Source organism: Diadema antillarum, unplaced genomic scaffold (assembly GCF_040938485.1).
Source record: "Diadema antillarum isolate AM-2024a unplaced genomic scaffold, OU_Dant_1.0 scf00000103, whole genome shotgun sequence".
NCBI classification, from domain to species: domain Eukaryota; kingdom Metazoa; phylum Echinodermata; class Echinoidea; order Diadematoida; family Diadematidae; genus Diadema; species Diadema antillarum.
The window spans coordinates 3,519,827-3,580,774 of NW_027270992.1; the positions used below are offsets into that span (position 1 = coordinate 3,519,827).

Genomic DNA, 60,948 nt, shown 5'->3' on the forward strand with positions numbered 1-60,948 from the left:
AGAGAAAAACATATATAATATAAAATGATAAATGGTGATATTGTTTCTAACTTATCATCCATTATTTATCACACTATTATTACCATTTCATTTCATTAACTATACAAATTTCAGATGTGAGACCTTTTAAAGTCCACAAGAGAGGACAATCAATTGTGTGATAGAATTTTTTTTTTTCCCAGCATGCCTCAAGAGCAAGTTTCAATCTTGACTACATTGTACATTTTGAATCTCACAAGAGTCATCACTCATCAATTCACAGCCACCAACACTAACTCAGCTATTGTAACTACAAAATGACAATAATTTTTAGGAGCTGTTATGCCTCATCAAGTTATCTGTATAAAGTCAGAGATCATAATAGGAATAAAATTTGTCTGTAAAGCCTACTTTGGTAATATAACCTGTAGAATTTCTTACATTCATTAAATTCTTTTTGGAAATATTTTCCTTGTATTGAAGTAAGGTAAAATTATACATCAATTTAATGCTTAGCATCTGATGAATCCAATCTGTCAAAACCAAAAATTTATTTTCATAATATTTTGCTTTCAAAATGATGTATGACATATTAGTATCAAGTAGGTCCAGATACATAATTATGATATTGAAATATTTAAAAGAATAACAATCATTATCATAAATACCCGCATTATTACATCACCATCATCATATCATCACTTTAAATCATTTTAGCGAATACAGGAAGACAACCATTCAGATCCTCTGAAAGTCAATGACCTGTCAAACTAAAGTCCACTCAAATATTTGCTCAGCAGTCTAAACAGACTTGCTGGCTTCTTCACAACACTACACAAATGGTTGAAAAAAAATTTTGATGATCTAACCACTATTGCCACAAAATACTCCCCCCCCCCCAACCACCCACACACACACACACACACACACACACACACACACACACACAATATTCTTTGGTTAAAGAAGATAAACTCTGGATAATAAAAGACTTGCCATATTTGACATTTAATGGCCAAAAAGAGGAGAAATCTATCAGGTTTATGATGACAGAGGCCTAATTGAACAATGAGGCATTAAAATGTTATTTATGTGCACATTTATATATATCTGTAACCCTTGTGGTCACTCACATACATTGTGCACAGCATGATTTATTGTTTAAGGCGACAGCTGGGCTTAGAAAGATCTTCCTTTTATTTGTTTTGCTCTAAAAGCATAAAGCAAGTGAAATATCAACAGCATGGCTGGGATTTCTATGAAGAAAAAAAACCAAGAAAAATCAATAGCATTTGCAGAGTAAGTTGTATATCAAAGTACTGTAAAACATGATATCTTTGCGGCATGAATTTTTCGGGAATTGGAGCCGACGGCCTTTTTTGCGGCATGAAATTTTCGCAAACTGCCACTGGCATTCAATGCATATAGTGTAGACAAGAACTTTCATGTGCATTTTAATTTCGCGAATCTTTGCGCTCGCGAAACTTGCGAAATTAAAATGCACACGAACATTCCTCGTTTTACAGTATACAGAATCCATATGTGACCTGGATTTAGCAATACAGGAAGGTTCAATGTTTATTGCTTTTAAATCATTCGGGTCTATAGCTGTATCGATGGTTGAAACATGGGCTGCATTCACAGATGTAGGCAAATAGGTACGGAGAAGCTACATTAGCACACACATGCATGCATTGTGGTTGCAACTGGCTGCTCGCAGAGGCCAGTGATACATACTGTTGATACCCCATTTACTGTAAAACATGATATATTCGCGGCATGAATTTTTCGCGAATTGGAGCCGATCGACAGCCTTTTTTGTGGCATGAAGTATATTGTCATGCAACATTCTTTCTGGGTTTAATATTCTCCTAACTTATCACTATAGCTGGCCAGACTTTGGTGACACCCTAGCCAAAGTTGCTGGAGGCAGATTCAGAGCGCTATCAAGCCCATCGCCAATACATACTGTGGAGGCACAAACTTATGATTTTTCTTTCCAGTGTGAACAAGCTGGTCAGAAATGGCAAATTATAACGTGTAGTGTGCCATTTCCCTGCTGTAGCTCTTACCACAGCTGCCAACCAACTTCCATAATGATGTTATGATTTTTTCACTCTTGGTGTAAACAGCCCTTACATGACATACAATGGGAATTTTCTTTTTTCACAAAATGCTGATTCCAATATTTTCTTCCTTCAAAACATTTCACATTCCTTTGTCCTCTAGAGATTCAGTCAAGGCATGGTGGGTGTTGTCTCATATTTTTACGTCCAAATGGAACAAATGCTGAAAAGAGCAACTATTCTGAAAATCATACTGAGATGCCCTTATAAAATGAAAAACAAAACAGATGTTCCCATGCACATTATTTGAAAGCACATACCTGAACATGATTCATACCATTGCATTTATGATCTTGACAACCTTTTACAGTACAACCCAGGTTTGAGTTGCCATAGAAAATATCAAGTGCTGTGCATTCACAAAGGGGATTTACCCTATCATACCAGAAATGTTGGTATGTAAAGGGATGACCAAAATAAAAAATCCACAACACTGCATACTGGCTGCCCTCTGCACACTTAGAACCCATGAACACATTTCAATATTTAGTCCAAACTATGACATGTCAGTGTTCTTTACTCCTGGATATCTATGTCAGATATTATTTTCACTTCTTGAAGAAAAAAAAATGCATCTCATAATTTCATCCAATAACTTTGACCCCAAAGTCATTCAGGGGTATACACACAAATTTGTTTGTATGTCATTATCATAACTTAGAAATATCTGCATTGAAATTAAATCAGATGACAGACAATAGGTTATCAACAGATTCCAGTGGCACAGGTATTTTACATGATTTACTTCCTTCACAATGAAATAAAGAAAAACTACAGATTGTAAGAATGAAGTGAAAGAGGAGTGCAAATAATCCTACACTTCTGTTTTCCCCATCAATAATTCTTTCAACAGGAACAATTACAAATACCTAGAATCAACCTATATAGGTAAACAAAATACTTGACATGCTTCTCCACATAATGAAACCAAGAGAATAAAACTTCCATATGAGTTGTTTCATATTTCTGAGAAGGTTTGCATACTCAGCTTACGTTTATGATATTGCACTTGAAATTTTTATCCTATTTTCCACCAAAGACTTCTGGGACTTGAGCCAACAAATCTGCCAAGAAGAAAGGAGTGCAGGGCAAACAGTTAGCCAAACTAGGTTGAGCAAATTTGATCTCAAACTTTGAACTTTGGTCATTTCAGGAGGTGGTTTCAGAGTTTAGGAAATTTCCAGTAATCTTATAAATATTGTCATAGCATCCATCCCCTAATGTACTCAATCACAATCTTCCTATAACAGTCATTGTTGCTGTAATTGTTGTTGAATAAAAAAATAATCATTAAAAAAAAAAATCTGCTCCCTTGCTGTTCCAGATGCTAGCATCTATGATACCATGACAACAGGAATGATGTTTTGGTTGCCCCTGCTGATATCAACATGACAATTTCTTCACTATACTTTCCAATGATATTGTCCAACAAAACCAGGAAATCACTTTTTTATCATTTATTTAGAAAGAAAAAATACGTGCAAGATACAGTCATCTAGGTATCCCCTAGCCAACACAAAGAATATGGGGGGGGGGGAGAAAAAAAATCTGCATAAACGAGCTTCTCATCCAGTGTTTATCATTGATCAACCTGCAATATTTTTCTTTTCTTTTTTACTTTCTGGGAGGCGTGAGAAAATGATGGGCAGGTGAGCATGAGGTGGGACTGGGGATTGGGACTCACGCCCGTGTGAGACCTGGTAGATCTGTGTGAGACCTGGTAGATCTGCACGCCTCAGTCCCCCTGCATCAATCTCACGTCTTTATGATGTCCAACCTTTTTCCCTTTGAAGAGTGATCACTCTTCATCTGCAGCTCAGTGACCAGATTGGTAGAGAGTGAGACAGAGCAACCCAGAGGCACTTCACCAAAGAGGACATCAAGGGCTGGTTCTGGTTGTCATTGTTGTTGCTGTTGTTTTGTAGTTGTTGTTGTAGTTGTTGTTTTGTTTTGTTTTGTTTTGTTTTGCTTTGTTTTGTTTTGTTTTGTTTTGTTGTTGCTGCAGCTGTTGCTGTTGCTGTTGTTTTTAAATCAGTCTGTGTGTCTTTGTTTGTTTGTTGTTGTGTTTCTTTCTTCCTGGGTGGAGGTTTGGGGATGGTATCTCCACCTTTTACACCTATCACCCAATGCTGAAATGTCCTGATTTTGTTTCTGTTTGGTTCTTCTTTTTTTTCTCTCTTGTTTTTTTTGGGGTTTTTTGATGAAAAAGTAGTAATGCAATAACTCCAATAACTCCATACAGTTGTATTTCTGTCTTCCCCACTACAATTTTGAAATCTTCTTTTGTCCAACCATTTGACTATCAATCCCTTTGCATTTTTGTAATCTCTCTTGTCATATCCATCTTTCTTTATGTCTGCCTCCTGGGAACACAAAGGCGGCTCGCTTGAAATGATTTATCTCCCTTACACCTGTTTGGCATCTAAAGTATGAGTCACTGCTGAGATATAGAAATTGATATGATCACCGGTGTTTTTCTTCCTTTGTCCAACAACTTCCAGTTTGTTTCACGCTCTTTATTCTGTCCGAACATGCCCCCCCCCTCTCCCTCCCCCCCCCCCCCCCCCAATCTTTGAGCCAAACCAGACGATCAAAGTCGGTGATCCATGTTTGGAGCCGTTTGTTGACAGTGCCTTTCTTTACTGCAAATAATGGCAAATCACACACCTGGAAAACCTGAACAGTTGGTGTTTTAAAGGTTTGAGACCTGGTTAGTGAACCGCCCAAATTTTGATCAAAATACTGTTTCAAGATATGATGCCTTAGGGAGCCATATAGGGCCAAACTTTTTAGTCTGAAAGGAAACTTCAAATGGAAAATCAATTCAGCTGTGAGTCATGAAGTCATCAAATTTAATTTTGTAGAAAGTAAATACTATCTTTCAGTCGCTGTCACGTTTAGGAGGATTCACTATTTGAGTGAAGTTGATGTTGAAATCATATAGTAGTGACTGCTGGAGAATATTGGCAAATGCTAGGGAAGGGATTCCTTGTAAACAGTGAAAGATCGCCATGAAGGCTTGTTTATGGCAGTAACTGCATTTGACACCATTCAAAAACCTGCTCCCGTCACAAACCTAATCACTGTAGATCTACAGGTGCAATGAAGAAGTTCTTCACATAAAGAAAGTATCCCATAACTACAGCAAAACATGAACTTTTTCCATTAATTTAATCAGCATTTGCTCATCCTTTGTAAATGTCTGACACAAAACAGTACATTATATTAAAGCAATTTGTCCCGCAGCTTTCTCTTATCATTTTTTTTTTGTTGTTGAGCCACGTGGACACAATAACGAGTCTGAGATGCATTTTGACCAACTAATATGCAACTGTCACTGTTATTCCAGAGTACTGTTATTATACAAATGATGCACAGGATAGAGTGTGTTAGTGTAGGCGTGGTGCACTCGAGGGTATTTACAATTGTGAAACATGCACGAGGCGAAGCCGAGTGCATGTTGCACTACATTGTAAATACCCGAGAGTGAGCTACGCCTCCACTAACGCCACGAAATAATCCTGTGCATCATTTGTTTTATAAAATGGGTCGAAAATTCGAAAACTAACATCATTTTTCAGCATTTTTCACGTACCTTTGTGGGTCAAGACGTCCGAAGATGTTCGTCCCAAACATTTACGCACGTCGCACTCGCGGAAGTCCCGCACATACAGTATAAGTATATATGGGGGTTGGGTTTCCGGACACAAGAAGTTAAGTTCCCGCATGAAAACTTACTTATTTTACATAGAATATGCACCCTTTACCTTAAAGACTTGATATAGACTCCTCATATAGGCCTACTAGACAACATACTCTGAAAACGGCGTGAGAATTAACCTGCTAAATCGTTGGATTTGCTCTTCAAAGTGACTCCATGTACGCGTCCGGTCCCATAACGCTTGGTCTACTGTACTGTACAAAGTGTACGTATAGTAGAGTATACGTACGTACGCCACACATGTTATGCACACGGGAAGACAGGCCGGCCGGCCGGCAGCCCGAACTAGAAGTTGTTTACAGGATTGACAGCGCGTATGCATGCAATTCATCGAAGGAGCCGCCGCGCGCACAGACGATCGGCAATCTACCATAGGATTACAGGCAGTGCAATTGTACTGAAGTAAAGGAAGGAGGTGTGTCTCATTTCAGCGCTTCCTATTGGCTACATTCTTGAACCCATTTTATAAAATATTGTACATCTAAATTGACAAAACATCCAAGATTACTTTTCAGTGAATCAAAGGAAAAGATAATAACAAAGAAAGCAAAAACACACAAATGCAACAAGCGACTTCCAATGTTTTCAACAAGTGTTTCCTTTATGTGAGCATAAGATGTGAGTGTGCTCTTAATCATGAGAATGCTGCCTGAATTTTTTATTTTTTATTTTTTTTTACCATTTTTTTTCTCTATTGGCACAATCCATAGCAGTTTTCTTGCTTCTGCATTGAAAGTAAGCGGAAGTGGAAACTGTTCGATAAAGATATCTTAATGATACCAACTACAGGTTTCTTCTCATTCTTTTGTATGGTAGAGCCACCTTTATTCATTTGCCATGAATCAGCTATTATGGATGAATATATACTTGATAAGATTAACGAGCCATATCATTCCTCTTGCCGTCGTCAAAATGCCCTACAAAGATCTCAATGCATGGAAATAAATTCAAACAGGCTGTGATATTAGTCATATTCCCCCCGAGGGTGTCTTCTTTATTCCCCAGTACTTAATAGCATAGTGGTCTTTATATCATACCAGGCACCTCATATCATTCATATTAAACTTTAAATGTTGTACATTCATGAATTACTCCACAACACAATTCAGTCCATTCAGTGAGACCAATTCATGGAGAGGGATGGATTCACACAGCAATATTGTGCAACTATTTTATGAAAGATGATCACAAGACTCACAGAATCATTTTTTTTTTTTTTTTTTTGGGGGGGGGGAGTCTTTAATAGTTATGATTTTAGAAGATATCATATTCAACAGGCATAGTGTATAATCCTACATTTATATCATCATTGGATTAAAGAATGACGAATAGCAGTTATCATTAAATATCTTCAGCAAGTCCCTTGCATTCTATAGATACATGTAGAGGCTCTTTGAGTGAAACCTTTTAACACTTTATACCATGTGCCATGGTGTAAACCCTCTAGGGCTTTTTACACTTGTAAAATTTTGCTTAGCCCCGGACCAACGGTGGGGCTAAGGGGGGGCCTTAGCCCCACCGTTGGTACGGGACTATCCTTAGCCCACTTTCTGTTTACACTCGTTTTTGCCAAAGTGGGCTAGCCCCACCGATAGTACGGTACTATCTGGCCCTGCAAAATAGCAGGGGTTAGCACCGCAATTGCGGTGCTAGCACCGCAATTGCGGTGCCAAGCAAGTGAGTGTAAACAGAACGAAAAAATAATCCTGGGCTAAGCGACGGAGACGAAGTCCGACCCTCACTGACCAATCAGAAACGAGGTAATCGAGTGCTGCCGGTGCGTGCGTGTACGTGTACAGTACACAGCGTAATTATGAATATTCATGTGGTTTGGAAAGTCCGGGGCTAAGAAATACGAGTGTAAAAAGGTCAGTTTTCTCCTTAGCCCCGGACAAGAGATAGTACGGGACTAATTGGCGAGTGTAAAAAGCTGAAAAAATTGGTACGGGACTAACGATAGTCCTGGGTCAGAGAAAGTCCGGGGTTAAGAAACACAAGTGTAAAAAGCCCTTCTGTGTGCCACATTATTCTGAGACCACAACATAGTCGTGCTCTGGGAAAACACTCAGTTTCTCAAAACTTTGAATAGATTTTGGCAACTATGGACATGTAATGAGCTTTGCTCAGATGTAAATTGCGTGACAAATCTATGATTGTTTTTCTTTCAAATGACTGGCAGATACATTATTGTAGAGCTATGACTTTTGCACACAAAACAGTGACAGAAACTTAGAATTTACGAGCAAATCCACTAGGGAATACCGCTTGATAGTCAATCACTGTAAAATGTAACCTACATGTGACAGGATTGGAATAGCAAGAAATGCTTTCAATATACTGTGACAATTGGTGCTTTATCGATCCTTTTGGGCGGGTTTGTGCGTTTGAGCAGAATATGCAAACTTGGCAGGCAGTTCACCGAGTCGGGCATGCGAACATGAATTGGCACAGAGTTAAGAAAATTGCAAAGATCTCTGTAGGACATGATGAGCTATAGTAAGTTCAGTGTGAACTTACAAAAAAAAAGACCCAAAAACAACAACAACACACAAATGTCCTACCTCTCAAGAACAGCATATAAAAAAAGCCCCCTTCTCATATCCATTGATGACGTATTCTGTCAGCAGTGTGCGAATCCTGAATTCAGCTCTATGGGAGTGTCAGGAGTCATTTTCTCTTTTCAAGGGCTCAAGTTTTTTTTTTCCTGACTTGCCTTACAAACAAACTGGGGAGGAAACGAAACCTGTGATGAAACACGACAGACCGCAGGACGAGCACACGCTGAGTGTACATTCTTGCCCAATAGATGGCGTAATTCAAATATACTGATGCATGGAGATATTTTTCCCCAGTATCTCTGTCTTTGCTTTCAATTTCAGTTCAGGCTAAGAATGGTTTAGTATCTGAAAATTAATAATTAAATGCTTACATAAAGCATAACTGGGTGCAATAATACATAAATGTACAACTGCCTCACTTGTGAATGAAAATTCCATCTTTTTTTTTCTTTCATTGTCCTGTTAACGCTACTATTTCATGTTGTAGTGATTGTACCCAGCCTTTGATGCAATGGTCAGCAAATGGTACCAACCACGCACATTGGGCAAGACATACCTTTAATAGGCTATTTCTCATAACAGATTTATTTGAAGTTCTTTCATTATTTTGTTATAACATAAACTAAACAAAAAATTAAGAAGAATCATTCTTTAGTACAACTATCCTGAACAAGAAGGAAAGATTTTAATCACATTTTGTTGAAAAGTAGCAGTCTCTAAAGCTCTGTTATTTAACACTCACACACACCAGGGCTGCCAACTTTGGAAACTAGTTGAGAGTGAGACTCCCATAGGCCAATGCTATAATTTAGGAGTCAAAATGAGTGAGATCAATAGAAATGCATGCAAATGAAATAAAGTTTTAGAGTGAGAAAGGACCAAAATGAGTAAGTCTCACGCTCAATGCGTGAGAGTTGGCAGCCCTGACACACACACTTTTTTGTTTTTGTCAATCTTTTAATTTCTTTATTTACTTTTCTTTATTTTTCATATGAACAATAATAGACAAATTAGTTAATTGCAAAATAATACAAATTTCACCCACACAAACACACACACACACACACATACACAATCTTTATCAAATTTTCTTTATTTCAGTATCAAAATGGTTCAAAAAGTCTAGTTTAAGCTGGTCTATGTTGTTAGTCTACAGCATATACACAGTTCATCATGTTTTAGAAGGGTTTTTTTTTTTTTTTTTTTTGTCTTTTTTACATTTATTACATGTATGTATTACTGTATTACTGGTATTTCAAATCCAATCTTTGTATCATATGCTTGCCTTAGGAACAACTCATGCCAACTTCTGAAGATCAAAGAGCATAACTGATGCATAGCAAAAAAAAAAAAGAACGAGGAACGAAAAAATAGCAATAATGCTGGATAAATTGATTCTATCACATAATAGAATTTCAGAAAACATAGATTTTTCACTAAAAGCTGCAAAATTGCATATATGCTAGGTGTGCTATTAAAATTGTTTTATTTTTTACACACTGGTTGGGTATGTCAAAGAGCTGTTGATATTTGTTGGAAAATATTTTTCTTGGAATCAAAGAGCAACAAGGTGACCGACAAACATTACTGCTTCATTAAAGCATTGCTCCAAGTTTACCGCAATAACCCCTCGGTGTCTACACATTTCAACCAATGTCAACTTCTCCCCTGGAGTACAAAATGTACGCTGTAAATTGTCATACAGGGTACCTGCACTTTTTCATAGCTTTGGACAAATTAATCTTGTTTCATGGAGATTAAACTTGCAAGGTTAGGTGATACACTGATGATATGGACCAGACAAGGAAACACACTACATTCTCAACCCACCTACCCCCCCCCCCCCCACACACACACACAGATACAATGTGTGCCATGTGCAGTTCAGTGACTTATTAGAGGGGTGTAAGGCAGTTCTAGGTCTGTAGTGATAAACAGAGTTAAGTCAACACACTGAACAGTGGAAGTTTTATTCTAGCTAATCAATTCTCATTTCCATACCCATTTTTCCATACTTATTTCATCATATAAACACATCAAAATACTATCACCTTGTGTTTATGCACTATACAAACACTGTGCTATACAAACACTATCAATTCATATACTATCATTTACTCTAATTTTAATTCATTTTTTTTAATTCATATTTTATTGCAAGTCATGTTTGCATAAATGAGGCAATTCTGTCATACAAAATTTGTTTTGTCAATTCAATACAGAGTAGTTTCCCTCTAAAATGCACCTTCTTTTCCTTGGACATGTTTTTGATGAAACCAGTAATACAATCTCTTGGTGCAATCACATCTATACACCAAGACATCCACTTGAGAGCGATGCAGTGTGCAGGTCTTTCCACTGTATCAAAATTACTCTGTAAAATGACCATTCAACCTACTGCCTTGGATCACTGGGTCAAGTGATGGACAGATCATGAATTGATCTGACACCTACGGTCAATGAACCCAGTTCGGACATAATGCTGATCGTTCATGCATCCCAAACAAAGTATTCACAAACTCTCTAACTATCCCCCTTATCCCCACTTCCTCGGAAATAATCCCTTTTGTTCGCGAAGCACTACTGTAAGAGAGCTATTTAGCGAGCAGTGCATCCCACTTTTCTCAAAAACCGATCTGTTTTCATCAATCAACACATATTCATAAGGGATTAGAATACTAGCAAGCCAAGCAGAAGTCCTTTAGTACCAGAGAAGGGGATTCCAAAAGACATCTCCAGAGTCCTCGAGCATCAAAGCTCACAGGTTGCTTTCATTTCTTCGGCATTTCCAACCATATAGCTGGCTCACAATACCGTTACAAACAAGCATCACACTCACTGTTACATTGTATGTGCATTACACATAAGTTATAACAACAGTCACCTGGAACTGGGGTGGATCCAGGAATTCCGTAAACTGTGGGCGCCATTACAAAATTAAAGAGGGGTGCACCCCCCCCCTCCATTTTTTTTCCTTTTCTCTTGTTTTAACAAAAGTTCATTGACCCTGTGCAAAATGATAAAAAAATAAAAAAAACATAAAAATTCCCGAGTCACTACCAAAAGTTAATCATCAATCTGTTCCTTGTGTCATTATCAACTTTTGCTACAAGTTTCATTAAAATGTGTTCACAACTTTTTGAGTTATTTTGCAAAGAGACAAACCAACCAACACCAATGAAAACATATTAAGCTCTTGCCTTGGTGGAGGTACATGTAACAACATTGACAAGACAGACAAACAAACAAACAGAAAAGGGAATATCATCAACACATATGATATGAATTAGATCCAAGCATAGATCCTGTGATTGATAGCTCTCCAAGAAAAAAGTCCAAGAAAAAGTTACTTTTGCGTGAGAACAGTAAAAATCTAGGTTATGTATAGGTTGCGGTAACCCTGTATGTAACCGCAGCAGCGACCCCATACGGACAAATACGTACCGTTACTGTGTTACAGCGCCCCGCGACGGGGTTACCCTGTATGGGGCGCTCCTTGTACACATAGATCTCTAACGTTAGTCGTTACAGTGACTTGGTGGCAAATCTCACACTGAGTGATTTTAATAGTATAGCCAGTAAATAGTAATACCCTAAAGTGCATGATTGCCGACTTGTTATTTAGGGAACTGTAGCTAGATAGATCATTATTGAGCTTTCATTTGAGTTTCTTTCATCAAATGAAATTGTCAGACGACTGGTCACTTCTTCTTCTTGCATTTTCCACTCTTTGGAATCTGACCACGTGTACTTTCATTCGATTACACTGGACGCGACAACGCATTTTGTCACGCATCAAAGTTGCTCTTGCAACACTCAAATCTCAATGTCATTCAATTCACAATACATCGCCAATCGGTGGCGAGATGGCAATCAACGAGTGAAGGACACCAGCTTTTACTCACCTTGGCTTGTAGTTGCTCGTCACTGTAAAACCGCGTTTCTCTTGAGATTATTTTCCCGTCATTTTTGTCCTCTTATTCTATGCATTTAGAATTCTGATATCGTTTACATCCAGATGATGCATGCAATGGGTATGCATCAACATCATCGGCGATCATCGAACAACGCGCGATCATCGACCATCATCAGTCACGTTGTGTCTGCGAACGGCAAATTCCATACCCATCAAAAAGTCATCATCATCAATGCGCAGTCCCATGTGCGCAAAGAAAAGTCGGGCCTTTCCCTAATTACGGGCGTGCCTTGGGAGATGGCGCTCGTCAAAATAATCTAATTTTGCGTTCCTAGGAAATTTGGTTGTTTTCAGATTTTTCGCCCTACGACGTAGACCCTACTAAAGAATGTAAAAAACAAAAATAGTTGCGTGATTCTAATTTCATCACTTTTGCATGTAATTATATATGTTTTATCTTACCTCTCTTAAGCACTTCCAACATAGTTATTTCCTACTTGTATTATAACTGTTCAAAATGCTTCAATAATGTTTGGACTGAATATTCTACAAACTAAGAAATGTAGTGATTTGTTCATGGAAAAGAATTGATCGATTTTATTCAATTCAATTCAATTCAAAGTTTATTTCATTTTCCGACAAAACATAAGTTACACTTCTTTTGACAACAGAGAATAAGGTAAACAGAACATTATGTATTGAAAAGAATGTACAACATTGAGGACCTTATAGTAATTATACATTGTTGTGAAAAAAGAAACAGAAGTGATCGAAATGAGGTACATGTATAACTTTGCTTAAAGTGCGAAAAATGGAGAGACCCACTAAAAAGACAGAGCTTGTAGAATGTGGGCCCCTCTGGAAAAATAACATCAGTGGGAAGATAATTGAAGCATCATAAATACAAAAGGAAAAAGAAAAGAAAAGAAGAAGAAGAAGTCTGGAAGCCCACTGAGAATTAGATTCACAGATAAATACATTTACTTTTATAGACGCGAATGAACATAGAAAACGACTAGACAACGAAACAACTACTGAAGAAAAGGTTGTACGGGACAAAACGGAATGGACAAGACTAACAAACAGAAGACAAAATAGCAAACGAAAATGCACAACAGAGACAGCGATCTCCGACAGAAGCATGTCAAGAGAAACAGATGATAGTTGTGGAGAAAAAAAGTGATATTGTAACGCCAGAAAGGAGAAAAGCAAGGAAATGAGGGGACGTATGAACTGGAGTAAGACAGAAATTCAAGTCTTGACGCTTTGGGCGATAGCGTAGATGGCAGCAGACATCCACTAAAAAGAATACAATTTTTTCTTCAAAGAGGAAAAAAGGTAATTAAGTCAGTAAGTGAGAAAGAAGGCCAAACGGCTAGTTCAGTACTGTAGAGTCATACGATTGCAATAGAAAGGACCTCAGTCTCCTCTTGAAAGAATATATAGATGGGGCGTTTTTTATATCATGATTCAAAGAATTCCAATAATTTGGGCCTATATAAATAAGTGTATTTTTAGCAAGGATCGTGCGTAAAAGGGGTAAATGAAATTCATTGGAACGCCTAGTGGGATATTCATGAAATGATTGGTTTTTGAGGAACATAGAATCAAAAATAGATGGAAGCAAATTGTTGCAATAATTGTACATAAATTGGCCTAAATTATACAAAATCTACACAGCTTGATGATAGGCCTACAACTTATACGAGTCTGTTACCTTATGAATTTATGCAACTATAGGGTAACTGCCCAGCATTAATAATTTTTTGACAATGCTTCCACACTCTAGGCTAGCGCTATTACAATCTAATTCCACATCGGTAGGGGAATCCATTTATATGATAACCCTGACCTCTTCCTATTATCGGTTCACTGAATTATGGAACCTTATTTTCAGACCGTTTTAATGTTTAAGAATATTAAGCTCCTCAACTCAGTGTTACTGACTAAAGGGGTAACACAATTCCCTTTCTTCCTGCGGGTGTTAAGTCGAGTGATGAGTTTCATTGTGCACAGAAAATGAAAATAATCACATTTACATTTCCTTTTATCATTCCGCAACTATGTAATATCACAAATTGTTAGGTAGCCTTCTTGTCTGAGTCAGGCGGTCATTTCTCATTAACCAAAACGTCCAAACATCATTATTATAAATTATCTGTTTTAACAGATTGCCCGATTCCCCTCAAACTTCACTGATATGCCTATGTTCCTTTTCATTATCACTACATTCTCTGATATTTGGGGGTAAATTCCCCCTTAACCCGTTGAGGACGAGTCCCGAGTATACTCGGGCACCTTGATTGTTACTGATTTTCCTTTAAACAAGGGGAGAAAGTATAAGGGAGAAAATCACATTCTGTGCCATTTTATATGGCAATTCATTCTCGTTTCCTATCGGGAGGAGTGTAGGTTTGTGACTCATCATTTCAGATTGTGAATGCGACCAGCATTTCGGTAAAAACGCAGAAAACTTGAAACTTATATACAGTATTTTAAGTCCGATATTGGGGCAGCAAAACACGTTTTAATGTATGTGTGGAGGGCGTGTCTTACTGCATGTTCCTGCAAAATTCAGGTCACGCACTAATACAGAATATTTTCCCCCATCGATCTTTCTTTAAACACACACACACACACACACACACACACACACACACACACAAAACAGAAATACAGAAAGGTGACTGCAGCCTCTCATTATATAATTATATAGTACGATCAATCATTTTTTCTATATGCCGGAGGTTCCTAAATCTCTTCAAATTTAAGAGTTAGGCCTATACTGTAGGACTCATCTATGCGAATATAACACATCATAATATTGCCTCCAGCAACACAAAAGCCATGTGTATTGTCTACAAGGAGAGGAATTGCTCAATTGGTTCATAAAAGCAGATGATACTTGTTATTACTTTCTTGTTGCTTAGTAGTTTCTTACCGAGGCACTTACTTTAGTTGTTGAATGCCGGGGAAATCACTTGCAAAATTAGACCAAGTCCCATTTGCGGCCTATGCACATGCTCAGAAATAGCTTAGGCCTACTGGGATCTAATTTTTATTTCTTAATGGGATTACAACAAACGAGACTTCTTCTTCTTCTTCCAGTTAAAGGTCCTGCGGTTTACCTTTGGGAGGAGTGATTTAAAAAGATGTTCAAGATATCACATTTGATTCATATGTGTAGGTCTGTTGTGTCACAAAACATCCTACCATGTAAAATTTTTGCAATAAAGCCTAAAATATATAGAGATATCCGTATTTTTCTCAATAAACCATAACTGTAGACGGTTTAGTCTGGAAAATTGTTTATTATAACTATTGTTCACATTTTGCATTATATTTAGCAATACCTAACATCGATTATGCAGATTTATATCTATACAGTAGTTGTTTCTATCCCTAACTCACATTTTAAAGCATTATTGCTGGGTTCAAGTTGTTTCATCCGCAAATGGTAAAGACCGCCGTTGGCGTATCATTGTACTTGTGCTTGTCAAGTGCCCAGATGAAAAGTGCAAGTAAAAAGATCATTACAGATGATTCTATGTACTGCTTAAAAAAAAAAAAGACAGAAGAGGCTTAACGAAGTCTATTTGTTGCATCCCCTTTTTGAAGACTTGATATGATCTACCAGCAAACTCTGCTCGTATTCTGTATGGTACAGTACATTTACTAGTACTACTGCACCCTAATGTGACGATCGGAGTGATCGAGTTTCGTAAGAAAAACACCAGCCCGGGCCGCCGACGATCGAGCCCTCACCTCACGAACCGAGGATCAGGAACGCGCTCAACCAAAACAAGAGCACAATATGCACAGCGCCATCTACAACTCCCACGCTTTGTTTATGCAACCCGGAAGTGAAGGTCGCCTTCAAGATTTCCCGCCACTTCGCGTCGAACACATGTTTTGATTATTTACAACCACAACTCCGCGGCATGCGTACTACTAGTATGCAGTGCTAATGTGGTGGGAGAGTAGCGTCCCTAGGCCCTGTGTGCATCATCAGTTGTTGTATGCTGTGAGAGGTGAGGAAGTGCGTGCATGCAGTGCAATGCGATCGTAGGCTTACACTTGTCTGAGTGTAAAACTACATCTGTAGTTCCGAGATAGCGTCTTCACAGCAATTTGACAGAGTTCTTTACCTGTTTGAACAGGTTGTTCTGTACGCGACAAAATACAGCCAACGAACACCGACCCAAGTGACTGGCGACAACCTTTCTGTGGCCGAAATTTATTGCAATTTCTGCCATCATGTGGGTGCTCGTAAGGAAGTTCGACTGCAAGAATGCTCAACGAATCGATGGCTTGTCAAAGCTGACGAAAATCGAGCAGTTTCGGGAGAAGCTTGTGGATCTCTTCGATGCCCCGCTTGACCGCCAACGGCTTTTCTACGGTGGAAAGGAGGTGAGAAGGGCCTTACTTACTAATTACTTGACGTTTTAGTAGACCTCTAGTCTCGACTCTAGATTAGAATACCTGTATAATGGGCTTACTTGACTCCATATTCACGAGTTTCGAAAAAAAACACCCCACCATATTTTGTGTGTGTGTATGAGAGAGAGAGAGAGAGAGAATAGGAAAATGGTCATTCTTGTTTGAGGATTTTAGTGTCTATGTTATGTGTTCTTTGCGAGTAATGTAACTGGAGGAGTGTGACCACAACAAAAGGCAGAAATAGAATCCAGTCTGCAGGACAATTTTTCATTTGGCTAGCTTTCCTCTGACTCTAACGAACAGTTTTACACTGTATTTTCACAACGGGTGGCAGCTAGATAGTGCATGATTAACTTGACCGAAAGATCGGTCTGTATCTGTCCGTCGGGGAATGTTCCGCGGAGTCTGCGTCTGGCTTCACGGATCCCCTCCGTCTGTCTACGGAGGACAGCGTTAATGGCAAAATATAAAAAGAGTCCTCCAGACAGACGGATCTTTCTGTCTAATGATTAACGAGCTTCAATTCAGCCGCAAGACTTATCAAGTTTTATCTTTGCCCATTTTTTTTTCAAAGTTGTGACATAGATTCTACAGCATTCCGTTAAAACTTGTGACTCAATTTCATTGCTGGTGAGAAAACTTTTCCTGAGGTGCTTCATGTTCATAAAATCTTCCTGAGGATGAGAGTCACCTCGGCGGCTAAATTTTACATATAACTACATCTACTTTGTCTATGTGCATGTGTGTCTGCTGCGGGTGTGGACCGATTTAGAAGTGGATACAAATTACCTGAATTAGTAGGCCCCCACCTGAATTATTTTACCTATAAATGTAGTTGTTGAGGGCCGTAATAACAGATCCAATCCTAAGCCTGTAGAGTTACAATGTGATGTAGATTATTCTATCCGTGGGATGGTCAATTTGTGCAATCTGAATTAAATTCATTATGTTTCTATTTCCAGTGATCACTGAGCTTAGACTTGGAAGGCGTTTCTGACAGTACAAAGGCTAATATTCCAAGAATTAATTTCTCTCCGGCTGAAAGAGTTTAACTTCTTCATACTATTATTGCAAGAGTGGCATTGTGTTATTAAAGGGAAGAGTCACCAGTGGTTTAGTCAAGTGATAATATGTGACCCGCTACGACAAAAGGATCTGAAAGTCGCTGACGGCTAAGCCGAGAAAATCAAGTTTGAAGTCGCATCATCAAAGTTGGTCAAAACCATTGAATTTCTGTTTTGGGCATAATTTTACAGTCTCATGTTTTGTCTATCATCTGCCAAAATTTCGGAAGCTAAATGATCAAACGAAAAGCGTTTTTCTTGGCCATGATCTTCCCACTTTCAATGGAACAGAAACGTGTCCAAAGATTTGGATTTAGCACCGCAGATAGACTCCACCCCTAGCAACGAGGGAGTGATCTCATTGGTCAGTGTGCGACATCCTGCTTATTGATTGGTCATGCGCAGACCACTTGCGCTAGCTTGAATGAACATTGCGGAGGTTGCTAAGAGCATACCTTCTATTGTCGAGAGGTTAAAACTGTCTTACTCCCCTTGATCACAATTGCGTCCAAAAGAAAACTTTGAAGGCGGTTTTCTCGAAACAGTGATTTCCTAGACCACTCAACATGCTCCCATAAAATTATCGATATCTCCGCAACCGAGTACTTTTATGAGTCGTGTTATATATGAAATTAAAGTGGAAGAGTAAGGGAATAATGTCATGTTATTTTTAGAGATTGACCTCCCCCGACTTTCGGATCCTTTTGTTGTAGTGGGTCACATGTTTCTTTCATTTAGATTTTGCCTCCTCGTCATGCCAGTTTAAAGCCCAATTATACAAAGTTGGGCAATTTCAGAAAGAAAGAAGAGAAAGAAAAAAAAATTGAGTTTCTTCTACTCTTCTACCGCAGCAGTCACAACTTAGACACAACACGTAGACTACTCCCTACTGATCAGTTTAATCTTGTTTTCCTTTCACGTAAAATCAAAGGCGGGATAGGTAGTTTTATTCAACAGATTCTTGTACAGTAGCCATTTTCCCCACCTTTGCTCATTCTGGTGAAGAGACATTGTTCAATGGTATTTTGAGCCAGCAGTTGCCCGCACAATTTACATGATCATCACAAGTTTTGGTTGCTTTGGGTAAGTGGGAATGTGGTTTGCCGCACATTGATACAGAGACTCCAACCCCAAGCACCTTCTGATCTGGAGATTCTCCCGCCTGAAACCCCTAGCAAACAGGAGACTCCAAGCTGATGAGCGCAAAATGCGAAGTTCCTTGCGGCCGGGGTTCTAGATGCTCCTTCATTCTATCTAAGGCTTATTTGTCAACATACGATGGCAATAAGTAAGAAATCCTTTCCAATGGGAGACACAGAGCCAGGGCAGGAGAAATTAAATCTCAAGCGGGAGAACGGGAGATTTTGCAAAAATGGGCTTTCGGCGGGAGAGTTGGAGTCTCTGTTGATATCCATTGAGTTGAGCCAGATGTGTGATTTTATAACCCAATATAAAAGAAGAGGTAATACTGTGATATAGAGAAGAAATAGAGCTATGTAAACAGGATATTGGTCTACTTGTAGGCTTGATATCCAGGAAATGAACACAAAGAGTTTGCTTATCATGTGTACACTTCTTATCCAAACCAGACACAAGGGCCATACTTGCCTGAGAAAACACTAGGACCCCCTATTCATGAAAAAAACTGCACAGATGTTTGTGAGGTTGCTGAGCTACAATAATGTTAGCTAAACTCCCCAGTAATTCTACTGGAAACTGCCAACTTGAGTAGGAATTTTCTGAAACTCTTTTTAAAACTGTGGATTTGGGAAGTGTAAATCATGTGCCAGCCAAGATTCAATTTTACAACGCATGTATGGTCACATGACTTTTGGAACCGCCAGACTGTCACCCCTGTAATCTTTTGAAACTGCCGTTGTTTGCTAATGCTATACCAATTGATAGAAGTGATCATGCATATATGTACATAAATATCTGCAATAGTGATTAAAAAAGAAGGTGCAGTTTCAGAATTCTAAAAAAACGGTGCTTCTTCTGCACACGTGTAGATCGTAGACAAAAAGATGCGGTTTCTGGAAGCGGGATTTTCTACTGTGTGAACGGTCCCTCGTGGTGCAGAATTGAGAGGGAAATGTTTGCTGTGGTGTCAAAGGTCACGTGCTAGCGAAATGCCCGAGGTGAGGTACATTGTAGGCCATAAGCTGGGACAGCCGTTCTTGTTATTGGGGCATCTTGAAAAGAGACGGCATTATCACCCCATCTATCTATTGCAGAGTTTCTCTACCGCATTGTCACATATCGTACTTTCAGGAATTGTAAGATGAAACAATCAAGTAGCCGAGGCAGGCTTCTTTTAGAGGTGCAATATAATTAAGTTAAGCCCTCCGCCAGGGTTATCCAAAGTCGTTCATTGTCCAAATGACAAGTATAGACTCACTGTCTGTGGTGTGGTATCCTTTGTTCCGGAAGACAGGGGCCAATGGGGGATCAATGCGGACCACATTCCTGGTAATTGTGCTCCCCAAGGAATGAGGTTCTGTCACTATCATTGGCTGGACGACCAAATGCTGGTTTGAACGAGGTCATTTAAAGGACCACCCCCCCCCCCTTCCTTTTACTTGTTTTGCCATTTATTAGTCTTGAGGCAGACTGAGGGACAGGCAGCGCCTGCAGGCTGTAAATCGGAATTGCAGGAGCTATGAATACCACCATGCAACATAAAGCCGTCAAGTAATTGAATCTTGTCGGGGGTATTGTTAGCTACCTTATCTTGGGAGGATTTTTGTCTCCTTTGTTAGACTTTTCTTGGCTGTAAGTGAGTCTGAAAAATTTGTCCCCTTATCAGCAGTCCAAAACTATGTAGGACTATATTTTGCATGATCTTTTGATTGAGAATTAAGAATGTTCATGTAAATTTGATGACCACTTTAAAGCCTTGTAACATGAAGGGGGTGCAAACTGTGATTCATTTTCAAGGATGCTATTTAAGTGGTGCAAGTTTGGTGAGACTTTGAAAAAAAAGATGAAAAAAAAAGGGACAGCCACTTACTGATTTCACTAGGAACCCTTGTTCAAACAATAGTTCTGGAAGAGGGCCAACGATTTTATCTTCTTTTTAAGGAGTGAATGGATCCTATTAAATGTACTATATGATAGGGGAGACTGTGGCCCTGGGGTAATTATGGCCCCACATCATAAAATGTATCATACCCCCATCTTCTAGTTGTTTTTACAACAGCTCGTACAGTAGCTGTTGCATGTGGTAGGTCAATTCTTACCAGTAGTATGCCAAACATCCATTTATTTAGCTATCAGTATTGTGATAGGAGGACCTGTTTTGTCAATTGTCAAAATCAGAGTAAAAAGCGTATTCTCCACTTTACAAAGGTAAGTGCCATATCTTCTTTTCATATAATTTCCAAATACTTTTTTGTAATGTTAGTTGGTAATGATAAACCTTGTCTGTAGTGATTATGAAACAAAACATACGATATTTTATCTATTCTTAAAACTGTAACTGCACTGTAAACAGGGTCATAGACGAACTTGACCCTCTACATCAATTTAGAAAGATAATTGAGGTTTGCTATGATTAAAAATCATTCCTATACATGCTCTCATGTAGTATTTAGTGTACTACCCGTACTTAGAATTATTTTCTTTATTACATCTTTATGAATACCCCAACCCATGAGAAAATTATGGCCCCACAAAGTCATTAACATCACTGTAATTAATATGCAAACAAGAAATTACTGGTATGTACTTTCTTTTGTAGGCTTATATTACAGGTATACATTGACTGTTACATAATAAGAATATTATTGAACTTCACTTGAATGGTAGTAATAGAAAATGTGAAAAGGGGGCCATAATTACCCTAGTTTCCCCTACATGTGTATTTGTTTATAATGTGTCTTTGTTTAATAGAGCAAGAGAGAGTGGTAGTAAGAAATTAAAAAAAAAAAGCGTTTACAAATTATTCAAACATTGGAGTGATTTTGTAAGCAAAAAGAAATACCAATCTCACTCTCTGTTGACCATAGATGTAAATGAGCATATATACTTTTAATTTGAGCACAAGCCATTATAATTGTGCTGATAACGTAGATGCTCATGAACGGGATAAACATAAATGCAACTTAACTTTGTGACTGCTCTTTAAAAAGCCGTACCTGGCTGAACAAGGGCATTTTACCCCGTGATTAAATGAAAACAAACAATCAAACAACAATTTTACTTATTTATAAAAACAAATGCAAAGAAACGTAAATGGGAAAATTGAGAAAAAATATCATAGCTGCCTTTTATTGCAGATTTTTGATGGCCGTATGAAAATTTCCCATTCCTCCTCCAATGCCTTGGGGGGCTGTTTTGTGCTGAAATCTATTTTGCCTTGACCCATTGACAGATAAACCACAGGAATGGCTCCGAGGTGTTACTTTGATTTTTCCCTGAGCTAAAGTGAATTTACGTGCGTTTTTGTGCCGAACTGTTGCCGCTGGTCTTATACCACATTTTGCTCTCTGTCATTCGGTCATTCCACGTTGGAAAGAAATGCGCAAAATCCTGTGAGAAAGGAAAACGGACAAGCAGTGTGACTTGAAATTTCAGGTCAAGTTGATATGTAATATTCCCTTATCTTCAGTATGATGTAGTGTTTTCAGAGCAAGTTCCTTTTACAACATACAAAAAACAAAATATATATATATATCACAAATGAAATAAAAGATAATGGACCTCCCTAGTTCAATGGCAGACAATTGGACTGGAGCATTGTTGGTTTTATCAAGGAGGTTTAAGAGATGGAGTTCCAACTGACTGTAATTATTCAAACAGTTGTCACTTTTCTATTGATGTACAAAAGAATTCCACAGCCTGTGCATCTGTGCCTTTGATGACAGGGTTTAATGCCGCCATCTTGCTGAGCAGTCTGAAGATTCATTTTGAACTTGAACTTGATGTTGGCTGTATTTTGCTTTTTTATCTATTAAATGAAACAAAATCTCACCTAATGATAAAGCACATTAAACAAAGGTCAATCTCTTCCAGAAATATGTGCAAAAGTGTAAATCAGAGCTGTATCATGTGAAAGTGTTTAAAACTGTACCTTCCTGGAAAGCCAGTTTTATCACTTTTCTACTTAATGCCGACAAATAAACTGATATGGAATAATCTTCAAGTATAATTCTTTATTATCAGATTAGTGTCCGGGCATGGCCAGTAGAGTAATTTTCATTTTTATTTCATCATTTTTTGCGCAATTTCTGTTCGGGCATCCCCGTGTCTTTACCATTATATATCATCTTTTATAAGTAGGGATGGCGAAAAGTAATTACCATCACAAAGACACAAAGACACAAAGACATCACAAAGTGGCTCATGATTATGCAATGAGACATGAGTCGATTGTCTTCTATCTGGGCGGCAGATCCAGTTTGCCACATGCTTCAAATACTTTCGAGTGGCGGCATCGAACCTGGCTTCAAAGGAAATACGACAGTTCTGACTCCATTCTCTTGAACCTCCTTGGTTTTATGATTTTTGTGCATTATCTTAATTATATTAAGTTCTGAAAAATGGACTGTTGTTTACTTATCAAGTTGACCTTACTTGATATTTTGAAAAAGGGCATCACACTTTGATATTGTTTTGAAATAGATTTGACAAACATTCACATTGATATCATATTCTAGTTCCATTCATTTTTATAAACAAACCAGATCTGATAGGACCTTTATTTGATGCAAGATGGTGTAAAGTTTTGATCACTTGATGACATCCTTTCAGAGCCATCAAATTTACCTGATTTTTCAGAAAACTCTCTGAAAATTGATAATCTCTTCATGTCCCGACAAGAGAACATGAAAATCTCCCTGATTTGGGAATTATTTTTGACTTATGGATGAAGTTCTTGATGCACAAGTATTGCCCTTATTGGTCTTCTGAACATCATTAATTTCTGATGTGTGAATTTCAGGGGCAGCCCTGTCCTTTTATTATTTACTCACACATTTCATCACGGGATGTCATGGTCAAACAGGGTTCTACATAACTTTTTCTTTTACCACTTGCTGGGACTGGCAAGGACTTTAGGAAATATTCAATTTGTTGCTGAGCGCTTGCACAAACATGAATTTAACTCCCTGCAGAAGGGAACAGATTTTATAATGTTTACCATGGTGATACTAATGTGCAGTTATTGTTTTCTGAATATTGTATGTGGACAACTGAACCTGAGGGAATGTTTCCCATAAATTCTAAGTTGTCTCTTTTTTTTCAGCTTTTTGTTGTTGTTTGCCAGAATGGATGTGAAGTTCTACCTTCATCCCCATGTCAAGTGTTGTGATTATATCATCTGAATTTCAATTTTTCTTCAGCAGGCTTCATACCTTGAGAATTATTTCTGGTGCAACATCATGTTCTCACACTAATGAACTCTTCTATGAAAATAAATTTCTAAAAGTACAGGATATATATCTTATGAATCTAGAATCCATTATGTACAGCTCGAAGGATTCTAAATTTCCACAGGTTATTTCATCACTTTTTGTTATGAATGAACAAGTGCACAATTACTACTCAACAGTCTTCTTCTTACCACCTGCCATCCATTAGAACCAACCTTAAACACAATACACTTGCTTTCGCTGGACCAAAATATTGAAATTCTTTAGCCTATTCTCTTCAACAAACCACAAGCCTCAAAACATTCTAATACAAATTAAAACTAAGTCTTCTGAGTAAATATGTTACAATGTAACTAGCCTTTATAATCCTATACCAGATATCTGGACACTTTTACCCTATAAGGTAATCTTATATGAACTTTTACATGGTATATTATTCATGTGGAATTCCTATTCATTTTAATTCCACTGTTTATTTTTTCTCTTTCTTTCTTTCTTTTTCTTCCCCCTCTCTTCCCCCTTCGGTTCTGACTTTATTTCCTCTATTTCTCTCGTTCTCTCCTTCTCTCTTTATCATTCATGTTCACTACCTTTAAGATGTAAATATGTACAAGTTATGTAAGTATGTTTCAGGAGTCTGTATATATGTTATATTCTCAATTACTCTGTACATAATTATGAATATTGCTCATCATGGTGACCTACAAATTTTATAAGCTATGCTTTTTAGTTGGGTCACCCCATTTCCGTTTGTATAAGTACCCTATATTCTGTCAATTCATGCTGATATGGGTCATTCCATGAAGTTGGGTACACAATGGGCAGTACTGTTCATCATGTTATGTATCTGTTTTCAGAGGTCCCAACAAAAGTTATTTTAATCTAATATCCACATTGTCTGATTAATGAGGAGTGATAGAATATATTATCAAAAGGGCATAGTTGAGACTTTATGAAAATCCCGTTTTTTGATGATTAAAAATGTTATTTTTTTGTAATTTTTGTGTTTCTTTTGTGACATCAAAACATTGTTTGTGTTGTTTGAATATTAAATAAATACAATTTACAGTAAAGAAAAATGAGTTGTGTATTTATTCACATTATTAACTCTCATAGTCGGCACTAATAGACAATTCCCCAATGAAGAGGTTTTTCTTGGAAAATTACCTCTTATGAGATCATGTTACTATCGTAACATTTCGTGTCCGCGAAATGGTAATGAGGATTAAATATTTGCGAGTGGAAAACTGCAGAAATACGAGAGAAACATGGCAAGAAATGTCTTATATATGTTTGTTGTCAATGGATCTTTAAAACTGTGAAAAGAAACAATCGCGTTTGACTGCTTTTGGAAAATACGGAGGAATAAGGTGCTTGTATATTTTCTTCGTGTCCGTGGAAAAAGTTACGATGGGAACAATTCTCCACGATCCATTCGGCAAATGACGTACGCTCACGAGTTGACGACACATTGCCCGGGTTTCCGGATGATGCGACTTGAATGTGACGAGTGCGATCGGCTTGCAGACGACCGGTTAGAACAGCTCAAGCCGCTTTTGTGTTTCGTGGGCAGCTGTTACGATGGAAACGACGTGTCGCTTTTGACAAGGTAGGCTAGCTATCTTTCTCATGTTCTGACATGATCGTATCGTACTTATATTACACTTTATGATCGATATTTCGTAGATTATACCCACAGTTAACGAAATTGTGTGGGCAGAGCCTCGAAGAATATTTCATTAAAAAAAAAACCACAATCGGCGCGAGTAAAGTAATTCGTAATGATATTGCATCTTTAGTCCCACTCGTGTCTTTTTATGTAAGTAAATACATGTAGTTGATTACACATGGAAGTCTGGTGGTAAACGACGACATCAGCGCCCTTTAGTAGTATCGAGTCTAGACTAGTATGACCAAGGAGGTACTACGCTTGCCTAGTACCTCCTTGGGGCTTGGTATGACCTCTTGCTGTAGTATAAGACTTCCTTATTGAGTTATCACCACATAAACCAAACGTAATTTATTGGTGAGATAGTTTGCTGAGAACAAGGTTCCACAAGGACAGGCGCATGCAGAAGAACGTCGCACGCTATTCTCGACGATATTTCCGTATGGGATGACCTCATCGAGAGTGTGACAACACGATGTCAATATGCAGGATTTATAGCACATTCTGAGCTAAATTTTAGGTCATTTAGAAAATAAAATATTTCACTAAGGAGGCTGACAATCGCTAGTTTACCGAAACTAGGGGCCCTCAACCATACAAGTTACTACTAATATGACACTAGTCTCTGTCTATCTTACAAACGGCAAAATTTGCACATGAAGTTTACTTCGCTAGTGTTTCTAAGTTTAAAAATGACCATTTAATCGCAGAGGGCACCCTTCAAAATACAATTCAAATAATGCCATTAATATACAACCCAATATAAATTTGAGGTACAGTGGAAACTCGATATAAAGATCAGTGTTCTACTGTTCTTTATAACAAGATTCCCCTGTATTAAAAAATGTAGTGTTCATATTTACCTAGAAGGTTGCCAGAATATATATTGTAATCTGCAAATCATATTTGAACTACATTTCAGTTTTAATTTTATTTTAATTTTAATGTTGTCTTTTCCCCCCTACAGCCCCCCCCCCCCCCCCCCCCTCCTTCCAACTTATGATTACTTCAAGTTCAGGCTGGTTAAACACCGATAGACATGGCTAAGAAAAAGCCTTTCCATCTTCGGTTGCGATGTAGTATTGATTCGGAGGCCCGGAAGCCCTCAAAAAAACAGTCAACAGTAAAGTTAGTAAACAGTAATGAAGCTGCTTCCCGAACAACAAAGTGGCGACATAAGTTGAAGGCCAACAACCCACAAGAATACACAAAATTGTTGAAAAAAGCTGCGGAATATAACAAGTTACAGAGGATCGAAATGTCCCTAGCGGAGTCCACCTTAAAGAAGAGAAATATCTCCACTGAAGAGAAGGAAAAGTCTGAAAAGTTCCTAGAACAAAAGAAGCGGTGTAATGCGACTGCAGCTCTGCGAATGAGGAAAATGAGAGCAAAGAAAAAGGAGGAGCAACTACGGCTTCAATCAAACAAAATGAAACAAACACCTAGCACCAGAGCTCAAGACAAAAGGCAAAAAGAAAAATTACAAGCACAGGCAAGAAAGAAGCGAGAGAGACGAGCAGCAATGTCAAAAGAAGAACATGAGCAATACAACGCAATGCGACGAGAGAAATACAAGCAGAAAAAAGAAAAAGAAAAGCTTATGTGGATTGAATCGCAGAAGCTCAAGGCTCGAGAAGCAGAGCTAAAGAAAGAAGAGGAACGTTTGAAAGAAATTGCAGAGGCATTCGATCAGAAACATGCGGAGTTGGAAGTCACTCGCAAGAAACTCTCATCTGCAGGATGTGACGTGAGAAGTTCTTCGGCTAGAAGAAAAAGTTTGGAGAGAGTAAGGGCAGTTATGCCACAAGACCGAGAAAAGTGTGTTTCTACGATGATAGATCTATTTCAGAAGTCCTCTCCAAAAAAGCGTGCAGCACTGAAGAAGAGAGGAATGCACACTGGCCTTGAGGATGCCCATCATGAAGTCCAAAATCTCCTGACATCAAGCATTAGTGAGGAAATGGGCAGACTAAAGAGGAGCAAGAAGAAGAAAGACCTAGAAAAAAGAAGGAATATTGCTGCATCACTAAAGATCTTGAGCAAGTACCGACTTCAGAAAAAAGGATCGGCTCTCTTGCAGATGGGCCGCAAGATCATCTCCTCGGCAAGCAAGAAGAAGCAAATGCACGACAAGAGAAAGCTGTCCCCAGAGGTAGCAAGCGCAGTCATCTCGTTCTACGAAGAATCAGCCATCGACCTGCCTGATAAGAAAATGGTATCCATGAAGACCATGAAAAATATTCGATATCTTCAACAGTCAGTGGCGGCTTTGTTCTTGAAGTTCAAATCACAGAATCCAGACATGAAAGTAGGTGCAAAAACATTCTACAGCCTCCGGCCACATCATGTAAAGCTCCAAGGATCAATCAAATTCAGGGCATGTTTGTGCGAATACTGCACAAATATTGAGTTGAAGGCAACAGCAATTAATAATTTAGCACACAGTTACGGAATGAAGTCCTTCTTTGATGGCGTTCACTCAGTGAATCGCGTCACAATGTGTCCCAAGTCTGAAGGAGCGAAGACGTACATGCGACATTGCTCCGAGAGGAAATGCAAAGAATGTGGTCCCAAATTGTTGAGATCTTACCTGAGACCGCTGGTGGAAAAACACGGCCCTAAGCATATGACATGGAAGAAATGGATTCGGGTCAGAGTGGACGAGAATGGGAAGACGATCACCAAGCAACAGATTGTCACCAACGACGGGACAGTATCTCAATGTCTGGAGGAACTTGAAGGGGAGACGGTCACTATCAGTAAGCATCTGCATAGTGCGTCTTGGCAATCTCAGCAGTTTGCTACACTTACCAAGGACATGCCAAACAACTGGGTCGTCATGGTCTTGGACTTTGCAGAGAACTTTGTATGCAAGTACCAAGACGAAATACAAAGCGCACATTGGTATCACACAAACGTCACAATCCACCCTATTGTTTGCTATCACAGATGTCCAACATGTGATGAGACAATGCAGGAGTCACTCGTCTTCATAACAGGCGATAATCGACATACATATCATGCAGTGCACCAGTTCATGTCACAGGCAGTACAGCATCTCCGGCAAAACATGGAAATTGACAAGATCATCAGATTTACAGATCAATGTGCAGCCCAATACAAAAGTAGAGGACCATTCAAGGACATTGCTCTTGCACAGCAACATTACCAAGTTCCAGTAGAGCATCACTATTTTGGTGCCAGACATGGGAAAGGTCCGAGCGATGGGGAAACGGCTGTTGTGAAACGACAAGCTTCATTAGCTATTAGTTCTGGGCGTAAAGTAATGAACAATGCAAAAGATGTATATGAGTTCTGCCAAGATGAATTGACAATACAACCAAGCCAAGCCGAATGTCTCCACTTTCAACGGAAAGTGTTCTTCGTAGAGGAAATGAATCACAACAGAGATCACAAGGACGTCCAGACCATCAAGGGCACCAGGCAACTGCACTGTGTAAAGGGTGAAAGCAGTGGACGGCTGTGGACAAGGAACCTGTCTTGTTTCTGTAAAGGCTGTGTTCTCGGGAATCAGCAGTGTGACAGCAGAGGGACTGTAGATGACTGGAAAAGTGAAAAGCTGTTTGCTGCTACGATTGAGACATCTCATGGTAAGAACTAAATTAACCTTAATATTTACCTAGAAGGTTGCCAATATATATATTCATTTAGTATTATTGACTAATGCTAGTTATTTGTGATCCAAGCAGAAAGTTTTCAAACAGACCCATCTTATTCATTGGTTGTTTTAAAGTCAGTGGTTAATATTGTGGGTCGATTTAAAAAATTGTACAACTGCGATGTCTAAGCAGTGTAACAATGTTCAAGTGGATGAATAAACGGCCAAGAATATAAAAGTTTTGAAAATCCTGCCTTCACTATCCAGATTTCTATGAATAAAGAATGAACCATTTCAGTAACAGTTTATTCAACACTATAGCCAATGGGGAAATTTGAGCATCGTAAAACAGTCATTGCAAATTTACATTTTTGCAGTAGTATTTAAATTATCATTTTCACAGCAATTTTTGCAGGGCTTCATTTCTACACTATATCAGATTTACTAGTAGCACGTGGGACCATGTAGCTCAGATTTTTTTCAACTGGATTCATTGTTAACCAATGCCTTTAACATATATTTCTGTAAGTCCAGGGTTTTTGAAAGATGTTCTTAAACTTATAACTCATGAATTGCTGCTGCACATTACACCATTGTCTTGCCATACGCTGCCACGATGACCAAATGTTGTTCTATACTACAGAGTTAAATATGTGCGCACTATCTGTACATATTTTTCTTTGGATAGACCAATGTTTTTGTTCGTTACAGAGTGGTACAACAGCAAAATTGTGTAAGTGTGAGGTGTTCTTTACAGATACAGGTGATACTGAAGACCCGTCTTCCATGACTGTTGCAGATGATGACTTGGATGCTGACGGCCCGTCTTCCATGACTGATGCAGATGATTACTGGGAAAGCGAATCCTCCCCTTCCTCTTCACCTGTGAAACAACTGCATGTTACCGGTTTGTACAAATCAGTAATATCGCTGTTTATGTTTTCTTCAACCCTTTTTTATATTAGGGAGTTAATTTTGGCGATATGAAAAACAGTTTATTTGTCCCTCGGATGAAACATTTAAGGTAGCCAATGCCTTTTGCAGAGCCCACAAAATGCCCCAATCATTGTTTGAAACCAAAGATATTAGTATTTGGGCAATATCTGTGAAATTTCGAAATCAAAAGTTGTGTAGAATTCAAAAGATAACAGTTGTAGTGTAGTCGGCATTCAAGCAACAACAGTGCATTTATCGTTCGGGGACTGTAATATAATACTTAAAATCCAAATAATAATGTCAGTAGGTATACGAATGTCATAGTAAAGAATTCACTTATTTCTTTTTGCTGTATTTTTAGTGATAAAATATACCATGAACATGATCAATCGATCAAACAGGTCTGTAAAAGGTAGACTAAGTCTAGAATAAATGTAAGGCCTTATAATAAATATACCAAAATAATTTGAATCATAGTTTTCAACTTAACTCCATAAATAAAGTTGCACAGAGGTTTCACAATATTGTCTGCTTGAATACTGTAGTGTTCCCACTAATTCTGACAAATTTCATGCAAAAGTCATTGTCTACCATTAAGGTCTTTTTTATGTATAATCTTCAACTTTCACAGATAACGTGGTCATAGGTGTTCCAACTTCCCACCCGCCTTCTACGTCTGACAGACAGCTTCCCGTTGAAGTCCCAACTTCTAACTTGCTGTCTACTGGTACTGAGCTTCATGTTGAAGACCAAACCTCTCACTCGTCAACGTGTGACACACAGCTTCACATGGAACTCCCTACTTCTCACTCGCCATCTACTGCTGGCACTCGGGTTCATGTTACAGGTTTGTAAAAATTATTTTTTACATCTCAACTTTCAAAGTTCAATTCAAGATTCAAATAATTTACTATCATGCACTGAAGCATAGAAATCATTTCAAATTTTCTGATATACAAAGGAAAAAAATGGCAAGTGGTATAATGTTAACAAATGTACTTAAGATTTTACTTGTTCTAATCATTGAAATTGGTCCCTGCACATGTATTGATGTTCTTGGCAATTTAGGTTTTAACAATCATAGCGCACATGGATTGGAACCCCACCAGCATGAACCCAAACACATGCGCACACACACACATTTATACATACCTCACAAATGAACACACACCTGCAAATGTCCCCATTTTTAACGCTTAAGTCCACCCACACCAAAATACTGATGTGCACTTAAACACCTCAGTGACCTCACCCACTGCAATGCGTATGTATCCACGTGCACTTACAGCATGGAGTCAGCATGAACACACACGTGGGACACATGCTCACCTGCACCCAATTCTAGTCCCAAAATGTCTGTGTTATTTATGTTTAAAGTTAATATACCCAATTGCACATGCAATATATTATGTACATGTGAAGGGATATTTTTTTCCCAACAAGTTAATCACACCTCCACTTTATGCATATTTAGGGAGGCTGTTACAAGATTTATGGAGAGACATACCAGTTCAATTCTGTTCAAATGAGTTTTTCTGTGGATCAAAATTCTCTTTCAGAATAACTATGTCTGAATGCAGGAGGATGTATGTCTTCTTTCATATTAAAGATCACTGGAGATCCTTTTACTGATTATGTTACGTGCAGTACTGGTTATCTGAGAATTGTCTATTGGTGACAGTTTTCTTCTATTTTGCAAAAGCATTGTTACTTTATAATTTTAGATATTTTATCTTTATTCATATATACAGCTTATCGCCAAACTCAGGACCTTCAAACTGGGGATTTTGTTGCCGTTGTATATGGTAAGACGTGGTGGGTCGGAGAAGTCCTGGAGCTGAAAGGAGAAGATGCACATATCAACTTCTTACTCAATAAGGGTGATAACAAGTACTCTTGGCCAGACAAACCGGAGCAAGACTGGATTCGGAGAACTGGGATCTTTGCCATCTTCCCCTCTCCACCAATTCCTGTGTCCTCAAGACATCTTGGATTTGAAGAAAACACTTTTCGTTCACTGGCAACTAGAATCGACACATTCATCAATCTTGAAGAATAGGATTAGTAGGACAGGATGCTGCATTTTAGAACAGGAACATGTATATGTGAATTAAAACAGCCTCAGGACAGCTTTGGCATTCTTCAAATTTTCTAAAATGTTTTATTGGAAGAGTATATGTAAGGAATAAAATACAATGTTTAATGGTGAAAATTCACCTTCCGTATCTCATTCCATTGTATGTTTGCCTTTTTTCATTCTTCCCATGAAAGATATTAAAATTAGCAAATGCCGAAGCTGTTTCGATCCTTTTATGTTATGAGGCACTACTGGCCAGGATCTCCTGCACATCATTCAGTGTAGAGTCTTAGTGCTGTAGTATTCGGTTATTTTAAAACCCAGTTAACCTACTTCAAAAATATGGTTGTGTTTCGGTCATATAATGTACAAATTTTTATACAGGTTGTACATATTCCTTCATTATTTTGCAGGTAATATTTATAGTGATAATTTTACTCGTAATTCTATTTGTAATAATATTTTCAGAACATAATGAGAATCAAAACAGTTATCCAAACCCAAACCATTTTGACCAAAGACGGTTTGGTTACTGCTTTGTTAACCTTTTTACTACAGCACTAGTGTAGACGTGCAGGACTGCGCTGCAGTCATCAGCTGAGGAGCTAGTAGCATGTGGCCTCAACTAGAACAAAATGCAAATGAAAGTATGGGTTATTTGGAATTTTTCATGTGAAAAATGAAGTTTGAATTCTGAATCAAAACATTGATTGAAAAACAAACACACATGCTCATATAAAAAACTGTTGACAACTCATGAGAAACAGGAAAATCTTAAATCAACAAGATATTGTTATAATTCATGGTTTAGGAACTTAATTTTTAATTCATTTAATAGAATTGATATTTGTATGCTAATCAGAAATCAAGTTTTTATGTGACATTACTTTAATACTAAATAGAATGACACAAGTTAACAATACAGGGGAACCGAGAACAAGATTCTTAAATTTCTTGGGACCATCAAAGTTAGATTGCTGTATTGAATCCTTGATAGTATCAGGGCTATTATACATAAGTATTATGAGTATAGGGAACTTCATTATAGTGAGGTCCTTAAGACCATATAAATTAGTGTGTTATATTGTAAATATGTTCTACTAGTAACACAAAAGAATACAAAGAAGTGGGACAAGAAAGATTACATTGTAGTAGTGGAGTTCGTCAGATCAGTGTTCTACTGTTCTTTATAACAAGATTCCCCTGTATTAAAAAATGTAGTGTTCATCACAACGGTGATGGCAAAGAAATTCAAAGTTAGAATTCCTGTAATAACTTCAAAACTTGAACAAAAGCAAAATGCAGGCACTATGTGACTAAAATTAAAAGTATTGTAATAAAATAGTATCAATATAATGTACATGCAAGAATATGGATGTAAATATAAAAGTCACTGTAACTTGAAAACGCATTGATAAACCAATACAAGAACTGGAGTGCCAAAAATATTAGTAAGGTAACATGCAAGAAAATGTGAATATGAGTTGTAACAAAATCTGAAGATATTGGGAATTTCATTTTGAATTAATGAATAAAATTATAATTCTGTCGTTCAATATGTCATTGTGATAGGCATGCACATTAAATTTGAGCCTACCCAGACTACATGCATCAAGTTTTCTGTAATCTGTACATTGTGTAGGAGGAAAGATAATCTTTCAAAGAAGGGTAAACGATTGTAATTAATTAAAATTATCCATGTGATTGCTTATTTTTGTTCAATTAAAAGCTGTTCTTGAAGAAAATCAAACAAAAATAATGAGATACATGCATTATTTGAGTAAAACTAGCAATTTGATGTTTCACGTGTAACAGGACGCCGGTATCTTGGTGTCTTTGTTACATGTGAAACCACCAAATAAACTTTGGGACAAATACATTATGATTATAAGAATAAAATTCTTATATATATCTTTATATAATTATTCTCAGTCATTACTTGAAATTTAAAAATGTTGAAAGTCTGATAAATCGAAAGACAAATTTATTGTTTCACATGTAACAGGACACCAGAATCTTTGTGTAATTGTTACATGTGAAACCTTAAAATGAAGTTTGGGCAAATAGTCATTTTGTATATGTGTCCGCATCTTTACTCTCCGATCTTATTTAAACATTAACCTGTCCTCTTATGCTTCACTCTATTTCCTTTATTATTCATGCTACATTTAAAAGAATATTAACAAATAGGACACTATTTTAGTGTTTCACATGTAACGGGACACCGGTATCTTGGTGTCTTTGTTACATGTGAAACCACCAAATAAACTTTGGGACAAATACATTATAATTATAAGAATAAAATTCTTATATATATCTTTATATAATTATTCTCAGTCATTACTTGAAATTTAAAAATGTTGAAAGTCTTATAAATCGAGAGACAAATTTATTGTTTCACATGTAACAGGACACCATAATCTCTGTGTAATTGTTACCTGTGAAACCTTAAAATGAAGTTTGGGCAAATAGTCATTTTCTGTATGTCCGCATCTTTACTCTCCGATCTTATTTAAACATCAACCTGTCCTCTTATGCTTCACTCTATTTCCTTTATTATTCATGCTACATTTAAAAGAATATTAACAAATAGGACACTATTTTAGTGTTTCACATGTAACAGGACACCAGAAAATCTGTGTAATTGTTACATGTGAAACCGTAAATGAAGTTTTGGGCAAAGTAGTCATTTTTGTATGTCATTTTGCATATTTATTTTCTGATCTTATAAACATTAGCATGTCCCCCTATGGCTCACCATATTTCCTGAATTATTCATGCTTCATTTCAAAGAATATTAACAAAAAGGACTATGTTTCAGTGTTTCACATGTAACAGGACACCGGAATCTTTGTGTAATCGTTACATGTGAAACCTCAAACAAGGTTTTGGGAAAATAGAGTCTTTTTGTATTTGTTAACCTTTTCACTTTCTGATCCTATTTAGGCATTAGCATGTCCTCTTATACTTCACCCTGTTTCCAGTATTAGTTGTGCAGCATTTCAAAGATATATTTACATTAAGATTGAATTTCAAAATTGACCCCTAAAACTGTCTGCAGACCTTTCTAATAAGAAAATGTTGTAGGATTTTTAACATTTTTAACTTTCGATTGGTATTTTTTGCTGTTGCTGGTGTGGAAAGAGTCACAACATACTTTCCAAATATTTCTTGATTTATAAATATCTTGTGGCAAACTAAGAGAAAAAGCAGATTTTCTTCAGATCAAATTGGAAGGTTGGTGTCCCTGTTACATGTGAAACAAGTGGGCGTTATCTTGAATGTGTGATGATGTGTAGTGGCTACGCTGCAAGATTCAAACTTCTAATAGTTTGTTTGATATACTCCATGTATCTATGTTTCTTGAGATGACAATAACTAAGCTCTGCATTAGTTTTGAAATTTTGAGCCTCATGTCACACTTTGTGTACCCAACTTCATGGAATGACCCATATATTACTGTAATGTTATGTGTCAATATATAAACAACAATGCAATGTAAAAATGGAAATGAAACGAATAATTAATTCAAATTCAAATTCAAATACTATGTTAAAATATATAAGGGCAGTTACTGTTTAGAGATTTGGTTAAAAATCTGAAGTTTAAAAAGCAATGCAAGTTTTAAATTCAATTTAAGAATAATTCTTTTGTATCAGCTCACAAATTGTGTGACATTCTTGACTCACAGAAAGAAAGTAATGGTTAGAATATCACTTGGGTATTTATAAAGTCTTCATTTCAATATTTTGTGATCATCTGAGACTAGAGGTCAGGGTTGATTTGTAAAATTTCTGTGCTTGCGCTACAGCTCAAAGAAAAAAAAAATCAAATATATTTAGAGGAGAGTTATAGATTTATCAGCAAGAAAAAGAATGACCAAGTCCTCATGTGTTGATTACGTTCTTGTGTTTGCAAAGCAGTGTCCAATTTGAATTAAATAGAACTAGAGAAGCACTTTGAGAGCGTAGACCTCCACCAAGCAGCTCATTTCCACCACTGATATTGTTCTTCCGTAGAGATCAGTGATTTCTAATATGCATGCTGAAAGTCGCCCGATTTCCCAATATATCACCTTTTGTTATGTCATCAACTTCCAGCTGCGCGGCTCGCCTTGCCCTGGAAACTAGAGCACGCGCTAATGGTGCGCGTATGAAGACCTCAAAAATGTGCAGCTTGAACTCACAAGTTCATTGACCTTACCTGCCAAAATATTTAAAATCCTTCATAAAATCCACAAAAATTTCTGGATTACTACCAAAATTTAATCATCTGTTGCTTGGGTCATTTTTAACCTTTCCTGCAAGTTTCATCCAAATCTGTTCACTACTTTTTGAGTTATTTTGCACACGGTCAAACAAACAAACAGTAATGAAAATATAACCTCCTCCCTTGGTGGAGGTATTATGATAGCAGTTTTCATTGTTACCACTGGAGAACGACTAACAAGCTCTCACACCCCATTTAAAGGGATCGTATAGTTTTGATTGAGACTTAACTTCAGGTTTTTATCATTTTTTGGTGAGATGTGAGAAACCTCTTATGAAATATGAAAGAGCATATAATTCCATGAGGATTTCAACGTTTATTTGATGAAAATTGATTTTGAAATGGCTGAGATATCCAAAACAGAGCAATTCTAATAAAATGTGGGACCCACATTTTATTGCGATCGTTTTGTTTTACTTTGTTTTTGGATGTTTCAGCTATTCCAAACCCGATTTTCATCAAATAAACTTTGAATTCCTCTTAAAATTGTATGCCCTGTACTATTTCATAAGTGTTTTCTTGGTATCTCGCAAAAAAGTTAAAGCCCAATTTTCATCTCCACCACTACTGTACCATCCCTTTAAGTTCATGAAAATTAAGCAAACTCTTAAATTTTCTTGCTTTATCTTCCACAAAGTACCAGTTGGTCTGAGGAAATTTTATTTTATTTCATGCATTGGATAGAAATAACTGGATGTTACTGTTGTGCAGAGAAGGTGAAAGGTCAGTCAGTCGGTGGTCAGGGTCAATGAACTTTCATCAAAATGTAAACAAAGGGCCACATTCTTTCCACAGCCATAGAGGTCATGTGAGAAGGTGGGACATTCCAGTTTTACTTTGCTTATTTGACTTTGGTAGCTATGTAGCTTTGGTCAATATCAAAAATTATCATAAATCTGTGATGTATCAGGGCAATTAACCCCTCCCCCCCCCCCCCCCCCCCCCCAACTAAATACTGGTTAGTGATAAAGTTAGAGTAAAGATTAGGGTTAGGTTTAGGGTTAGAGTTAGGGTTAGGGTTAGGATTAGGTTTAGGATTTGGATTAGGGTTATGGTTAGAGGAAGGGTCCCGAGTAATTGCCCAGGGGGTAATTGCCCTAGACCCATCTGTGAATGGGACCAAGGTCTGTACCATATCTGACCCACAAAGTTACTGAGGAATGTAACATTTATTGATTTTATTAGAGAGAATATCCTCTGTGGGAATACTAAATTACAAGCTGTCCTCAACCACTGAAGAAATATGTGCATGCACACAAATACACAGACACACACACACACACACACATCCACAGAGCATTACTGGGATGCACGATGGAGGGACTTGTGGTGATAGTCCTACTTTCACAATGAAAACATTAATTTACAATTGTAGTACAGATTTCCTCCTCTATTGCCACTTAACTTGAATATCATCTCTTTAGTTCTCTGGCCATAGAGCTGTAAAAACTTGGCAGTTGTTCTCCAGGCAAAACTTCCCAGTGTTCTTAGAACCATTTTCTAGAACTTTGTCATTCATCAAGTCATGGAAACCAATTGTCTGTGAGGCCAGGAGAGATATATTGTAGCACAGGTAAAGGATATGTTTGCAGCATCGATAACTTTTTTTTTTTCCTGGTATCGACTCCTTGTACTTGATTGTCTGCAGAATTCTCAACTAGATGATTAAATTGCTGTGTGTATGGATGCCATTGCTGTCTAGTGGTTGATTCACAGAGGGAGTGGGAATGAGAATTCCTGGTAAGATATGGGATGAGAATATCACGGTGTATGGCGAAACTGTGGCAGGAGTGTTTCTGGAATTGAGTAACTTCACATTGGTACCTCGGAGAGGGAGAATGGAGATTGGTTTTCCCATGCTGAAAGCCCAATAAAAGTACTTTGGTTTTTGTATTTGGAATTTGGAATTGAGTAAATTCACATTGCTACCTTGGAGATAGCGAATGGAGTTTGGTTTTCCCATGTTGAAAGCCCAACAAAAGTATTTAGATTTTTCTATTTGGAATTTGGAATTGAGTAACTTCACATTGGTACATGTACCTCGGAGAGGGAGAATGGAGATTGGTTTTCCCATGTTGGAAGCCTAATATAAGGATTTGGATTTTGATGTCTGTACTGCACTCCATAGCAAGTGAACTTGTGTGCCTATATCAGATTGTTACAAGTTTTCTTGGATCTCTCCCTCCAATTTTTTAGCTCCCCTTTGGCAAGGGCTTGAGTGAGCTTGTGCCATTGTGCTTTATAGTCCATTATCCATTATTCAAAAACTTTTTTTACATTTTCGTATTGTTCTTTCAACCCCATGATCACTTATTATAACCAAATTTGGCAGGAATTATTTTAGGGGATACAAGGTTCTTCAAATGGACCAGGTATCCCCCATACATAGGACCTGATGACAACACACTAAAGACCCAAGAGTACGTGTGTGAATGTCAAAATTATTATTTTATTTTCAGACTTAGAAGTAGGGAAATTAAAGTATATTGGGCTAGATACTCTTGGAGATAAAAGGATATTTAAAGAAGAATGGAACCTATGATACAAAAGATACTGTCCAGATGGATGTACATATGGTCTATCACCCAAATCCAGTGATGTTTATTTGTTTGTTTGTTTCATTTCCATCTGCGAAGATGGATGTATACGGGTATCAGCTGCAATAGCTGGTCTTCCATAGGGTCCAGTTTGATGTATTAGGCAGGACCACTTCACCGGAAACACCCTGCTCTTTGTGATGAATAAATGATGCGGGATCTTTTACGTGCACGAGTTGTGACTCTCTCACACACGGGACCTCCATTTTATGTCCTATCTGAGGGACAGAGTGTTTTGCCTCTTACTAGAGGGGATGGTATGATTACACACAACATTGCTCAGTGGGACCCAGGAATCGAACCGGGGTCCTTTGGATCTTGAGGCAGACACACTACCGACTGAGCTATAAACTCACCACCCTTGATGTGAAGCTTTGATAAGGAGTGAAGCCAAGAAAATGCACCGAGCTTCTCTCACAAGCAGTGCAGTGACTTTGGGTTACCAACTTGGTCATATTTAGTGGGTGATATGAGGCAGCTAGGTGTGCAGATGGGGAGAATACATTAAGTGATTGTCATTCATTGATCAATTTGAATATGTTCACAACTTGTAACAAGTAATACATATAGATACTTTATCTTCATGTAAATCATGTGACAAAAACTAGTGTAAAGTACAAAAAAGTAATTAATCAGTTATTGAGTATGATTTTAAAAATTCATAATTTTCGAATAGATTGTCTAATTTTCTTGAAACTTCTCTGATGTGTGCTATCCTATACTGATATTGCTGCTTGCACTCAATCCATATACATGTACATCTTTGAGTTTTATTCCCCTTGAACTGTAAAAGCATTCCTTATATATAATTTTGATAGGTATTTGATGTGATTTCACTAATCTTAAACTCTGAGTTAACTTACTTGACTTGATTTTCTGCGAGGTAAATACTCCTGTAAGTGGATAAGATGCCCTGTTCTTGCCATCCCAAGGCCCCCCCCCCCCCCCAATCCTAGCAGAAATGTGCACCTGCACCAAGAATTTTGACTGCATTATCGTTGGGAGAGAGGTCTAGGCAGCGTAACCCATGGTCTTCAAGTTCTGGCTCGTGAACCCTTTACAATATTGCAGCTCTGCCGGGGACTTATGTGCCTGCCACACGAACTTGGTATTCGGAATGTGGAATTCCAATCGAAGAATTACTCCCTCTACAACCACCCCTCTATCCCCCCCCCCCCCCCCATTCTTTTTCCTTTCTTTGTTTGACAACAGGCATTCCCATTCAAGAGTTGTGCTACCTACAAAATAAAAAGAACAAGTGGGTAAGCCAGCCCCCGCAGGGAACACTCCAGTTGTAATCACAAGTACAGTTCACTGACTTGGGACTGAAGCCAACTGCTTTGTTACCATGGCAACTGTCAGATTCTGTCCTGAGGTTAAAGGTTGATGGCAGTATGCTGGCATCATGGAGCTGTATGTTTTAGTTTAGGATTTGAATGAGAGGAATTTTTTCCTTGTTAGAAGCCCGATGAAAGCACAAGAGTGCAAAGATGATGTATTTGTACAAAAAAAAAATGAAATATAGGGATCTTGTTTCTCTTTTCAGTCTCAAATCATGTATGTGGTATTTGGTTATGAAATATTCCAGTGTGATTTTCAGCATTGATAATGTAATTGTGGTGGAATGTATTCATCCAGGATTGTCTCATTGTAAGTGTCATCACTGCATTAACAGGTGCGCAATTTTACATCTGGCTCAGCAGCATGGGATTCACATTGACACGAAGAATTAGCAGGATAGAAATCATGAGAGTTGCATTGTGATCCAAATCTAAAGTTTTTTGCCTTAGTGGACATGAAAATCCCACTAAATATCGTGATTAGCATTGCGATCCAAATCTGAAGAAATCTTGTGATTATTTCTGAATTATTGTTATAATTCACACTGTGCTCTCTGAATGCTTTTCTAGTGTTACATATTTTTGTGCACAAACCAATTGAAAAGTTGGTGACATCACCTTAGCAAATTTACCGATTTCACTGTTTTCATGAAAATGCAAACCCATAGAATTCTAGTAAACTCTTTTTTTTTTAAAATCAATTGAACAGCTTTGATGAAAGCCTTATGATTTTATTCCCACAGGTTAATACTCCATTCATCATAGCTTTAATGCACACTGTGTGGAATTGCACTCTCCCTCTGCAAAGATGCCAACTGCTCCGCCCCGGTCTTTTACAAACCTGCGGCTGAGAATTCCATTTGTTCCAATAAATGCTCATACAGAAGGCTCAGCAGTGATTGTTTGTCTGTGCAAAGCAATTTGTGAAGTGTGTGGCTAAACATGATATGAAGGGTAGACAAATTCCATATGTATCCGCTAACATTCGGTGCTGAGCGGAGTTTGAAATTAGAACACGCATGAAGGCATGCATGTATACTGTATGGATTCATGCAGGGCGTTATGATGTTACAGGGATAATAAGTAATGTAGTCTTGGAAGAAGCATCTTTATGGAATGACTTTGTTTTGTCAAATTCATTGTTGGATAGAGAATATTAATTAAGTGATCGTTTGTATGGTGATGAATATGAGGAGGAGCATTTAATGTTTGTATTTATTGTAGTGCATACGTATGAGTACAAATATACTGCTCTATTGCTCCGATTTTGTTTATTCTGCAGTTAGATAGCACAAGGTTTAGAGTGAAGTGAATGTAATGTTACATGTGTGGAGCAACATGAACACAAACATTTGATGTGTGTCTGCCTAGTCTGTGCTTGCAGCCAAGTTTCTGTTAAGTGGACACTTAAAAACGGTATAAAGGCTCCTTGCCATCAGCCATTTCCATCCTAAGAGTTGGTACGCACACTTGTCTGCCGCTGATCATTTTTTTCCCCCAATAAATTAGAGACAGTAAGAAGTAGTTTCATAATTTGCTTTTTTCAGTGTTAATGCCCACAACGATTTCATGAATCTGTGGTGGGAGAATAACGAAACGGTTTGCGAGTCTGCACAGGAGCTAAATCTTCCAGCAGTAGCATGGGCAATTGTACACTGTATTATGTAAAGTATATTCCTACTGTTCACACGAAGGCGGCGGGAGGGACCTTCTTTGGGATGAATTGCGGAGAGTCTGGCGTCGTGCCAAGTTGGTTGCGCAGGAGACGAGATGTTGTCCAGCATGAAGCTTTTATGTCGGCCGTATAAGGAATAAAAAAAGACAGTGCTACCTCCCTATATACTGTAAGTCATATTTCTTTTCCGCCACAAAAATCACAGGCCCTGACTCCTGTGAAGGATAGAAGGAAAAATAAACTTGGTATTTTTTGCCTTTTTATTCTACACATTTTCATTTGTCATTATGGTCTTACGATACTAGATACACGTATAAGACAAATTCTTGATGGCATGGGGCACATGAGTGAGTTTCTTGTTCTGAGATAAATTCTCTGTACAACTACTCAATCACACCTCTGATTCATGCTGGTAGAGATAGAAGCTTTAATTTTATGGCTTCTTAGTTTTACTGAACAAAAGAAAATCCAGCTCTGGATAGCTAAGAGTATAGAGATAAAGTAATTACATATATGTCAAGAAAACAAAAGGGCATGTATCGTAGAACTCCTCCAATTATGCAATTAAAGCTAAATTCCCTTCTCTTATCTTTTCTCATTTTTTCAAGCAGTCAAGTACAGAATCTTTAGGTATTAGTGAGAGCTATATTGGGAAATTTTGTGCATTCAAGTGTCGTATTTCTAGGGGGAATCTGTGTGTAGAAGTGATCTTTAAAGTGTCTGGGCTCTTGTTCCATTCCCCTCATTCCAAGTTTCCTTCAAGGAATCCGTTAACATGCAGGCGCTGATATTTGCCATTTGATTATGCTGCCACTCATTCAAAGATTCCCTATTGAATGGTTCCACTTTGTGGTGATGTGTGACTTGATTCCGTGTGAGAATGTGGACTTCATCCAACGTTCTCGACCTCTTGACCTCAGTTTTTTGAGAATTGCACTTCGGAAACGAAACCTCGGTCTTTGATCACAGTGCTTCTGTACGCGTTCGAAACGACTTTTCATTGAGCAATTGAAATCAAGTACCGCACTCGTGCCTTATTGCTTGTTGAAGTTTACGGGGAGAATAGATGGCCATTTAAATGCACTCCTTGCCAAGTTCAATATATCATGCTATGGCATGTTGCCATATCAACCTCCCTGGGCATCATTCAGGGTCATGTGACTTTTGCGATTATGGTCACAGTTCCTGTTAATGCTGGCAAAGTGGCATAGTAAACATTTCCCTAATGAATGAAATTGCTCTTGGGTATCTTGTTTCAAGTACATGTAATGTTTATTGCAAAATTTCTCTTGTAAACAAACACTTACGTAGACAAGCGATCCTGTTGCACTTTCCCCAAAAAAATAGCGAAACTTCAAAATGTCATAACTTCCTTATTTTTCATCCGATTTCGATCAAATTGATACCGTTGAACTCGTAATATTTTACTCTTTCTTATCAGACTAATTTATATTTGGCCTGGATTTCCCCTTTATGTGCCAGAAGCAGTACCTGTATGTTTTAAGGTTGTCAGTCCATCCATAACGCTGTGTTGATTTTCATTGTACCTGGCCCAGATGTGTTACAATGTATTAGAGGTATTGATATGCTGTCTATTAGATGTTAGTCATAACAAAGGTCAAAGGGCACTGGAGTTTGGAAATACTGTGAGAAATATTTCCTTTTTGCAGAGAAGGTTAACAGTCAATCCTTGGTCAGTGGTCAAGACCACTTAACTGCATCAAAATGTAAATTTTCACATTTGTTTAGGAAATAGGCTCATCCCAACAAATGTACAACTGTACCATTTTTAATTTAATTTCTCCTTTATTCATCTCATAAAAATGTATGATGAACATGCTAAAATTATTCAAAAGCACAAATTCATAAAAAAACATACAATTTAACATACAGAGTGGAATCATAAGTAAAAAAAAAAGAAAATAAATAAATATTTTAAATGTATGATACATCATGTAAAGTACTGTTTGTAATCGCTTCTTTGTCTATAATGCTTTTGATATTTATTCTTCTTTTCTTTACAGCTAGTAAATGGCCACACCCTTTTCGACTACGACATCGCCCTCAATGACACGATCCAGCTAATGATCCGCGCCGCTCCTATCATCGCGGAGCCGGAGGAGTCGGAGAAGAGCCAGGAGGTCGACAAGGACAGCGAAGGCAAGCCAGAGAGCGGGTTCGGCTCTGAGTCCAGCGACACAGAGACGTCCAACCACCAGTCGACGGCCGAGACAGGTGGAGACGTTGCGCAGGATGTCGAGCCCTCGACCAGTCAGCTCAGTGGCCTGTTCAAGGTGAGAGTGTGTGGCTGTCAATGGGAAAGTGAAAAATATAAAACATATTGATGATTTGTGACCAGATGAGGAGGACATAATTTTGTATGTATGGTACCGCATGTTGTTGTAAACTTTTGGGTTCATCAGCATTCAGCAATCTGTGGTTGGCACTTCAGAGAACACTGACTTGATTTTGAGTTCTCTATATAAGCTGTTGTTTTCACATACAAATATATTCACAAATGAGAAGGTTATGGACATTTTCACGACATGCTTTTTTCGCGAATTGACAATGAGGCTAGTTGTAAGTGCGCTATTACCCTATAGCGCATTACAACATTTTCGCATGTTAAATTCGCGATCCAATGTCAGTGATTTGCGAAATTCACGAAAATTAAACCCTCGTGAAAATAACAGCTTATACAGTAAGTTGTAAGCATTTCCAAAGGCATCAGAAGAGGATAGAGAATAGACATTTTAAAAAGAGTTCCTTTATTGCAATGCTCAAGAAAATGCTGATGCTGTGATTGTGTCCCATAAACACCTTTCATGTGGTGATGCTTACAATTTCGTAAGGATGGTAATGATCGTGAATAGGATGAAGATTATTGTAAAGATGAAGATGATGACAATGACAGGTGAATATGATAGTGATGACAGTAATCATGATAATAATCATGATGGTTATGACAGTGGCATAAAGATTAGAATCACGAAGGAGAATGGGATATTGTGGGAGTTACAAGAGTAATACCTTTAAATGAAGAAAGTCACTGGACATTGGCTTTTTCAATTTTTTTTTGTGTTGTTTTTTTTTTAACCACTGAACTTCTCTTAAGAAAGATTAAGCAAAGAAAATATGTCTTTATCAATGTGTGCCTTTATAATATATTTCACTGTTTCTAAGGAGTTGCGCTTTTATCTCTGTACAGGTTGGCGATGTGGTCGATGCGATAGACATGAGCATGGGTGCTTGGTTTGAAGCAGACATCTTGAAAATCACAGAAAAGGAGGTAGAAGAAGAAGAAAGACAATCGGAAAATACAGAATCAAACAATAACAACAACAATAATGAAATCAGTACTAAGGAGGGTGATGATGGTAAGGCTATGGACCTCAAGTCAGCTGACACAATATCCAAAGATACAGACTCTCGTGGTGAGGAGGTGGACACCCCCATGGACACAGAATGTGGTGATCCAGTTGAACAAAGGACATGTGGTTCAAGTGCTTCCATTTCAAATGCCGGGGATGTCAGTGGTGCTGCAGTCAAAGGGGAGCATGATGCTCATTGGACGAGGGACGATGGGCTCATCTACCATGTGAAATATGAAGGGTAAGTGGTGACCAGAAATGGACGCCAGTAGTGTGCAATTATTCCTAATTGGTGGTAGATGAACATCTTTATACACATTGTAGCTCCACTGAACGTTACACCCTATTTTGCAGTGTGCAAAGAGACATTGTATAGATGATGAGTGGTGGAGAGAATGAGATATATACAAGGTGATCTGTCCAAATGTTTTTTGAAAAAGGAGAAAGATTTTTCTTTTTGAAAATTATGTTTAAATGTTTTACCGGTATGTGTATTCAGATGAGATTGCAATATGAGGATATGAAGTGCTTACAGTGCCTGTGGTGTCAGTAAAATTCATAGGGCTAGAAAGTCAAAGTATATTCCCCCTTACAATATTGTTCATGGGTGCACATGAAAAAATTACGCACAAAAAAAGCTGTAGGGCATTTCATATGCTGTTTGCAGTTTGTGTAAATTGCAGTCATTTTGTTCACTGTATCAATACCTTACAGCTTAAATCTTCTCTTGTGCACTGCTATCATAGAGAGTACAATTAAGTTGTAGCAAAGTTGCAAACCTCTTTGAGAAATGGTCACTTAAATATTCTGTGTCAACAAAAAGTTGATAGCAATGTTTTCTTTTCATCTGTATAACATTTGAATTTCTATAAACTTCTGTAGAGTCCATTCAGTAGTATGCCCAAGTCTCAATTGTTTGCCTGAGGAGTTCCTGCTCTGACACTATGATAACTTATCGTACCTGGCCTCCAATGCATTTCAGCTATGAGGAGGAAGGCATTGCTAAGATCAGCAGTCGCAGCATACGACCGAGGGCTCGCAACATGATAGACTATGACAATGTGAATAAAGGCGATATCGTCATGGTGAATTACAACTGCGATGAGCCCAAGCAGAGAGGCTACTGGTACGACATGGTTGTCAAAGACAAGGTGTGTAATAATCATCAATTTTGCATTTGTTTTAGGATTCTATCAATCATTTTGGCAACAAGAAGGGAGATGAACATTTGTTGGAGTGCTTGCTGCAGAGAGATTTACTTACAGCATTTTGTCCATTTTCTTAAAGGAGGTGTTAGCTGCTAACTTATTGAAAACACAAAATACTGAGATTTGGGAAAGATAACATTTTAGTGATTTGACTAAACAAGTACAGCATCATAAAATTGTCTTCCTAAATCTATGGTACTTCGGTAGCCTCTTCAGCACAAAATCTTTTCTCTCAGAATCTCCTACCATTATTATCACCCCAGCATTGTCATGTACCCAAAGATATTTTAGAATCAGGAGAGACTTGATAGGAAAAACATCCTGTCCGAGGATGTATGTGGCAAACTGGAATTGAACCTTGAGTCGTCCTGGTTGGGCTGGTCAGGAGTCCGAACTTCTTGCAAATACCTGAGTGGTTTTGGCTCAGCTTGAATTCCACTCTCACTTTCTCACATCTTAGAAGCAGACCAGGACGTACAAGGAGCTGATAGGGGACATTCTCCTCGGTCCCAGCTCGGACGTCCTCAAAGATTGCAAGGTGCGGCTGACTGAGGAAATCTTCAAGGTAGAGAGGGTGGGAGAGTCGACGTGCGATGCGGCAGCCATAGAGGCCACTGGTACCCCTGTTAAAAGTTAGTGACGCCCAATCTTAACTTTCAGTTGTTTCTTTTTCTGTTGTTTCTTCTTACTTTTCTTTTTCTCTTCTATTTTCCTTTAGTTTCTTCTCTTTCTCCTTTTTCTTCTTTTCCTTCTTTATCTTCTATACTTGTGGATTTTGTTTATCTCCTTTTCTTCCTTCTCCTATCTCCTCTCTTCATCTCTTCTTTTTTTTTCTCTGCCTTCTTCTTTGTCTTCTTATTCCTTGTTCTTCTCCTCGTCTCATTATATGTTTTTGTGTTTTATTTTGCGGAATAAATGACCTCAATGGTCCTCAATCAATCAATCAATCAATCGATAATCAATCCATCTTCATTTTAATCTTCCCCTTTCAACTCATCCCACTTGTGACTCATGTTCATCCTGAAGTGATCGGTAATAACCAGCAATGATATAAACAAGGTGCATCGAGAGTTGAGCTATTTGATCTGAAGCATTTACCCACAAGTTTGATAATTACTGATTACCCTGATTTGGTTCTAAGGCAGTTGGATTTTGTTGACCAAGAAACACTGGCAGTGAAACTGATGATTCATGGATTTAACCCATGCAAAGATTTTACCCCCCTGCAGGGAAAACAGAAATATTGCCCCCCCCCCCCCCCACCCGGTGACTTATCCCCACAGTCTTGCTATACTCAGCTGTGCTCATTTATATGTCTGACTTCATTTGATTTGTACATTCAAGATGAATATGCTCATTCTGTGGGCATGTTTGTTATGTGTGTCTTCATGTTTTTATTTGTATGTGTGTGGGTGTTATAAGTAAAGCATCGGCTGCCAGGGTTGTGAAGAGTTACATTTCTATCCGTCTTTACTGGTTGCCAGGGACTACCACTCCAAACTGTTCACGCTGCAAGGACAACCCCAGGAGGAACTGTAAGTACTGCGCCTGCCACTTCTGCGGGAGCAAAGAAAACGAGGACAAGGCCCTCCTCTGTGATGAGTGCGATATGGCCTTCCACATCTACTGTCTGGACCCGCCCTTGGCAACCATTCCGGATGTTGATGAATGGTGAGATGGAAAGCAAAGCAAAAGGGATGACACCCAGATTCTGGTGGTGGGAGGCAGTGGCGTATTGGTGACTTTGAGCACCAGGGCTCCATTTCAGAAAAGACGTTGGGATGTCAACTCTTGCTGGAATGGCAACTTTCCATAGCAACAGCCAATCAGGAAGCTGCATTCTTGCCATTACCATGACAATTGCCATTTCAGCAAGAGTTGTTATCATATCAACTTTTTATGAAGTGGGGCCCAGGTCGTGATTGGAGGGCAATAAACAAGAAACAATTACTGTTATTTTATAATCAGTTTAATGCAGGCACCAAAAGAATTCATTCTGTTTGGAGATGATGATGTTATTACAGTCTCTGTGACTGTAGTCGGGATGTGGTCATGATGGTAAAGATAGCAATGTTGATGTCGATGATTGTATTTTTGATGACAATGGTGGCGATGATAATGGTGATGCTGACATATTAAGCAGTGTGAGTGTTTTAAGCAATGTTTTACTAATGATGATGATAATATTTTATAGTGACTTTTGATGATGTAAAATAGGAGAACTGGATTAAACGATAAGAAAGAAGATGATGAAGACCATAAGAGTGAGAGGCATATCATGAAAGTGTTATGAATTTTATAGTGATGGCTAAGACTGGAGATGCTGATACAAATATTGATAAAAGGACTCCTATCGATAGTTATTGTAATAATGAAATACTGTATACGCTGAATATTTCACGAGGTTTTTATTTTCACGAATTTCGCGAGTCAGCTGCTATTCACGAAATTAAAAACATGCGAAAATATTGACTCTGATGCCGATATGAATGTGACATACGCGTAAACATTTCTCCGTTCAGTCCAAGACTCCACGATCGCGAATTTAACCACTCGTGAAATTGTCGGGAAGTCCCGATTCGCGAAAATTTAGACTCGCGAAATATATGGCGTATACAGTAATGAAGGGTTTGAGAGACATCGCTGTTGATTGATGACTGTAGAAAGTGTTAAGAAGAATCTTAGATATCTTGTCCGCATATGATGTCACATTACAGAAGGACAAGACGTGCTCAGTGTGGCTGGTAATAACTGCATTGATATCGGCGATGATGAAACTCAGTATGTTTTAAAGTGAGACATTTTACCAGGTTCCATGAATTGTGTGGTCTGGCAATATTCCTGTGGTTAGGTACTGCCCGCTGTGTAAGAATGATGACTCCCAAGTGGTGAAGGCGGGAGAGAGACTCAAGGCCAGCAAGAAGAAAGCAAGGATGGCGTCTGCTACCTCTACCTCCCAGAGAGACTGGGGGAAGGTGAGTGCATGGAGAAAAGGGGGGTGGGGGGGTGGGGAGGGAGGTACATATTCAGAGAGATATGAAATTGGTGTAGCTTTATGTTTTCTCTTCTCTGAGGTCTTTGGAATCCCACTGTTTGGAAGATTTACTTTCTAACCTCAACACCTGTTTATTGAGCATGATGGAATGTGTGTTCAAAAATCCTTTGCAGATCTGCCTATTTCTGTTTTTTTTGTTTGTTCTCTTTTCATATGATGCATTTGTACATGGTAACATTATTTCATAAATATAGAATGTAAATTGCTCAAAGGAATCTGACCCAATATTTCTTACACCTTGTGAACAACGGATATGCTGATGTTAGACAAAGAAGTTTCTTTAAGATTTTTTTTTTTTCTGAACATAAGCCATATTAATATTTGGCCATACTGTGTGTAGAATATAAAGTGATTTGCATAGGTTTGTTCAAGTATTTCTGTTTGTTAATCACTAGTTACTGTAAAACATGATATATTCGCGGTATGAAATTTTCACGAATTGGAGCCGACAGCCTTTTTCGTGGCATGAAATTTTTGTGAATTGCCACTGACGTTCAATGCATATAGTGTAGACAAGAAATTTCGCGTGCATTTTAATTTCGCGAATCTTGGCACTCGCGAAATTAAAATGCATGCGAAAATTCCTCGTTTTACAGTAGTCAAAGAAAACTATGAAAAGTATTAAAAAGGAGGAACAGGAAGTACTGTAAAATTGTGTAAGGTTGCTGCCATCATTTCTATGTCAGGACACGTGGTTACATTGTGGATTGCTTTAGAATAGAAAGGCACTAACATAGTCTTGTATGGCTTGGGTCTGTCATGGTTCTCAATCCTTGACACCATGCATCACCACAGACATTTATTCTTGTTGTACCCCCTCTATAGGGCATGGCGTGCCAAGGTCGGACCAAAGTGTGTACCATCGTCCCTCCCAACCACTTTGGGGCCATTCCAGGGATTCACGTGGGCCAACTTTGGAAGTTCAGAGTTCAGGTAGGTCTAGGTCTTCTAGACCAAGACCAGTTCTAGTTGTATTTAAAAGATTCTTCCTTGGTATATCACTTTGTAATGTCAGTTTACTTAATCCAGATCATTGCAAAGTACATAGCATTGCATTGTATTCAAGTCAATGTGCTATCCTGTTGATCTACCAGTAGTCCTCAAACTAGTCGTCAGAATGACAGCAAAAATTTGCTCACTGGAAATAAAGGCAAAACTTGGAAGGCAAAACTTGGAAGGTCAAAGGTCATAGAAGTTCATTTATGTATAGATGTGCTGTGTTTAATCACTTGGAACCACTTCTTGTGAACATCGACATCCTCTGGCTATGCATAATAACTGCCAGTGAGGAATAAGAGATTTGATGAAATGGATTGATGCAACCTATAGTGAAGAGTGCAAAGTTGTTGAGGGTTATTTTCACTGAGCAGGCAAATCAGTTGCAAAAGATGCGAATGTCAAAAAGTTTTTCTCCTAATGTGCCCCTACAATGGAGCCGTAAACCATTCTTGAGCAGTCTGTCCATAGTTCGTACAATGAACTAAATACAAATGTAGACTTTGCCATTTTTTTCAACATTCGCATATTTGGCAAATTGTTCACATTCCCTCTGGAAATGGCCCTTTGAAGTTGTCACATGACTACCCCAATCAATGCAGGTGAGCGAGGTCGGAGTTCATCGCCCCCACGTGGCCGGGATCCACGGGAGGGAGTTTGAGGGCGCCTACTCCATCGTGCTGGCAGGAGGCTACGAGGATGATCTGGTGAGGAGAAGGAAGGGAGAAAGATTTCTCTCCCATGACTACCTCAAATGACTTACGTAACAGTTATTCTTGTGAACATCAATGCATTTGTCTCACACTTTAGTGCAGTCAAAGCTCTCTGCAAGAGGCTGCAATATTTTGGCCCATGATTGCTCAGGATATGTTTAAATGTAATTGTTTTGAAGACATCACTGTAAGACCTGTTATAACATATAGGTATTCCTTACAAAACACTCGCTCCGAATATTCATTCTAAGACCTGCTATGACATAACGTATTCTTAACAAAATACTGGCTCAGAATGCCGAGTAGATTTGAAAGCAGCAACATGCAGTGTCAATCTACTTCCACTGTCTTTGCTACACATATTCATTTCATTTCTTAGCTTTTTGAGGCAACACACCTCCATATTGATGCACATTTATACAGGAAATAAAAATCTGTAGATAATAGCAAGTTATGGATGACAGTCCAATGCATCTTCAGAAATAGATTTGTGATATCATGAACATACATTACCAAGTTGATGAGTTGATCGATTCTTGTTTGAAACCACGCACATTTTGATAACCAGAAGCTCAATTAACTTTGGCATACACAGGACAATGGAGGTGAGTTCTACTATACCGGCAGTGGAGGAAGGGATCTGTCTGGCAACAAACGAACAGCTGAGCAGTCACATGACCAGAAGCTAGCCAAAATGAACTTGTAAGTGGATCTCAGTAAAGCATGGAAAGTTTGCTGTAAGTGGTAACAATATCTATTGCATTTGATCATCAATCTTTTATTATTGCTTTGTGTGTCATTTGCACAGTTTTGACTAAGATAATGGGACTTGAGAAAGAATTCATCAAGTAGTGGCAGGAGACATTGCTGAACTACATGAAGCTTTGTAGATATATTTACTAGTTAGTTATGATTGATGGCGCTTTGTTTGTTCTGTTATTTCAATTATAAGATACTCTGCAATATCTGCTGTTAGTACTAACAAACACAAACTAATGAAGATTATGTGTGGCCAATCATAAGTAGTGTTGTGTAATGATACACAAAGTTATCACTACCCCCTCCCATTTACCAGTTCACCTCCACCAGTCAATGATCCCTACCAATACCCTCCACCTCATCCAGTGAGTCATCGACCTTCATCATCCCTTGGGTACTTCTAGATAGCCCCATCTACATGTAATTTACGACCAGGCTAAGCCAAACCTAAACATCCTGCCGTTCCCCCATTGATTACTTAGAATTGTTGTTCATTCCAAATCCAAGAATACTACCACCTTAATAAAACTAGTCCCGCCTTTGTTCCTATAACAACCAAAGTTTTGCCCAATTAAAACCCCTCTTTAACATGAAGACTCCACCCCCATTCACCCATTCATAGTGTGTCACAACAGTGTAACCAATGACCAATGTGTAATCCTCGTGACTAAATGTGTGAAGTGAATTACAAGTTGTAGAACATGCAGAGAAGAAGACTTGGATTCTGACGCTCTAAGAGAGAGGATCGCTCTGAAACGCCTCTCAAATAAAGTGCACTTACTAAACTTAACTGAACTGTGTCGCCACTCATTTCTACTGTGTGTACCTCTCAAAAATATTAACCGATCCCAAGTAGCTAAATATCCGCTACACAACAGTAGGATGCAATGTGCAATATGCAAATATTGCACAATCTTATCATTTTTTTTTTCAAAACAGCAGAAGTGGTTTGGTGCTGGGTACCAAATATTTCTCACAAATACACCTTTGGTCATTCTGTGTGTGCTGCAAGCACTTTACCTCATGCATTTGTTACTTCATATGTATGTTGTATGCTACAAGCGCACCTAACCACAACCGGGAAAGAAAGAAGAAATCAGACTCAAGCTAAAAAAAGAAAGAAAGAAACATAACAAAAACAAAACAAAAACAAATAAAGATGCAGTGGATAGCAGATAATCCTTTTTTTCCAGCTCTCTCTCTCTCCCTTCCCTATTCTCAATTGTATGTTTTTTATCAATTTTCCTCAAAGGGCCTTGGCTCGCAACTGCAATGCCCCCGTCGACAAGACCAAAGGAAACGAGGCCAAGGACTGGCGAGCCGGCAAGCCGGTCCGCGTGGTGCGCAACGCCAAGGGGCGCAAGCATTCCAAGTACGCTCCGGAGGAAGGCAACCGTTACGATGGCATCTATAAGGTTGGTATGCCCATCACCGACGCACCTTGTGACTTACGGTTGTTTTGCACAACTTTAATGACATTCTCGTAATGAAATTTGACTGGGAGAACATGGCATATTATTGTCACTCAAATAAACGGCTGAATCTGGACCCAAAACACAGTGCCGTGTAAGACTCTGTAGCCTAGTACATCTGATGCCTATGGTGTTTTATGCTTTTATGCTGTAAACCAACCTTTACCCAAACAGGCATGGACTCATTTTGAAATGTAATCCTTCACATGTGACGTATTGAGTCTTTTCATTTACTGAAAATCTCAAAATATGTTTACAACAAGTTGGTGTTCATCAAATGTTCAGAGTTGAGGACAAAGACAAAATGTGCACCCACCTACACCATTTTTCTCTGTTTTGGATATACCTTTAAGTGGTTTCCTTGAGTGAAAAATGCAAATGAAGCAAATTATTTGAGTAGTGAGTTGAGCATCAACACTAGACACACAAACACATTTACACAGTGTGCTTCAGGATCTGATTCAGGGATTTCCAAAAAGTTGAGAGGTGCAGGATTAAGGATTTTGGACACCTCAAGAATCAGGATCTCTAAACTCTCCCTGTTATTCGATCCCTTCGACAAAAGCCAGTCACAAATGTGACTGCCAACTTCATCAGTCTAAACCTCATCCTTCTCAAAGAAAAATCAGTTGAGATGGTCCCACTTTAAAACATAAGTTGGAATGGGTATTCATTACCATGGCAAAGTTTTGTGTTTGCTGTGGCCGTAGCTGAAAATTAAAAAAGCTAGCAAAGGGGATTGATAAGGAGATTACTTCCAAGAAATGGTAATATTGTAGTCTGCTCTTCGTGGATTCGGGCTAATTGCATACATGGCTGTACGTTAACCCATTGAGGACGGGCTGATTTTGCTGCAACGCGCATTTCCCATAGACACTTGCCCGAATATACTCGGGACTCGTCCTCAACGGGTTAAAGGTACGCAGACTCGGGATTCAAGAGGGCACTATTGAATGGCGTGATGATCGCTCATTCCGAAGATAGATGATTAACACAGGTTTCCTATCAATCAAAGTAGCTCTTGTATTCACCTGCAAGTTTCGACAGTGAGCTAGCTAGCAAACTTCGTCTTTGAAAGATTCATATGTAGTATATGGACCCAGCAAGGAACAACAACCGAATCAAGAGACAAACTGAGATTGACATTATTTTGACCATTTTTGACGTAACAGTACAAATCGGTTTTATTCGGATGTTCAGAAAATAGCAGATGTCTTGAATGCCAGGTCCATGTACCTTTAAGGCGAGATGGAGGAGCAATTTCTAACCTACATAGACCATTGATGTCATAAATCGCATCATGAATCAGTATGTCTGAATAAGTCGGTGATTGGTGATGTGGGTCAATAATCATCCTGATCCCTCTGTAGGTGGTCAAGTACTGGCCGGAGCGAGGGAAGAGCGGCTTCCTGGTCTGGCGGTACCTGATCAGGAGAGATGACCCGGGGGCCGCACCCTGGACCAAGGAGGGCAAGAAGAAAATCAAGGAGCTTGGACTTGAGATGGAGGTAAGATCAGGAAAGATGCCCCTGCTGCTGCTGCTGAGAGGGGACATTTTCAGTGCTGTCTTCTCTTGTGAGGGGAAAGGCCTTTGGAATATTTGTTTCTGATGCTCACTCAGACCAGCTCAAAAGTTTCTTTGCATTGATCCCAATGGCAATTTTGTCTCCTGAGTAAGATAAGGGCATTAAGGTTCCCATAAGCTAAGTCATAAGTGGCACCCTAATGCCCTTATCTTTCTCAACAGACAATTTGATTTATTCAGCACTTCATTTTGAATGGTTCAAAAACACTATATTGGTTTGACTGATGATGCTTACCAATAATTCACAACAGTCCACTTGCATTCATGTGAGTATAAATCAAGAGGTCTTGTGATTTTCATGAATCAGGTTTGGTGCAGAAAGTTATGTCTGTCGAGTCAAGTTTTCGTGTTTGAATTTTCTCCCCAGTACCCTGATGGATACCTGGAAGTGATGGCCGCCAAGGAAGCAGCCAAAGAGAAGGAGAAGAAAGGGTCGGAGGAAGAGGAGGAGGAAGAGGAGGGGTCCAAGAAGAAAGGGAGAGGAAAGAAGCGTCCACGAGAAGGTACTTAAAATTTATGGAAGGGATTATGAATCAGAGCACTGTGGGATATTTTGTTGTTGAGATCATTGACTGGACTTTGGGGTTTTATGTTGTTGCTGTTGGTGTTCCATTGCCCAGGAGTTTAATCGAGATTTCTCCTTCAGAAAAATGAACAAGGGGGAGTGAGGATGTTAGATCTAAATCATACCTTCTGATTTTGATAGAGTGTGTTGCTTGTCATCGCTGGCAAAAGTTTAATCTACTGGTTTTCCCTAATGCACAGCTATTTCGTCACTCTTCATCATGAAACCAAAATGTCACATCTCCGGCCTTAATGCTGTCACAGGGAGACAAAGAAATTCATCGCAGTTTGTTTGATGATGATGATGTGGATGGACATTTAGTCTTTCATTTGTGTTTGTGTGTTTTTCATTCACGTAGAAACGCCCCAAAAGAAGGCCACGCCCAAGAAGACCAAATTTGAGCTGAGCCGTGAGACGAAGAAGCTGATTGATGAGGACGAAGAGAACAAGTCCCAGTGGGAGGCCATCATCGATGAGTGCAAGAATGGAAAAGTGAGTCAGAATTCATCATACCCTGGAAAACAAATCCAGTGCCCCACAAACCTCACCTCATGAAAAATAATAACAGTATATTCGAGGAGTATATACATCACTTCCATGATATGCTCCTTCTTTTAACATAACTCTATCAAAAACAATCTCAAATATATAATGAATGCAATGCAAATTCCTCTGCTCTGCTGTTTGTATGGTCTAGAATGAGAAGTTGACGGCTCAGACTGTTTGAATGTTTTATATTGTTACATGAGACTTAAATTCTTTTTCCGCAAAGCTGATTGTAATTTCATACCAGACAGCATTTTGTTATGCTATGAATTGCATGTTACACAGAGACCCCAGAAAGACCATGCTTCAATCACTGGAAAAGCTAATATTTTGAAATTAGGTGAATAAATGAATGAACGAACAAACCAACGAACGAATGTAATTATTGAGAAAGGAAACAAGTGAAGAGTGACTGCACGAATAAGTGATATTTCAAGAGTGAGTGAATGATGAACAAAGGAATGAGTGAGCTGGCGAGTTAAGAAAGGGAGATTAATGTGTGGATTAAATGGGGAATTACAATTTGACTTTTGGGAAGTTTTTTTTTTTTTGGAATACTCAAATGACTTTCTTATGATTTCAGCTGTATAACTCTGTTCTGTGTCTGTCTCTCCTACCAGAAATTCATCTCAGCAGTCGAGGACACCTTCACGTGCATCTGCTGTCAGGAGGTAGTCTTCCAACCCATCTCCACGCCGTGCTGTCATAATATCTGTAAGGTAGGTCAGATGGTCAGTCTACTTTTTATAGCCAGCATTCTTTCTACCTTAGACATGGCTGAAGTCTTCCTGATTTGATAGCAGGTTAGGTTGGCATTGCTTTAGTGCTTTCATCACAAATTGCGTTTATGTTGCAACCTCAACCCTCGTTTGTCTATTGACGTGCACATCTTATTCCTTTATCTTCATATTGGGTTGCTGCCAGCCATACGTAGTCATGATACTTGTGTGTTTCTGCAATACACATGGTAATTACTGAAGAGGTTTTGGGTTGAATGTGAGGTGTGCATTCTAATTGTGTAAATAGCATTTCATTTTTGGCGCGTTCACGTCCATTTTTCTCTCAGTGACGCCTGCGACGTTTCAGACAATTGTCGTAATGGTAGTCGAGAACACTGCTTTTACACCAAAGGGATCGTATGTGCTCTGGCGGCACAATGGTTTCTGACGTTTAGGATCACAACTTTGTTTAATTGCAAAGAGTAGAATAGGACAGTTAGTATTGCAACCATTTTTGTACAGGTTCTTTGTGTTTTGAGTCTGTACAGAAAAAGGGACCAGTGAGATATTGGTATTCTCACCTACATTTTTTTCTCTCTCTCTCTGTTCAGTCCTGTCTGCAGCGATCCTTCAAAGCAGATATTTTCACTTGCCCGACCTGTCGCTACGACCTCGGCAAGGACTACAGCCTCAAATACAACAAGAACCTTCAGGCTGTCCTTCGAGAAGTCTTCCCGGGATACGAGGCGGGTCGCTAGGAGCTTGGGAAGAGAGAGAGAGAGAGTTCAAAAGAAGAGAGAGAGACGTGAGTATATGAGAGAGGATTTTTTGACAGGTTGTCGTTGTTTTGTTGCGTTCGCCGTCATCGCTAATGTCTGCCCCATCCTGTCTTCATGTGCTGCAGTAAACATTTTATCGCACAAAATGTTAAGTGTTTTTAAATGAGAGAGAGGGAAAAATTGTTGGTTGTGGTCATGTCGTGTATTGTACAATTATCCAAGTGATGTGATATCGAGGGCGTTGCAGCCATTTTTTTTTTCTTTCCAGAGATGACTTTGCTGTTTGCCGGAAACTGTGGGGACGATGTCACTCAGTTGAGGTTCCTTGCGTATACGTCTTTACCTGTGTTTAGTCTTGTGTAGATATGAAGTATGTTTTTTGTTTATTGTATTAGATGTCCTTCTACCTGTAGGTCCAGTTTTGCTAGCAAATGTGGTAGATGTTTTCTGAACCTCTTCCTTTGCTTGTCGTCTGGCTACATGCACCTCCGCTTTGTTCATCATTACACTTTCCTATGTATTGTCCATTTGACATGTACAAGTGTATGGACACTTGTCATAGATGTGCCAAAAAAGACAACAATTGTAGGAAATATGTAGAAGTAAGCACTTGCCTTTCCAACCCCATTATCACTTGTAGTACTTTTTTCAGTTTTGAGTGATCTCAAATAATCAGGTGGCAGGCTAAATAGTACTTGGAACTTCTTTGGATGTATTATGAAAGCCTAGCTGCTTTTAACGTGGTCACTTTACTCGTAGTATAGCTTTACTCATACACTGTAGCTTGGAAAATTGCCATCTTTCAATATAAACACTGTTCTAGTACCGTCTCACGTAGCATTGACGTGAAGAGTCATGCCGCGTGGAAAGAGTAAATAGAGTTTGCAAACAAACATGATACGGAGGCCGTTCTTTTGTAAAAAACTCAATGTTACGAAATTTCTCAGTGAGAGGTTAGTATGATTACTGTCCCACAAATTCAGAAATCTCTTTTCATCAATCTCAATGTATTTACTTTGTTTGTGATGCCTTTTTGACAACAGATAAATAACAGAAATATTTAGATTAATTGTGTACAAATGTTTTTAGCTGTACATAGCCAATGCACTTTGTCTTTTTTCTGTTTTTGGAGATCTCTTTCATTAACAGTTCAAGTTTTTTTGAAACAAATTTAGGGCAGATCTATCTAGTTTGAGCAATTAGTTGTGATTGCTAGACAGTAGACAAAATGTGCACATGTTATTCAGTGAAATATCATTTATAGTTGAAATTTGCACATTTTTCCCCCCACTCACTAAGCTTTGCACTCTTGGTACAATGTTGATGTATGTTATACCTGTACTGCTAAACTCATACACTGGTGTTATGCTAATCAGAAGTAATGTAAATTATGTAAATTCTGTGATCGAAAAGTGGAATAGAATCAAACTTACCTCGGTGTCGTGTCATGGTTATTCCAAAGTGGGGAGTTGGCAGCGCGTAAATGGTTATGTGCCAGGCACAAATGCACAGGAAGAGGTGTGTGCGTCCCCCACTGACTTTTCATGCTGAAGTTGTTGCATTTTCACTTGTAATTTGTGTGTGTTTGTTTGTTTGTTTGTTTGTGTGTGTGTGTGTGTGTGTGTGTGTGTGTGTGTACGTGAGTGATATGTGTCTGTGTCTGTGTGTCTGAATACAAACATATGTATCTGTATGCTTGTATAATTCATTAACTGGGATGGTACATGTATTCTCTAGCACTGCATCATATTTGCCTGTTTAGGCCTTTCTTTTCTCAAGGTATTTGCAAGCTACAATGTAAGCACCAACACCAGCATAATATGTTTTCCACTGAAGGTTGATGAGGATGTTCACCCCCACCCCCCCTTACCCAGTCTGTCCGCCTGTCTGTCTGTCTGTCTGTCTGTCTGTCTCAGTTTCAAATGTCTGCATAGAAAGTTAAGTGTTTGTAAATGAATAACAACAGGAAGCCATTAGGTGAACCATTACCCAACCAGAAAATGGCCCAGTCTTTATCATGAAGCTATATTATCTCATAGTCAATAGAACACCAGTTATGTTGATTTGCAGATTTACAGTACTTAAAACAAAGAATTGTAGCTGTGTATACTACCAAGTCGACATGCTCATTAAGGATTCAATGTGGTCCTGCAATTCTATCATACTTTTGAGCCAAGTCAAGTTGCAAACTACCATCCCACTAGTATGGCACACATTCTTCACTTTAATAAATCCATCGAAACCTTTTTTCCTGGCAACCTGCCCATGTCAGCTACTTGCTGACCCCATAAATGCAGACAAATAAATATGTTTGCATAATAACCTGTTTGTGCTGGCCACCTGTTCAGTGGTCACACAGATAGCTTTGACTATCTTAATTATGACTCTCTAGATTACTCACTCCAAATTGTCAAATGTGGCGTATTAGAGCTATTTCCAAGGCTTGACTAATGTTGAAAAGAAAAGAAAAATTCAATAGACGGCTGCGCGTCCCACTTCTGCATATGTTTCTCTTTCGAGAGGATATGTTTATTAAACTCTCATCTTTGCATCTACAACTTTGTAGATATGTTGACAGATTATATGACAGTGTGATACCAAATTTCTTGCACTTATATGCATTTCATCTCAATCCCGCAGAAAGATTTCTTTGAGAAGCTTCCATTGCTACCACTCGCAAGGGGCACAGACGAATTGTAGGAAGCTGAATATGTTTTGATGATGAGTAAATCACTTTCGACTTTCGAGTTTAATACGATAGTAGATGTGTGATATGAAAATGTTATGTGTGGCTTGTTTTGTTTTTGTTTTTTGTTTTTGTTC

The 60,948-nt window shown here is 38.5% G+C and overlaps 2 protein-coding genes across 2 annotated transcripts; both read left to right on the forward strand.

Moving 5' to 3' along the window:
* The first annotated feature begins 16,238 nt into the window (after positions 1-16,238).
* Positions 16,239-58,141, forward strand: LOC139718940 (E3 ubiquitin-protein ligase UHRF1-like). The gene is made up of 16 exons (XM_071630387.1): positions 16,239-16,710; positions 44,382-44,651; positions 45,566-45,969; positions 46,711-46,879; positions 47,397-47,568; positions 48,421-48,607; positions 49,788-49,911; positions 50,817-50,924; positions 51,590-51,694; positions 52,296-52,402; positions 53,712-53,874; positions 55,302-55,439; positions 55,884-56,019; positions 56,440-56,573; positions 57,248-57,346; positions 57,958-58,141. Exons 1-16 carry the CDS (start codon positions 16,558-16,560, stop codon positions 58,102-58,104), a joined length of 2,616 nt encoding a protein of 871 aa, XP_071486488.1. The 5' UTR covers positions 16,239-16,557; the 3' UTR covers positions 58,105-58,141.
* On the forward strand, positions 26,844-35,554 carry LOC139719066 (uncharacterized). The gene is made up of 4 exons (XM_071630508.1): positions 26,844-29,455; positions 30,221-30,370; positions 31,031-31,246; positions 32,151-35,554. Exons 1-4 carry the CDS (start codon positions 26,884-26,886, stop codon positions 32,456-32,458), a joined length of 3,246 nt encoding a protein of 1,081 aa, XP_071486609.1. The 5' UTR covers positions 26,844-26,883; the 3' UTR covers positions 32,459-35,554.
* Positions 58,142-60,948: the final 2,807 nt, after the last annotated feature.

Excerpts from the sequence above, each read along its gene's own strand:
- LOC139718940 (XM_071630387.1), top strand. The coding sequence starts at position 16,558 with ATGTGGGTGCTCGTAAGGAAGTTCGACTGCAAGAATGCTCAACGAATC. Across the intron at positions 44,652-45,565 it reads AGCTCAGTGGCCTGTTCAAG|GTTGGCGATGTGGTCGATGC; the intron begins GTGAGAGTGTGT and ends ATCTCTGTACAG. Across the intron at positions 52,403-53,711 it reads AAGCTAGCCAAAATGAACTT|GGCCTTGGCTCGCAACTGCA; the intron begins GTAAGTGGATCT and ends TTTTCCTCAAAG.
- LOC139719066 (XM_071630508.1), top strand. The coding sequence starts at position 26,884 with ATGGCTAAGAAAAAGCCTTTCCATCTTCGGTTGCGATGTAGTATTGAT. Across the intron at positions 30,371-31,030 it reads GAAACAACTGCATGTTACCG|ATAACGTGGTCATAGGTGTT; the intron begins GTTTGTACAAAT and ends CAACTTTCACAG. Across the intron at positions 31,247-32,150 it reads CACTCGGGTTCATGTTACAG|CTTATCGCCAAACTCAGGAC; the intron begins GTTTGTAAAAAT and ends TCATATATACAG.